Here is a 70,659-nt window from a genome sequence, read left to right as displayed (position 1 = left end):
ATCTAATTGCAGCATGATCAGTATGAATTGTAACTTTTGAATCAACAATATAAGATCTAAACTTATCACAAGCAAAGACTACAGCTAACAATTCTTTTTCAGTAGTAGCATAATTTCTTTGAGCAGCATCAAGAGTTTTACTAGCATAATGAATAACATTCAGTTTTTTATCTACTCGCTGTCCAAGAACAGCGCCTACAGCAAAATCACTAGCATCACACATAATTTCAAATGGTAAGTTCCAATCAGGAGGTTCAACTATAGGAGCAGTTGTTAAGGCTTTCTTTAGAGTTTCAAAAGCTTCCTTACAATCATCATCAAAAACAAAAGGTACATCTTTTTGAAGAAGATTAGTAAGAGGCTTTGAAATCTTGGAAAAATCTTTAATAAACCTCCTATAAAACCCAGCGTGACCAAGAACACTACGAATACCTTTAACATCCCTGGGGTAGGGCATCTTCTCAATTGCTTCAACTTTAGCTCTATCAACTTCGATACCTCTCTCGGAAATTTTATGTCCCAATACAATTCCTTCATTAACCATAAAGTGGCATTTCTCCCAATTAAGAACAAGGTTAGTTTCTTCACATCTCTGCAAAACTTTATCAAGGTTTTGCAAGCAATTATCAAAAGAATTCCCATAGACGGAAAAATCATCCATAAATACTTCCACAATACTCTCGCAAAAGCCATGAAAAATAGCAAACATGCATCTTTGAAAAGTAGCAGGAGCATTACATAAACCAAAAGGCATACGTCTATAAGCATAAGTTCCATAGGGACAAGTGAAAGTGGTTTTCTCTTGATCCTTGGTTTTAAAAGCAATTTGTGAAAACCCAGAATAACCATCAAGAAAGAAAAAATGAGTATTTTTGGATAACCTTTCTAACATTTGATCAATAAAAGGTAAAGGGTAATGATCTTTCTCAGTAACCTTATTAACTTTTCGATAATCAATGCACATTCTATACCCTACAACTACTCTTTGAGGGATGAGCTCATCATTATCATTAGGCACAACAGTCATTCCTCCTTTCTTAGGAACACAAAGCACAGGACTAACCCATCTACTATCAGCAATAGGATATATAATACCAGCTTCAAGAAGTCTTAATACCTCATTTCTTACCACATCCTTCATCTTAGGAATTAGACGACGCTGATGTTCAACAACAGGCTTCGCATCATCTTCCATATTAATGGCATGTTGGCAAATAGAGGGAGAAATCCCCTTCAAGTCATCAAGAGTGTAGCCAATAGCTCCTCGGTGTTTCTTCAATATTTCCAATAACCTTTCTTCTTCAAACTCTGAAAGCTTAGAACTAATAATAACAGGATATATTTTCTTATCATCAATATGAGCATATTTAATATTATCAGGCAATGGTTTTAAATCAAAGACAGGATCTTCCTTTGGAGGTGGTGTTGTACCCAGATCTTCTACCGGTAAATCATGCTTAAGAATAGGTTGACGAAGGAAAATTTCATCAAGCTCATTTCTTTCTTCCCTAAAAACTTCACTCTCACTATTCTCCAAATGTTGCTACAAAGGATTATTAGGAGCAAGAGCAATAGATGCACACTGTTCAACTCTAAAATCATTATTAGGCGAATCAGCTTTATAAGGGGTTTTGGCAAATTTAGAGAAGTTAAACTCATAAGATTCACCAGCAAATTTAGTCAAAATTTTCTCTTTCTTGCAATCTATAATAGCTCCACAAGTATTTAGAAAAGGTCTACCAAAAATGATAGGACAATACTTACTAGCAGCAGAACCAAGTACTAAAAAGTCAGCAGGATATTTAATCTTACCGCATAGAACTTCCACATCTCGAACAATACCAATTGGAGAGATAATTTCTCTATTAGCCAGCCGAATAACCACATCAATATCTTCAAGTTCACAAGAACCAATTTCGTGCATAATCTCCGTGTAAAGCTCATAAGAAATAGCACTAATACTAGCACCAATATCACATAAACCATAATAACAATGATCACCAATTCTAACGGATAGCATAGGAACACTTGTTTTCTTGGACTTATTAGGATGTGAAACAATATTAGAAGCATCTTCACAGAAAATAATATGACCATCCTCCACATTTTCAGTCACAAGATCTTTAACTATTGCAACAGCAGGTTCAACCTTTATTTGTTCTTCAGGTTCTATAGGTTTCTTTTCACTTTTATGAACCACACTACTTATAACAGAGTACTCCTTCATTTTAGCAGGGAAAGGAGTTTTTTCAATATAAGCTTCAGGAATAACATGATCAACAGTTTCAACTACAACACATTTATTTATAGATGAATCAATTTTATCTTTATATGGTTCATGATCCTTATCAAAATTCTTCTTAGGCAATTCATAATGAGAGGCAAAAGCTTTATAAAGATTTGCAGCAACTTGAGAATCAAGACCATAAGTAGCACTCATATTACGAAATTTATCAGTATCCATAAAAGCTTCAATGCATTTATAATCATAGTTTATACCTGATTCTCTATCTTTGTCGTTCTCCCATCCTTCAGTATTCTCCTGGATCCGATTAAGAAGGTCCATTTTAAACTCTTCTTTGTTGCGTGTAAATGATCCAGAACAAGAAGTATCCAGCAAGGTCTTGTCTTGAAAAGAAAGTCTTGCATAGAAATTATCAATAATAACATTACCAGGAAGCTCATGAATGGGGCATTTGAGCATTAAAGACTTCAATCTCCCCCACGCTTGGGCAATACTCTCTCCATCATGAGGCCAAAAATTATATATGCGGTTCCGATCCTTATGAATTTCACTTGGAGGATAGAACTTAGAATAAAACCGGGGCACAATATCATTCCATTCAAGAGAATCCCCATTATCCAAAGAATTTATACCAATGCGCCGCTACCGTGACAGCGATATAGAGAATAGTTTCTTCCTCACTTCATCCATAGCAATACCTGCACACTTGAATAAACCGCATAATTCATGTAAGAACAGTAAATGATCTCCTGGATGGACAGTTCCATCCCCTGTATAACGGTTATCCACAACACGTTCAATAATTTTCATAGGTATTTTGTATGGTATTTCTTCCTCACCTGGCGCCTCATCCACTACCTTTGCAGTAGTAGTAGATTTTCCAAATAAAAACTCAAGAGAAGATCTCTCCATAATGAATTATAGCAGCAGGCAGAAATAAAATCAGCACAAACAATAAAAGTTTCCCTTACCAATTCCACTTACTAATAGCGCTTCACTCCCCGGCAACGGCGCCAGAAAATAGTCTTGATGACCCACAAGTATAGGGGGTGTATCGTAGTATTTTCGATAAGTAAGAATGTCGATCCCAACGAGGAGCAGAAGGTGTTGACAAGCAGTTTCGATGAAGGATTCACTGTAAATGCTCACAGACAAGTATTCAGGGGGTTTTGATGTAGCAGATGAATAAAGTACGAGTAAGTAAAGTGCGAGAGTAACAATTGCAGCGAGTGGCCCAATCCTTTTTAGCACAAAGGACAAGCCGGTTTGTTTACTTATAATGACCAAACGTTCTTGAGGACACACGGGATTTTAGTCTAGTGCTTTCGCTACATACAGCTAATTAATCTTCATTGTTTTGATAAGTGTTGTGTGGGTGAACCTATGCTAATGTACCGCCCTTCCTAGGACTAATACATACTTGTGATTATACCCCTTGCAAGCATCCGCAACTACAAGAAAGTAATTAAGATAAACCTAACCACAACCTTAAAATCTGAGATCCTGCTATCCCTCCTGCATCGATATACCAACGGGGGTTCAGGTTTCTGTCACTCCGGCAACCCCTCAATTGGCAAACGAGTACAAGATGCATTCCCCTAGGCCCATAAAGGTGAAGTGTCATGTAGTCGACGTTCACATGACACCACTAGAAGAATAACACCACAACTTAAGTATCATAACATTGAATATTACTCAACCATACTTCACTACTAACATTTAGACTTCACCCATGTCCTCAAGAACTATACGAACTACTCACGAGACATCATATGGAACATGATCAGAGGTGATATGATGGTGAATAACAATCTGAACATAAACCTTGGTTCAACGGTTTCACTCAATAGCATCAATAATAGGTAGAAATCAACACCGGGAGAGTTTCCCCTATCAAACAATCAAGATCAAACCCAAATTGTTACAGCGGTGATGATGTGCAGCGGTGACGACGGCGGTGATGATGATGGAGATGATGATGATGGTGATGGAGATGATGTCCAGTTCGATGACGGTGACGATGGCGTCGATTTCCCCCTCCGGCAGGGAATTTCCCCGGCGGATCTCAGCCTGCCGGAGAGCTCTTTCCTCTCTGGTGTTCTCCGCCCCGCAGAGGCGGCTGTGACTCTTCGCGACTGTCTCCCTGGAGCTTACGCGAAGGAGAGGAGGCCAGAGGGGGCTGTGGGCCCCCTACCCACAAGGCGGCGCGGCTAGGCCTTGGCCCGCGCCGGCCTGTGAGGTGGGCCCATGGCGGCCCTCCTCGGCTCCCCCTTCTGGCTCCCTTCGTCTTCTGGAAAAATAGGAATTTTCATATAATTTCCGTCAATTGTTGATCTTCCGAAATATTGCATTCTGACGGCGCTTTTTCCAGCAGAATCGTGACTCCGGTGCGCGATCCTCCAATAATCATGAAACATGCAAAATAGATGAAATAACATAAGTATCCTCCCCAAATATGAAATATATCAATGAATAACAGCAAATTATGATATAAAATAGCGATGCAAATTGGACGTATCATGAGCCTCCTCAAAAGTGCTCTAGGTCTTCGTGAGCAACCAAGTTGGATGCACCCCCACTAGTTCCATTGGAGAGCTTTCATATACATATATAGCTCTATGTGCATCCGTTGCATGGCAATCACTACTCCTTGCATAGCTTCGATCATAAGGCTTCCTCTTGTCTAATGATCATTTATAGCTTTGTAAGACTTTCTTCCATTTGGCCTTCCAAACCCCCATTAACGTTCTTTATGCCATAACATCCTGGTGCCAATACCAAATGCTTGCGCTCACCGGTTGAGTAGACTTCGAAACAGTTGATGCATGACGTTCATGTTTATGTTTACTTGACTGAATCCTTCTTATGTTGTGAAAATTTACTTGATGCTTGGAATGAAGGATAGAACTTCTACGCTGAATACTTAACACATCCTTAATGAACTTTGTACGGTTTCATGTGTTTAAAGCAATAGTTCATGAAAACTTCTAGCTTGTTTAACTCTTGCATTATCATCTCTTATATCAATATAGATATTTGCTTTGAATGATTTGATCTCAGCTCATGTGCTTTACAATAGTATTGATCAAGATTATGTTGGTAGCATGTCACTTCAGAAATTATCTTTGTTATCGTTTACCTACTCGGGACGAGTAGGAACTAAGCTTGGGGATGCTTGATACGTCTCAAACGTATCTATAATTTCTTATGTTCCATGCTACTTTATTGATGATACCTACATGTTTTATACATACATTATGTCATATTTATGCATTTTCCGGCACTAACCTATTAACAAGATGCCGAAGAGCCAGTTGCTGTTTTCTGCTGTTTTTGGTTTCAGAAATCCTAGTAAGGAAATATTCTCGGAATTGGACGAAATCAACGCCCAGGATCTTATTTTTCCACGAAGCTTCCAGAATTCCGGAGGAGATACGAAGTGGGGCGACGAGGCGCCCACACAACAGGGCGGCGCGGCCAAGGCTTGGGCCGCGCGGCCCTAGCGTGTGGGGCCCTCGTGGCGCCCCCTGACCTACCCTTCCGCCTACATAATCCTTCGTCGATAATAGTTCCAGTACCGAGAGCCACGATACGGAAAACCTTCCAGAGACGCCGCCACCGCCAATCCCATCTCGGGGGATTCAGGAGATTGCCTCCGGCACCCTGCCGGAGAGGGGAATCATCTCCCAGAGGACTCTTCACCGCCATGGTCACCTCCGGAGTGATGAGTGAGTAGTTCACCCCTGGACTATGGGTCCATAACAGTAGCTAGATGGTCGTCTTCTCCTAATTGTGCTATCATTGTTGGATCTTGTGAGCTGCCTAACATGATCAAGATCATCTATTTGTAATGCTACATGTTGCGTTTGTTGGGATCCGACGAATAATGAATGCTATGTTATATTGATTATCAATCTATCATCTATGTGTTGTTTATGATCTTGCATGCTCTCCGTTATTAGTAGAGGCTCTGGCCAAGTCGTTACTTGTAACTCCAAGAGGGAGTATTTATGCTCGATAGTGGGTTCATGCCTCCATTAAATCTGGGACAGTGACAGAAAGTTCTAAGGTTGTGGATGTGCTGTTGCCACTAGGGATAAAACATCAATGCTATGTCTAAGGATGTATTTGTTGATTACATTACGCACCATACTTAATGCAATTGTCTGTTGTTTGCAACTTAATACTGGAGGGGTTCGGATGATAACCTTGAAGGTGGACTTTTTAGGCATAGATGCATCTTTGGATAGCGGTCTATGTACTTTGTCGTAATGCCCAATTGAATTTCACACTACTCATCATAACATGTATGTGCATTGTCATGCTATCTTTATTTGTCAATTGCCCAACTGTAATTTGTTCACCCAACATGCTATTTATCTTATGGGAGAGACACCACTAGTGAACTGTGGACCCCGGTCCATTCTTTTACATCGAATACAATCTACTGCAATACTCGTTCTACTGTTTTCTGCAAACATCATCATCCACACTATACATCTAATCCTTTGTTACAGCAAGCCGGTGAGATTGACAACCTCACTGTTAAGTTGGGGCAAAGTATCTTGGTTGTGTTGTGCAGGTTCCACGTTGGCGCCGGAATCCCTGGTGTTGCGCCGCACTACACTCCGCCGCCATCAACCTTCAACGTGCTTCTTGACTCCTACTGGTTCGATAACCTTGGTTTCTTACTGAGGGAAAACTTGCCGTTGTACGCATCATACCTTCCTCTTGGGGTTCCCAACGGACGTGTGCTTTACCGTCACAAGCAGCAAAGCTTTTTCTGGCACCGTTGCCAGGGAACAAAGAAAAGCTACACCACAGAGATTTCTACCTCCCACGTCAACCACGCGCCAGTTGTGGACAGCATGCATCATGTAGTACTTGGCGTAGGTTATGATTGTAATCTCTTGTAGATTATGAAGTTGACTATTACTATGATAGTATTGATGCGATCTATTCCCCCTTTCATAGCTATGTTGATAGTGTGTATGCTATGTTAGTACTCGGTCTAAATTGCAACGTTCTATTATGCACTCTAGAGGTTACTTTAATATGAACTCCTGACGTTGTGGAGCTTGTTTACTCCGGCTTGAGGTGTGCTTTGTAGCCCTACACAATGAATGGTGTTTGTTATCCAACAAGAGAGTGTGAGAAAGTAGCACAAGTGAAGAGAAGTTATTTATTTATGTGATCATTGTTGAGAGTGTCCACTAGTGAAAGTATGATCCCTAGGCCTTGTTTCTAAGCATTGAAACACCGTTTCCAACAAGTTCTGCTACATGTTTGCTTGCTGCCATCTTTATTTCAGATTGCAATTACTACTTACATTCATCCATATCACTTGCATCTTACTATCTCTTCGTCGAACTAGTGCACCTATACATTTGACAAGTGTATTAGGTGTGTTGGGGACACAAGAGACTTCTTGTATCGTAATTGCAGGGTTGCTTGAGAGGGATATCTTTGACCTCTACCTCCCTGAGTTCGATAAACCTTGGGTGATTCACTTAAGGGAAACTTGCTGCTGTTCTACAAACCTCTGCTCTTGGAGGCCCAACACTGTCTACAGGAATAGAAGTGTGCGTAGACATCAGTAGAGTACATGGCCATTCTGCCTTATTTATAGCCTAGGGGTCATTTGCAAATGACAATAGCTACCATTGTTGTGGTAACTAGGAGTGGTAGTGGAAATAGTTTTTGGTACATGGGTCTATAAGAACTATACTTGGCCGTGTTAGGCCAGGCCGGCCCGAGAAAAATCCCGACGGTGAAAAACCAGGACCGAGCCTGACCGGGCCAAAAAGCTTGAAAAGCCCGTTGGTCCATCGAATCACGGGCCAGGCCGCTTCGTTAAATGTTGTTTCGGTCAACCCATACCTAACCCGATTGCCGGACCAACATTTTCAGGCCTAGGCACGAAATTTTTGGGTTGGGCTTTGGGCTGGGCCTCGGTTCGGGTTGCCCGGCCAGGTATAATAAGGACTAGCTCTGAGAAGGTGTGGTGTATAGTCTATGTTAGACCGGCCCATATTTTCCTCCACTTAGTGGACTTCTTTTCCTTCCTTTAACCTTCCTCATTTTTTTGACTTGTTGACCATGAGTTGTTGTTTGGATTTTATTCAACTTGTCTTGTTTGTCAACTTCCCACTTGGTTGCCACATGATATTGGATGGGACAGTTGTGGAGATTACTCGAGTGTGAGGCATTTGTGGCGATTGGTTGGGAGCCTCCAATTGAGTTGTAGAGATTGCCCAAGCTTTGAGACCGCCCTCAAGGGTCCCTTATCGGATCAAGGACTTCCATTTTGGTGGGAAGACTCGAGGCGGATACGGTGAGGCATAAATACGTTTTGGGAGCCTTATGCCTCCACACCGCTCCAACTAATAGTAGCACTCGCAATAGTGTAAACTTCGAGACACATCGTCGTCTCCGCGTGTATCGATTACTTCTATACCCGGGCTATTTACTTATGCACTTCACTTTTTGATAGCATTCGTGCTTCAAGTTATTTATCTTGTTGTCACATAGTTGCTTGTCTTTCTCAGCATAAGTTGTTGGTGCACATAAGTGAACCATAATCATATGGCTTTTGGGCTTGACAAGATGAACGCTAGTTTTATTATGCATTTGTTCAAGCCAATATCATAAAAAGTTTTAAACCTCCTATTCACCTTCCCCCTCTAGGCGGTATTTGTGTCCTTTCACAAGAGGAGGAACGTCGAGTCTCCTTGTGGCATGCCATTGATGGAGTCGAGCGGTGTTACAGATCCGAGGCTTCACGAGGGTGCGCGGCGTGGTGAGGCTTGACAAAGGTGTTTGTTGTTGGGACTTTACATTGTACTATGATGATGGAGTTGAACAGTGGTGTTTGACTCCAGGACTCAATAGGAGCAGAGTGGCCTACATTGATGGATTCGAACGACGTCGCACATAGAGGTTTGCAAGGTGAGCCACACTATGTGCGGCATGGAGGTAATGGTTTCAAACGACGTTGTGGATCCGAGGCTTGACGAAGGGAAGCACTCTCCACGGTGTATGTTGGCGATAAAGTCGAACAACCTCGCTGATCCGAGTCTCGGTGAAGGTAGCTGTGTCATTGCTTTCAAAGATTGAGCCAATTGTTTGTCAAAGACATGTCATAGTGAAACAAAATACTTCATGGTGAGTATTGTTGAAATATTGGGCCCATATTTATTGGCCCATATTAGATTTCAGATTTTCCTATAAATCTCAAAGCCCACATAGTGGCAGCCCAAGTGAGTTTGAGCCCAAGTTGGTGGCAGCTCACTAGACAGTGGCAAGAGGTGGGAAGTTTAGTCCCACATGGAAAGTTGGGAGGAAGTTAGAACACCTTATAAGGTGGATTGTTCCACCACTAGTAAGTAAGTGGGAAGATGAGTGGTTCACGCGCGTTCCTCCTCCTCACTCGCCTCGACACGTCTATGCCACGCCACGCCACGCGTCACGCTCGTGGTGAATGGATTGAGCCTCGAGCCGAGACTTTCCTTACTTTTTCTAGTCCAGGAAAACGAACAAAGTCATAAATGGACACGTCACATTTAGTCGGTTCGGGTCGCTCCCGGACCGTGGGCTATCTGTAACCGACTCGAAACATGTGTGCGATATGGGCGTGGCCCATGTTGCCTAGGTTTTCCTGAGCCTATATAATCTCTTGCCCGGCTACCGCAGAAATATCATCTGACACACGAGTTAGGGTTTTACCACCTCTCTCTACTTGCTCCACCATCGTAGCCTACTCCATCCCCGTCGGCGTGCACCGGCGAACAGGAGAGAAGGTCTCCGGAACCGCTTGATCTTGCGATCATGTACGGGAGATGGCAAATTAGGTTTTTGGGAAGTGCTCTTCACGACTGCTCAAGCTCTTCATCACGGGCTGTCTTCCATCCAAGTCGAGTGGTGCTTCCTACCGTCGTCTTCAACGCCATCTACTTTGACCCGTCATCAACAACGTTACTGCCGCGACATCATCTGCTACACCTCCACCGCCACCTCCACCAGATCGGTACGTGCGACATATCTCGATCTGTTTAGCGATGGATGTTCTGTTGTTTGCCCTGCTACTATTCATGTTGATTAATGCATCTAGTATATTCGAGTTTCACATGTTAATAGTTGTTATAGTTATGTTTAATATTCTGAAATTAATCATGAAAATTATGCCTAATTGTCCAACAAGTATTGCAACACCAGAGTTATGCACAGGACATGGGGCTCAAATTTTATGAGATTACTGAAGAAAATTAGCCATAAGGTTAAGAATAGAAGATTTTAGGGATATTTGTTCTCGTGCCCCTGGTTCGTTAGTTGTACTCAGTTTTCCCCAGCCTCTTAACTTTTCCTCAGTTTTCCCCTCCCTCTAGTTTGAAATCCCTCGCAGACGCTCGGACGGGAGGGTTGCCGTCTGGTCAGAGGCCTTCCGTTACCGGTGACGGCTAGGGAGCCGCGGTGGTTTTGACTTGACCATTGCTTTCGAAATGTGTTGACTGTTGACTGGAAGAGCTGACCCAAAGCTTCTCCCCCCCGCCCGAGACTGGAGGAGCTCACACACCGCCCGTCCACCGCCACACCGTCCTGCCCACCTACCTTATGGCGTCGTCCGCCGCCGAGCCGGCCCCGCCCCCACCACCACCCCCGGGAGGCGGAGAGGGCTCTGCCTCCACCAGATCTGGATCTACCCCTGTCCTCTTTGTATTTCCGTCTGGTGTGCCGCCTGATCCCGTCGGCCGTGGAGAAGATTGGGAATCGGAGGGATCTAACGCATGGATTCCATCTGAGTAAGCATCATGTGCCTATGTGAATTAACAGTAGGCAGTTTTTGAGCGCCAATCGTTGTTGCTCAACTAAATGCGTTGCTTTTCGAATAGGACGGATCCAGCGCTGGCTTTTCGGCTGGTGGTTAGGCTGGATTCTAGCTATACGCGTGATTCTAAACGCTGTAAGAATGGGTTTTACTTCCCTGCGGTGGTTGCAACCACCATCTCGTTGAGGGATTTCAAAGCTAACATCTACGATAAGTACACCTGGAGCTCTTTCGATGCAGTTCATTTCGAATATTTCAACAGCCCGGAGCGAAGATTTGTTCCACTAATTTCCGAAGACGATCTGGGAATTCTTTTTGCTTTGAATGCTTCTTGCCGGTTCGGTAAAATTCGCATCCATGTGGACAGGGGCCAGGCATCATCTGGTGCTAGGGCATCATTAGGTGGTCGGGCATCATGTCTCTCTACTGCTGCTGCCTCTGCTAATAGTGTGCGCCGCGACGCTCCTTGTAGGTCCACAGCAGCACCATCTGTCCCCAGTGCTAGTGGTAGCCTGATCGTTCGTACGGTCGATGTGGAGGACGATGCAGACATTGAGGATCAGTCTCCTCAAGATGATGAGGATGAGTTGATGTTTCTGAATTGGTAGATCGATGCAAGAAGGTGCAATGGAGGATCAATACATGGAAGATATTGCTTTTGGTGCCAGATTTGATGACACTGATGATGAAGAGAAGAATGAGAACAATGACAGCCTCGTTTTAGCCGATTACGAAGGTGATGACTTGCCAACAATTGAGTGGAACAGTGAGGATCCTCAGCCTGCAGAAGGCACCGTGTTTCAAACGATGATGGACTGCCGTAATGCAATTACTACATATTGCATTCTCTCTAAGAATAATTATGAGGTTATTAAAAGTGAGCCAGGTAGGTTCACAGTTAAATGCCCATACAAGAGGTGTAGGTGGAGGCTGCATGCATCCACAATGCGCAGACGACTTGGTTCAGGTACTACGCCAACCAGTTGTGTATTTTAGATCACGGTGTAAAATTTGTTATCTATTACTGACATCCCTTATCATTATGTTTCAGATAAAGAAGAATGAGCACGTCCATTCTTGTCCACCTCTAGGGGGAGAGCCAGAGCTGAAAACAAAGCTAGCGAAGACTAGGTGGTTGGCAAATATAATCCTAGATTGGCTGAGAGAAACTCCTTCACTTGGTCCAACAAAGACTCAGAAAAAGATGGTTGAGAAGTTTAAAATGAAAGTACCTTACATGAGGATGTTCTATGCAAAGGAAATGGCTCTTGACCAGATCAATGGTCCATGGAATGAAAGCTTTCAGTTGCTTTACACTTTCAAAGCTGAAGTGGAGATGGCTAGTCCAGGCAGTGTTGTAGCGATAGACAAGCATACAGTTCCCTACAAATTGAAAAGCGGAAAGGTAATGCACAAGGAATGTTTTAGAAGGGCTTTTGTTTGTTTCAAAGCTTGCTGGAAAGGCTTATTGGACGGTTGCAGGCCTTATTTGGCCGTGGATGCAACAGCTCTTCATGGCAGGTTTAAAGAACAGCTAGTTGCTGCTACTGCAGTTGATGGACATAATTGGATGTTCCCTGTTGCTTATGGAGTTTTGGAGGTTGAGTCAGAGGAAAGTTGGACTTGGTTTCTGCAGAATTTGCGCGACCTTATAGGTCATCCACCAGGACTTGTTATCCACACAGACGCTTGCAAAGGTTTGGAGAGTGCGGTAGAAGCAGTATTCCCTGGAGTGGAGCATAGGGAATGTATGCGACACTTGGTACAAAATTTTACAAAGAAATTCAAGGGTAAAGTTTTTACTGACAACCTATGGCCAGCGTCATACACATGCAGCTCTAGGAAGCATCTGTTTCATTTGGATGTGTTGTATAAACAAAAACCTGGGGTGAAGGAGTACTTGGATGAACATCATGGTAGGGTGTGGTCAAGAAGCCAATTCAATGAAATTTGCAAGGTAGACTATGTAACAAGTAACCTTGCGGAGAGTTTCAATTCAAAGGTCAAGTCATTGAAATGGCTTATGCTGTGGCAAATATTTGATAAGATTAGGCAGATGATCATGATAAAGATCGATATGCGTCAAAGAATTGCATCCACAAAATATGCTGGCCATCTCATGCTCCCATCTTTGATTAAGTCTTTGCATGATAGGGCAAAACAATTGAGGATGCAATGCGTCAGAAAAGGAATGGAGGCTGAGGTAACCTACACTGATACCAAACAGCAAAGTGGAGGTATCCAGTGAGTTTGGTTGATAGGACATGCCATTGTAGGGGATGGCAGATCCGTGGGATACCCTGCATACACGCATTGTTTTTCATGAGTGTTTTTAGGGGGTGAAGATGGTGAAGTTGATCAGTATGTGTCAGAGTATTTCTCTGTTGCCAAATTTAGGGCTGCATATGCTATGAATGTTCCTACCTTGTTGGGAAAAGACCAATGGATGAAAGTCGATCCAGGCTTCAAACTGTACTCTCTAGTATTGACTAGACCGGCAGGTAGTCCGAGGAAGAATAGGATCAGAGCTAGTGCAGAGGGTGGTGCACCGATTCGAAAACGTAAGTGCAAACGTTGTGGAATCCCTGGACACATTGCTAGGCTTTGTAAAAATGCAGTTGACCCAGCTTTTGGAATGGAAGATTAGGAGGGAGCAGCAAATGCAGAGGAGAATGAAGCAGCAATTCAACTTGAGATTGAAGCAATAGTTCAACATGAGGAGATTGAAGCAGCAAATGCAGAGGAGATTGAAGCAGCAATTGAACATGAGGAGATTGAACCGATGGATCGAGAGCAGAGGGAACAGATGGATGTAGAATGGCTTCAACCGATGAGTCCAGAGGAGCGGGAACAGTATAATCGAGAGTGCCTCGAAAGTAGTAAGGCCCTGATAGATGCTAACTTCGCAGAGTACATGGCAGAAGAAAAAGCACAAGCTTCGCAGAAGAAGAAGAACAAGAAAGAGGGCAAAAGGAAGGTAGACACTGGTAATATCCCTGGTAGGGTTACCCGGAGTAAGGTGGTGGCCCGACGAGTCACAACAGGAGCAAGAGAAAGATTTTATTCTGAACAACTAATTTGAATTTGTATGAACAATTTGTATTGGGGTTCCCTTTGTATTGGGGATCCCTTTGTGTTGAACAATTTTTATTGGGGTTCCCTTTGTATTGGGGATGCCTTTGTGTTGAACAATTTGAATTTCTATGAACAATTTGAATTTGTATGAACAATTTGTATTGGGGTTCCCTTTGTATTGGGGATCCCTTTGTGTTGAACAATTTGTATTGGGGTTCCCTTTGTATTGGGGATGCCTTTGTGTTGAACAATTTGAATTTCTATGAATAATTTGAATTTGTATGAACAATTTGTATTGGGGATGCCTTTGCGTTCAACAATTTGAATTTGTATGAACAATTTGTATGCCACATTTAAGCCACATTTATCATTTTCTCTAGGGTTTAGGGTTTTAGGGTTTTAGGGTTCAATTCAAAATAATTCAAAACATGGTGGAACCTTCCCATGGAGCCTTGTTATGTTACCTACAACCTAGAGAAATAATAATGGAAAAGGAAATATAGAGATATGAATTTTTTATGCCAAAAGCTTCAAAACCACTTCCTAGTCCATGAGCTACTAGATATGAAGATGCAGGGCTTTCTGCTCAATACACCTCCCAAATACCCACTATGCTTACAAACTTTGTCCAAATGAGTCCAAATTCATCACACTTGTGTATCTTTGAATTGCAAACAATATCTAGTCGGCCAAAATGTAATATATTGTTCAAATAACACAATTTTACAATTTTTATGCCAAAAGCTTCAATTTCCCTTAGTCCCTTTATTATTTGGGTGCCCCTGTTTTACTTAGTGTTACTCAGTTTTCCCCCTCCGGGCCCACTTAATTTACTCAGTCGTACTCAGTTTTGCCCTTCCGATAAACATTTCCTCACTTTCCCCCCTCTTAGTTGTACTCAGTTTTCCTAACTTGTACTCACTGGCTGATCTCTGATTGGTCGAGATGTATGTCACACGGATCTTGGTTGGTTGAAAGCTCAACGAACGCTTGCACCGTTCGATCATTTATGATCGGACGGCCTGTATATCTCTCTCTACCACGATGGACGCATACGGAGACAAGAGCAGAGCACATACCTACCAACCCTGGCAGTCGCATATTCCAGTCGCATCTTCCTCTCTCGTATTTCCTCTCTTACTCCGGCGGTCGTGGCGGCGCGGATCTAACCGTGCGTGCGGCGGCGCGGATCTAACCGTGCGTGCGGTGGCGTGCGGCGACGCGGATCTAACCGTGCGTGCGGCGGCGCGGATCTAACCGTGCGTGCGGCGGCGCGGATCTAACCGTGCGTGCGGCGGCGCGGATCTAACCGTGCGTGCGCCGTGGATCTAAGAGTGCCGGTGAGGATCTAACCGTCAGAAATAGTTGAAATGTCTCTCTCTGTCTCACTTTCGTTTCTCTTCTCAGATCTGTTGAATGATGAAGAACACCAAGACGGCGGCCGTGCCGACAGTGGTCATCGATGCCACGAACATTGAAGCCATCGCTTACAACATCGCTTCGACGGCGCAGACCCAACCTTCAATGTCGGAGCCTGTTGATGTCTCACTTCCGGTGCCGAGAGTGCGAATCGATGCCAAGACGATTGAAGCCATCGTCTACAACCGCGCTGCAAAGCCGCCGATCCAGCCCTCCGCAGATCCGTCGCTGATGAAGTACACCAAGACAGCGGCGGTTCCGACACTGGTCATCGATGCCACAAACATTGAAGCCATCGCCGATAACATCGCTTCAACGACGGATGGCGCAGATGACCACCCCTCAGCCGCCTGTCGTCCCGGCCTTTCTTGCCCATCGCTGCGCGGCCGTGTTCGACGCCGCAAATTGGGATAAATTATGATAAATTTGTATTTTTCAATTTCCAATTGGGAAAAAATTGTTCGAACTACTACCTCCGTCTCAAAAAAAGCTTCTCCACGTTCTTGATGTGTCCATGTACATCCGTATGTATGATTTGAATTCTATGCCAACTTGATTGGGAAGATATTGATATGTATTTGATCCGGAGGCTGGTACATGCTTTCACTTTTGGGATCCCTTCACTTTTATAAAATGTTCATGCATGCTAAAATTATCGTGCGCATTACTTAGCACAAGTAGGAAATTGTACGCCAAAATACAGTGCTTAGAGCCACAACAAAATACAGTGGTTAGAGCCATCTACTGAATAACAATTCTATACTAAATCGTCTACCAGAACCACATAACTGCTAGGACAGAGATGACACCTAATAAAACTACACAGATGAATCTACTTTTCTCCTCTCCCATCACTTTAAGTTCATGTTCTAGATTTTCTACCACTTGATCAAATACGGCAAGATCTGTCTCAACTCTCAACTTCTCCTTGCGAATAAGCTCTGAATTATTCTTTTCTTCCTCCACAATACGCTTCAGCTCGAATATCATCAGGTTTTTACGGGCCAATTCATCACCTAAATTGGTCACCTTCTCCTCCAAATCCATCCTCTGGCTACACCACTGGGTTGATTCATCTTGGTATGCAATGTACCATGGATCATCGGCTTGCCTGGCTAACTGTAACAATAATGGAAAAAAGAACAACTGAAATCACTCCAACATGCCATGGCGGAACTTTCAACGGTAGTACAGAGAGCTGAAGCTAGATACCTGCACTTCCGACGAGGTAGGAGAAGTAGAACGTGGCCACGACATGATCGAATCCCCACCCTCGCCGGTGTACCCGCTACGACCAGACATTGAGGACTATTTCGTACTCGCAAACTCCAATAAATTACGGGAACCGAATCGATTAGGGGCGGGGAGGCAGCGGAGGTCTTACCAAGCTATACTACCAATTGGTGCGCTGAACAAATCCCGGTCGTCGTGGGCGGTGGATCCGCTGCGGCGGACTTTCCTGCGGTGGGAACACTGGGGGCGGACGAAACAAGTGCGGGAGCCGTGGTTGACGGGCAGCGCCGCCGGCCGACTGCCGCCGCCGGGGGCCAGCGCCGGCGGCGCGACGAGGCGCCGGCGATGGCTGCTCCGTCCGACGGTGGGGAACGAGCTGCCAGCGGTTCTCCGGTCTAGCTTAAGAATAATTAATTAGCGAACTTGTTGCTTCTCTCTATGATATTCTCTAAAGACATATATCAGAGCGGCAATATGTGTCTTTTCCTGAAAAATAGACGGCCCCACTGGTCATTGGCTGCGGCAGCCCCACAGAGCGGCAATATATGTCTTTTCCTGAAAAATATACGACCCCACTGGTCATTGGCTGCGGAGGCTCCACAGAGCGGCAATATATGATTTTCTCTAAATAAATAGACGACCCCACTGGTCATTGGCTGCGGCAGCCACACAGAGCGGCAATATATGTATTTTCGTGAAAAATATACGACCCCACTGGTCATTGACTGCGGCAGCCCTATAGAGCGGCCCCATTTGTCATTGGCAGCAACGCATATAAAATCATGACATAAAACGGCCCACATGTCAGCGATAGATGGATGGCTGCTCCGACGTGTCTCCTGACCCTACCCGTCAGCACGAGACGGTCAGGGAGGAGCTGCCCCTATGCGGCCCCACCCGGTCAGACTAACGGTCAAGGCCTCTGACCTGACGGCTACCGGCCGTTCCAGCACTTATGCGTGTTTCAAACTAGAGGAGGGAAAAACTGAGAAAAAACTAAGGGACTGGAGAAAACTGAGTACAACTAACGAACCAGGGGCACGAAAATAGAAATCCCAAGATTTTAAGCCTTCTTCCCGGGACAATGATGTTTTGTGTTTTGCCCACTAGAGATCCTTGGCAAGCTACGCTAGCGGAGTAGTACACATGTGTGGTACATAAATGGGAAATTTTTTCGAAAAAACATGAATAGGAAATGCTAATTGCATAGTTAAGATGATAATGCGATATCCATGTATTTCTTTTTTTTCTCTATAGAATATAGCTAGCTCATTCTAGGATTTTTGTAGTTGGATATTTTTGTAGGTCTTTTTTTTTTTTTTGAGAATCCTTTTGTAGGTCTGAGGATTTTCAGGTTGAATACTACTAGCAAGAAACATAATATGGGCCGTCCTAGTTGGACCTTGATTGCTCTACCGGGCTGAACTAGTAGATGTGCCTTAGCTGACACTGCCAAGCGGAAAAACACATATTTCTGGTCCACGCTAGGAAAGAAACTCCACTAGGCAGTGCTGCTCCAGTCACACTACGCAGGAAACTCCGCCCTGCCCAAGTGCTGCTCGAGTCACAGGCAAGAAACTCTGCCCCACTCACTCACACTACGCAATGGGAACGCCCGATCGGAAGAAGAAATGAGGAGCGCCGAGATTTCGCCGGCGATCGCAGTCACTCGTCTCCGGCACTGACCGACGCTCCTTCTCCCCCCCGTTCAGTTTGATGGAGCTTTGATGTGAGCTCTCTCCTTCCTCATCTCTCCCAATCGAGTATTTTCGTTTCATTTCTTCTGAACCTTATCTGCATTTACTTTTGCTGGGCAGTTGTCACCGTCAGCGGCGAGATCCATTATTCCGAATTCCGATTCTCCAACTGACGGATCCTGACGAGATTCCTCACCTGATGGATCTTGCCGAGATTCTTGCCCAACGGTGAGATCCGCTATCCCTTTTCGATTCTCTCCCCGGACGGCGAGATCCATTATTATGTCATCCATCCTAAAATGGACGGATGAGTGTTCCAAAATGCGCCTCAGATTAATTTGTTCTGCATACAGCATTGGAGAAAATCAGTCCATTGCTCTGACCCCGATCTGAATTCCTCTGTCGCTTGATCGATTTCGCAGTGCCGATCGCCGGGAGGAGCCGTGTGCGGATGGCGAGGCGGAGCCGCAGCCGCCGCTGCCGGTGTCTGTATCCAAGGTGATCGACGACGACAACCTCCTGCCCCTGATAATCGTCCGCGTCGGCTTCCCCACCAGCCTCCTCCGCGCCGCCCTCGTCTGCAAGCGCTGGCTCGGCGTCGCCGCCGACCCGGCCTTCCTCCGCGGCTTCCGCAAGCTGAACCCTCCCGGCCTCCTCGGCTTCTGCGTCGACACCTTCACGCTCGGTGTGCCATACCAGGCGATCCGCACACGCTTCGTGCCGATGCTTCCGCTACCACCGGAGCTCGCCGCCGTTGCCCGCCACTTGGAAGCCTACCAGAAACAAGAAAGGGACACCCAGCGGAGCGCCGACGCCTTCATCAGCGGCTTCTGGAACGGCATATCCACAGAGAGAGGCATGGCGAGCTTCCTCCTACCCGCGGCCCCAACCGACCAGGACCAGTTCGACGGCTCCTTCCTGTCCTCGTTCTTCATCTGCCTGCACTCCAACGGACAAGTCCACGGCCTGTCGCACGTCTACTCCTCGGTGGAGGCCAACAGGAGGAAGCGCAGGTTCTGCACCATGAACATGTACACGTTGCAGGATGGTTCCTGGCAGATGCGCACCTCGGCCGCGACGCAGCTCAGCTATACAAGGCTGGACGTAGAGCCTCTGCTCGTCGACGGCAAGGTCTACATGAGGAGGGTTGACGAGGGCGACGTCCTCGTGCTGGATTTGAAGGGCTCGAGTTTCTCCACGGTTCCGCTTCCGGAAGGAGTGGAGTATCTCAATGAAAACACCATGCTGTCTCGGGGCGATGATGATTCCAAGGTCTATCTCATGCATTTGAAGAACCTTCAACTTCACATCTGGCTCAACAATGGAGACAACTGGTTGCTGGTGGATACCATATGTTTGCGTCAGTTGTGCGATATTCCGAGCATGTCCGACGCCACGGATGAGGATGGGCATAGTAATGCTATTATCAGGGTAAGCCAGTTGGGGGATAGTGATGAGTTTGTGTTCTTGAAGATTGGTCAGTGTGCGCTCTACTTGGACATCAAGCGCAGGGTGCTACGTAAAGTGTACGAGGCAACGGAAGAGAATCAACGTCTGTGTTATATCCACCCTTTTAGGATGATCTGGCCTCCCGTATTTCCTGCACTTAAGGACGATGATCCTGCAAGGTTTGTCTTTGTCCTTTGAATGTTATATCTGTACATTGTTGTTGTTCTTGTCAACATTACAAAGTCATGTGATGTGCGCATTATGTTAATCTTATACTACCTTATTTGGTGTTGACATTCGAAGCAATCGATTAATTTTGAAAGAGTTGCCACTGCTTCATGGTGATGCTCCATCACGTTGTTTGTTATTAGCTTTTGGGTGGTGTTAGGTGTATTATTGATTCCTAAACAACATTTGAGAATGATTGCCATAACATGATTTGAAAACACGTGTGTATCGTACTGGCGATAATAGAAGGTGTTTGCTTGCAGTCATAATAGCGAACACCCATTTCGAATTGTATAAGAATAGCAACTTGTGTTCTCATGAGACATAGACCAGCATATATGGTAAATATGCATGATTTATATGTACAATGAAAACATTCCTTTTATATGATACAAGTGAATAATCCAAGCTAAAATGGTTAATTTATCTTTGCATGCCATTTATATGTTCTATCATGGGAGGTTTGTTTTACTGGAGTGCGAACTCTACAATGGAACTGTTCTGAAATATGAAGGCATTTAAACTGTATCCTTGGAGCTACTAAGAAAACTTTGTATGAACAGATACCTTGCTTTGACTTCTGAGCGCACATAGTATTTAACTACTGTAGCATTAGCGACTTGTATTCTTAATTGATCCATTTGATATTCTGATGCTGAATTATCTCTATCCTGATCCTTCCTCTCTTCCTTGAAACAGGAATGGCATGTGAAGAAAGGATTTGCAGCTCCCCTGACATTGGGACACCCTGCTTGATTGGTGGCTCAGGGCCAGACATGAAACTCCAAAGACGCTGAAGCAAGGCTAGCCAGTACCTTTGCTGCCTACCTTGTGGATGCTGTGGAAGCACTGCAATGATTATACATTTGATTGCGCTCGGCCGAACCTGCCCAGTTTCTTGGGTTTAATCAGCGCTGAGGCAGGTAATTATGCTCGTGTGGGTGTGTTGAGTATGCGTGCTGTATTCCCATCAGTTTGGGACATACATTACGTCTTCTTCTTGTGAGTGTGTGTGCATGTTGTACTACTCTGCCCTCTGGGCTAAACTACCATTTCTTCCTTTTTAATACAATGAGACGCAAGATGTTTTTGCATTATCTAAAAAAATATAGAAGGATTTGAGGAAGCTCTTGGATGATATCTATGCCATCAGTGACCAGGGCATCAATAATAGTACTCCCTCCGTCTAAAAATAGGTGTCTCACTTTTGTCTAAATATGGATGTATTTAGATGCATTTTTTGTTGGAGATACATCCGTATCTAGATAAAATTGAGACACCTATTTTTAGACAAAATTGAGACACCTATTTTTAGACGGAGGGGGTAACAAGCTACATTTCCTTAGTTACCAGTTCTAACTGCCCTCATTATAACTTTTAGTAGATGAATTAATTAGAAATTAGGATGCTATGTAACTCAAGTATCTCGTATACTCCCTCGGTAATAAAATAAGTGTCTAGAACTGCCCTCATTATAACTTTTAGTAGATGAACTAATTAGAAATTAGGATGAGATGTAACTGGAGGATCTCGTATACTCCATCCGTACTAAAATAAGTGTCACAACTTTATCTAAAATATATTACTCCCTCCGTCCATAAATAGATGTCTTATATTTGTCTAAATTTGGATGTATCTATGCACTAAATAGTGTCTATATACATTTAAAATTTGATAAATCTAAGACATCTATTTATGGACAGAGGTAGTAGATACATTCATATCTAGACAAAGTTATGGCACTTATTTTCGAACGGAGGCAGTATATCCTATGCTACCATTACTCTCTGCGATCAGATGTTCATTCCGTGTGTGTTGAGTCAGTACATCGTCTGCTCTACTTGCGCTCGGCTTGTCTGCTTGTTACTTGTGGCATTTTCTCAAAGTGTTTTCCGGTCACCATTGAAGAATGGGTTGCAGTTAGCAATATGTAGGTCTAATACAAAACTGAAATGTTTCTTTGGGGCCTCATTCTGTCTACTGCAGATGGACGGCTATGGTAGATATAATATAGTTGCAGTGGAAAGGACATAATTAAGACCAACAGAATGACGAGGCATCATATGTCAGTCAGAACCACAAAGAAATCTATTCCCTGTCTGCCGTCACCGTTGCCACAGGAACAGCAAGTAACTTGCTTTCGTGTCAGTTTTTCATGCTTCCTGGGGCACATTAGCTATATGGGTCCTCAGTAGATTAGAGTGGATAGCAGGAGATGCCCTACATGCTTCTGTAGTCAATGGGAGTGACTTCTTCCCCAGGAGCATCAAGATCTTCGTAACTGCGAGCAGGATCGGAAATAGGTTACCAGAAACTCATCGAGTTTTAAAGTGCAGTGTGGAACTAGATTCAATATTTTTTAACAGAAGAAATTGCTTCGGTAAGAGTGAACAGCAAAGTGATTACAATTCCTCAGCTCTACAATTAAACTGCATGATGCTAAACAAGTACAGAGTATAAAGTCTGCTGAATGCTGAACATACAAGGGTTGAAGAGAAATTTTTTTTTTGAAGGTAAAGAGAAAATTCAGCATAAAATCAAAGAGTCATTACATGGAACACAAAGACCTTGAATGCAGATTTTGGGTTCTTACTTATCTAATCCTTGAGAAAGTACAGAAATCGAAAAATGTTACCAGCTTACAAAACTTAGTACTAGAACAGATGAGTGTTACTTACCTTCGAAAAACACGAGGGTTGCGCGGGAAATACGGATACATGGGCATCATTGGTACCGGCATCAAACATTCCTTCCTACCCCGAGCACCATTTGGTCTTGGAGGTCTTTGCTCTCGCATCATTTGAATGGCCATATCTCGTCGTACAGGAACAAATGGACCAAATGGGCTAAAACAAGAGCAGCCAACATTAGTATTCTGGGCTTCTGGCTGGACTTTGTTACTAAATTACTAGCTAACTCGCATAACATAACCTACCCAGCACCACACACAGGGATTAGTAGTGGTGAAGAGGAGAATTCAGGGACAAATGGGGCATCTGAACCCTGTACGTCAATAGCGCCTACTATCTGCTCATCAGGCATTCGTCTCATTCTGTTGCTCTCCTGCACATATAACTGGTGGCAGTAATTATTAAAAATGTTGAAACTTCAGGTTTACCACTTTAATAAAAATCACTGCCGCTTTAGATGTAAATTCCCTGAGGCAACAAAGGCGAAAATGGCGATGCAAAAAACAAACGAAAAGGTTATTAGGATTGTTACGGAACCTGAATATTATCACAAGATACAATGCATCGAAAGCCTTGCAGGAAGTACTATGTAAATTTTGTATGGCATCAGATTAACTAATTGTTAACATTTCTAGTAAAAGCTGGTACCGTTAAACTTCAGGTAACTGGAAGTGGGAGGGGTTATTTACCAACAGAAATCGTCTTATTGTTGTATTCATAGAAAGTCAGATTTAATAGCCACCTTACTAAGGAAATAAATCAATAGCATGTGCATATACGCTCCCGCAAAAGATATCATGTATATATATACAAAAATATGTACTAAGTATTAATAACACAAAAAGAGATAAGAGTAATCTGCCTAGTTTGTAGTCTAAAATGTGGAAACAAAAAGTTCAAAGATCTACAACAAATACTTGGCCAGTAATTAGCGAGGGCCATCATGTGCGGATAATTATAGCATTTCACCAACTCATTGATAATGAGGATATACAACAAAAGAAGCAAGAAAAAAATTCTTTGAGGAAGCACATTGTAGAAGGAATGAATAGTTTGCTACAGTGCAATCACACAGCTTATTTTTAAAGTTTATGCAGGCAAGCATCAAAGTTTTCTCGCTCCACCGGCCAGTATATAAATAAGAAAATATTGAGAAGCATATCAGTCAAAGGAGAACAAACTAAATGGCATTCTCACTTGTTCAGGTTGCTGCATAACTGGTACTCCACCTGGGGCATTTGGATCACTGCATCAAGAAGAAACAAGAGGAGAAACATCACACTTTGACAGATTTTAAAATAGTACTCCCTCATTCCTGAAAAGGATGTCTCAACTTTGTCTACATACGCAGGTTACACGTGTCAGCGTGTAGATACATGCGAATTTAGACAAAGTTGCAACATCCTCTTCGGGATGGAGGGAGTATAATTTTTCTTCTATCTGGTTACACTGATACATACTTCATGTAATTTTGGCAGTAGATATCATCTTGAACTCCCGAAGTCAACACAGAGACCAAGTCAGGGTGCTTGAGTTTTAGATGCTTTTGAACAAACTCAGGAGCATGGAAAACTTTTCCACACCCCTTGGCTCCACACCCATACTTACAGCCACGATTCTCATCCATAATTTTCTTCACATGAAGTTCCAGAGTTTCAAGAGTTGCTGCATAAATTTTGTCATTGGCAGTCAATACAACTAGAGGATCATCGCCATTCACCAGTCTTTCGTGCCAGAATGAATCAAGTTGTTTCTCCCAATCAGCAGCACTAATGTCAAATGCACTGGCAGTTTTTTTGTCAGCCCTCACATGACGAAAACCGTTTGCATCTTCCCTTTCAGACATGCCATAGTAATCAACGCCATGGATACGCCATAAGTAAGTGAGGAGAGTGTCAAGGAGCTCAACACCATCAAGGCCCTTGACAGTAGTTAAGCCATGGACAATAACTATAGGCCCTGTGGATCCAACATTTGATCTGTCAAGATCTGCCTTGCCATGATCACCACCACTTGACAGAATGTTTCCAACAATACCCTTCTCCGCGTCAAGCTTTTGCACTAAAGCTAGAGTTTGATCTATGTCAGTTTGAATTCGTCGATACTTTGAACTGACCGGATGAGCTTTTGGAGCAGTTGAAAGTGGCCCTACTTTTAGGTGACCTCTTCCCTTCTTTCTTCTCTTGTTACCATAATCTTCAGCATTCCCATAGCTTCCATCGTTGTCATTTCCTGATTTGCTTGCTCCACCAGCAGTCATTTCAGGACCACTACACCAAGAAAATAAGGATATCAGCAAAACCAACATACTACTAGAAGATTCATAACACAAAATATGATAGGATTAGAGATGTATCTCACATGTCCAAAGTTCCACTTCGCAAATCAATAATAAAATTCTTCGCTGCAGCCTTACAAAACTCATTCCTCCTGCGTTAACAAAATAACACATGGCAATGATCAGCAAAGTTCAACTAGCAACAGAAAAGCTAAACTTAAGTAAGTGCAAAGAAAAAATAAGAAACAAAAAATAACACATATAGCTGTTCCATCTAGTTCTGATGTTTTACCATCATTGTTGATGCTACTCGACACAAGCCTGAATACCAAAATTCGTGACGGTAATCAAAGCATTTATAGAATGAGAGGTCGCAAACATTTCACCTTTCAATAACAGATAACAAGTTTGTCGGGTGATACTTCTCTTTCAACCTGCAATTACAATCCAACAAAACAAAATGAATAAAAACAAACCAATAATTTCTTGAGAGCGTAAGCTAACACGGTAACACCTCTAGATGAAAACATTTTAACATACCAAGTTTCATCCTTATGGAGATCAAAATAGGCACGTTTCTGTGTAGTAATGTATGCTGTCTTGTATTCTTGGTACCTAATTAACCATGGAAAATGAGGTATAGTTAACCAACTAGGTGGTTCTTAACTGAAATAGGCCGGGGTCTAGTACCAGTAGCTCAAATTGAGCTTGATTACCTTCTGCCAGCTTCATGTGGTGAAACATCATCTTCAAGAGCTTGGATAAAGTGTTTGTACGTCATTAATCCTTTACTGTAAATATTCAGAATCATATACGATCATATGCAGTGTAAGTATCATCTATCAGGGTTTCAAAAGGAGACATACCTAACCCGAGAGAGAATAATAAAATACACATGGCTTGAGGATTTAGGAACTAATAACAGCAAATTAACATACTAAGCAGATCAAATATATCCATTATGAGGCAGCATTTGTATACCTTTGGGTTATATCTTGACCATTACTGGAAGCAGGCCCATCTGAAATAACAGCAAGCAAATATCAAAAGTTCTGAAATGTAACCTTTTGTAATGCGCGCATGATCTGGAAACGCATGAAGCTTGTCAGCTAACAATAGCTGTTGTTTCCTTCTGTATAAGCAGGCTAGTAGTAGAACAGGTTAATTCCCATGGTTTGATACTAAGAACTGTAGATGTTTGTTTGTAGAGGTAAACTAAGAAAAAGAAAAACAGGTCCTAGTGTTGATCTCCCATCTTCCTCTGACAAGTAGCGATGTCGACTCAAACTTGTCCCAAACGTTTGGGAATAAATTATCATACTCTTGATCCAAGGAACAGTTGTTCAACCTAGGAAGCCACGACTAGTGCTTCAGTTATAAAGTAGCAAGTGTGTAATGTAGAGCACGAGACCAAGGGCAAAGCTGAAAAACTCTGCAATCACATCAGATAGCCACATGCAAGCTTAAACCCTCACAAGACAAGCTTAAACCCCCACAAGACAAGCTTAAACCCCGACGCCCCTTTTGTGTCACGAGCTGGGGATGGAAGGCCGTAGGTGAGTTCTGCAAGAGCAGCTAAACTGACAACCAAATTCAACATGACAGTCGATACAAGTCTTTTGGCGCAAGAGTGACAGATGTAAAGAATTTCTGCATTGATCTCAAAGCACAGTCGCATATTTCGAGGTGGCGGTGGATCAGCAAGGTGTGACGACCTGGGTTCAATCAAGTTTAGTGTCCAATTTATGGCTTCACCATCCCAAAACATACGACAACGCCATAGACCGAGAACCCTGAAAACTCTGTTTCGCTAGCTGTCGTCAATCGTGTTGTGCGAACTTGTTCTACAACGCAGAGAAGGAACCGGGTTTGGACATGCATGCGACCCAAAACGTGAAACCTCGTCAGAGCCGGCTCACCTGAGGGGCGATGCCCGGTGAACTCGACGCGGCCTCCAGCGTGCCAGTACCTGCAGCAAGCAGCGCCGAGACAGAAACAAACACACAGACACACGTACGTTAGCTCGGCAAGCCGGGAAACGAGTGCCGGAAAACGACACCGAAGCCGGGAAACGAGTGCGCTGCGGCGTACCTGCGCAGGCGCTTCGGCGGGCCGGGAGACGGCGAGCGTGGCGGCGGGGAGCGGCGCCGCTTGTTGAACGGCGAGGGCGGTGGCGACCACAGGGTGGCGCTGGCGCTGGGGCTGGAGGCCCTGCTGCTCCTCCCGGAGCCGGAGCGCGGCGAAGAGTCGGACTCCAGGCGGTAGACGACGCGCTCGGGGCGGAGCGTGACGGGCGGGGGAGCGGGCGGGAGCGGCACGTTCACGCGCGTGCCCTGGGTGTCGGCTCCGGGGCTGGAGCCGCGCGGCGGGTCGACGAAGAGGCGGGAGTAGCCGAGCGGGGGTGGGGGAGGGAGCGCGTCCGCGTCCGCGTCCGCGCCGCCCTCCCAGCGGTCGAGGAAGGCGACGCGCGAGCCGGGCGGCGGGGGCGGGGGTAGCGCCTCCCCGCGTCGTCGTCCGCGCCCCGCGTGACGGTGGTCGGGCGGCGCGCGGTCCGGCAGCAGGTCTCTGGGAGAGCACGCGCGGCCCGCCATTGCAACGTGACCAGGGTTGGTTCGTACGGAGATGGAGGAGAAGAATGCGTGGGGAAGGAGGAGAGGAAGTAAATGGAAGCGGAGCAGGTGAGGGAGAGGGAGCGAGGGAAAAAGCTGCAACCCACTGCAGAGGCGATCAGAGCCGGAGGAGGAGTAGCGCGCACGCCGCGGCTGTGTCGCTTCTGGGAACTCGTGCGGAGCGGAGGTCGGGCTAACGGGCTTGGGCTGGGCCAGGAACGGAAAGCCCAATGGGCCTATTTATTCGATCCTTCTAGACCATACGGCAGCCATAAAAAAAACCAACCACATGATGCAATACATGCCAGGCCAGTGAATGCAGTGCAAAGCCACCAAAGGCTGCCAAAAAAATGATCCGCGATATCTCAGATGCCATAACGATGATGATGCGTTCAAAGAACGTGAGGAGATCGAGTGGATTCAATGGAGGGATATGAACTGTACTCCAGCGCAGCACCGGTGACAGGGCAGGGCAAGAAGACTACCCAGTGATTTGAATGGCATGGTTACAATGTATGAGCTGAACATATCCACACTGTCCAGCTCCTTCCAGACCACATATACACATTTCATTCAGCGGTCAGAACTGTCTAACATCTGATGGTGTGACCATATAACGTTTCTGAATCAACAAGAGAAAAAACTGTGACGGTGTGAGGTGACGCGTATGGATGGATGGATGTACATGGGGATTTGGGGAGGGAAGGCAAACTGCTATTGTGGTGACCAAGGGTTTGGAACCTGGCAGCATGTGCCGGCTCTCGTCAGTCATGGCTCACGAGCAGTCGAGCTCGGAGCTCGCCAGCCTCCGCTTCAGGGACTCGTTCTCCTTGCGGAGCTTCATCACCTTCTGCTTCAGAGCCTCCACGTGCTGGACCGCCACCGAGTCCCTCTGCTGCTCCGCCTGCTTCATCTTCATAATCCTCACTAGATCATCAAAACACGAAAATGCAGTCAACATGTGGTAGTCAACCGATATGATCATACATCAACTAACAATCGAAAACTCTTTCCAGCCCGTGCTGTTCGCACAGACTCGTTTCTTCGGTTCACCGGTCCAGATCAAACTTACGCTCATTCTCCGCGCTCTTAAGCTTCCTCTGCACGTCGTTTTTCTCCTCCTGCTCGACCATGATCACGTCGTTCAAGTCCTGGATATCGTTCTTATCTGCACCAGGAGCAAAGGAGGTGTTTTCCATCATGAGAGAACAAGCGGCAAAATCCAAAGCATGAATACTGCTTCAGCATGGAGCAGAAGTTCAGAACATTACACTGCATGTGCACTTCAGCTGTGACCTGCTCCAACCTGCCACCTAACATGTCGATGTGAGCCTTATGAGCTCCCAGGTCTGACTTGAGTTGCCCTATCATAGCTTCATCGGTGGCTCGCTGAGCAAGGGCGCAGCTGGTTGTAGTGAAAGTTAGTGCTTTCGGTTTTCACAAAAACAGTCAACAGGATAATTTGGTCTGGATCTCCCGCTTCTCTATACAGTAATCTGTCACCTTTTCTTTTACCTGAGCTTGCTCTCCAGGGCATTGCTGTTCCTTTCACTGTCATGCTTAAGCTGTTCGATTTCCTGCTTATACTCCTGTTTGAAATAAACACTTGTTAGATTGGTTTCATGGGTTAACTGGAAGCTTGCAAAGCAGTTGACTACCTCTTCCATGGATAGCAATCTGCCATTTGCTTTTCCTAATTCTTCCTTCAGATTTTGACATTCTGTGTGATATTTCACCTGAGCAACAAGTGCGTCAGAAATAGTCCAGAGTTTGACGGACATGATTACGTTGCATATAAAACCTAGCACTTCTCCAAACGTTAAAGTTGATCTATTATCACCTTTCAAGCTCCAAGCAGAAAAATCAGACCAAGCTGTACAATTTAAAGTTTATTACAGAATGAAAGTAAGCACAATCAACAGCTCCAACGCACTTGTTCAAACTATTTCCTTGGAAAATAGAAGAGTAAGCTGGAGCCCAGAGTGTCAAAACACAAGAAGCTATAGTACTCCATCAATTCAATCTCATCCCGCAGGTATAAATGACAGCCAAAAGAGTCACTCATGATGGAAATACCTCATATCATGAGAGATAAAAAAAGTTGTACTGTAAAATTTCAAGTTCACCAACCAAGTTGAGATCATCAACTTCATATACATCAAGTAGTTAACATCTGATGATGAAAATGAATCCAGTCATGTAATCATATTAGTATTATACATATGCCAACCTTCATGTAACATTGTAACTGCACTTAGTATTACAGTAAGTAGCAACCTACCTGGTTGGTGAACTTGAATAAAGTTTCAGTGTACAGCTTTCTTAATCGCTCATTATCTGCACAACACAAAATATCCAACTCAATTCTTCTTCCTACCACAGGAAGCAATGAAAATCATCACATACTGCACGATTTTAACAGGAAAGGAACAAACGGAGACCAAACTACGGGAAAATGTTGGAATTTCAGTTAAACCTCTCTTGAGATCTGCAATATGCGACTCAAGGGCTTTACGCTTCTTGGATTCAGAACTGTAGTTCACTCTTAAAGCCTGGGCCTCCATTATTGCATCTTTATACCCCTGTTCAAAACAAGGGACCAGTGAATAACATAACATCAACAGAGCACAAGAAAAAAAAAAATACTTGGATATAGGTAGGCCATATATCTTCCTTAATTAGGCAATGAAAACTGGTAAACTGGACATCTGTGGCAACACTTGAGCTCTGAAAACAGTAGAAATCACACATAGCACTCTCCCTGCCCCGCAGACTATCCTGCATATATGTTGGTTTGCTGAGCACTTGGCCACTTGGGCATTGGGATAACATCTCAGTTCTAGGAATCAATTGCAGTGTGTTCGAGTTCGACAGAGTGAATCGAGCACTGAGATTGAACTACTCTGAAGCTTTCCCAGCACAATAACATATCTCCATTATCAATATCACGAAAATGTTCTTCAGCATACCAATCGACTACCACAGTCAGCAGCATTGGCCAAGCATGTAATTCAACTGGAAGGTGATACCCAAACATATGCAAATACGGCAAACTACTCCCTATACGCGATATTTTCTCTCGATTCCTCCAATTTAGTCGGATATTATCAATCTATTAGAGACCCGCCATCTTGTGGGCATTTCATCCAACACCTGAGCGCCCTGCGTCGGCGTTGCCTCGGAAGGTTCAGGGCTCAGGAGTGAACTGCTAAGACGGCTCGAGTTCTGCAGCGCCTCGCCCCGAATCCCTAAGACCCGCGGCGAGCGGTAAGCGAGCAAAGGGCGAACCAGCCGGAGCGGGACGGTGGTAGGGCGGGATGGCGCAGCGCGGGGCGGTGCTGGCGACTGACCTGGGAGAAGCGGTGGAAGTTTCGGAGCAGCGACTCCAGCTCCTCGTCCCCCGCCGCCGCCGACATTGCTGCGCTTCTCCTGGCCTCCCCACGTTGCCCTTGCTCTGGTCGTGGTGGTGCTGGTCTGGTGGGACGCGGCGGCGAGCGACGGGCGCGCGTGACCGGAATTCCGGAAAGAGTACAAGGACGAGGCAGCGAGGGTACATTTGTAATTTTGCATCTTAGGGTTCATCTTCAGATTCATTTATTCAAATAGAGGAAATTGCACAAACCACTCACTTCTACCTGTTGCACAAACTACTCACTCTTCACGTCTTTTGCAGAAAACACCAATTTTACATGTAGTTGGTTGCGCAGAGATCCAAATTTGAGATTAAGCTAGTTAATCTGACGAATGGGTCCACGGCCAGTGATGATGTGGCACCTGAGTATCATAAACTAGTTTTTTTCAAGAATTTTTAAAAGTTTGAAAATTTTCAAATAAACAAAATAATATAAATCGAGGGGTATGGTGGCTGAAGGCGGTGTAAGTTCAAGATGGCAAGTACTTGTTGGCTTTAAATTATGTCAAACTTTTCGAGATTACTTATGTCATATTGTTTCAAATACTATATTTTTTTAGAACTTTTTGAAAAATTTGAACCCAAGTTTTAACCATATCTCACAAAAAGTGATAAATATTTTAAAGTATTTCAAACTTTTCTAGATTTGTTAGTTTATATTGTTCCATATATTGAAATTTTCATAATTTTTAAGGTTTAAAAATAGAATAGTTGATGACACGTGGATGCCACATCATCACTCACTATGGGCCCTGGCTATCAGATTTGCGGTTAACAAGTCTAATCCTTGATTTGGATCTCTGTGCAACCAACTACATGTAAAGTCAAAATAAGAAGAAAGGTAAATGGAGCTATTGTGCAGTAAAACTGGATATGCATAAGGCCTATAATTGTGTTGAATGGGTGTTTTTGGAAAAGATGATGATCCGATTGGGTTTTCATGAAGAATTTGTGGTTCTACTTATGGTGTTTGTCCACTCTGTCACATACAAGGTCAGATTTAATAATCAAGAGACAGAGGAATTTGTGCCTAGTAGAGGGATTAGGCAGGGTGACCCCATGTCACCCTATTTGTTCTTACTTTGTGCAGAAGGGCTCTCAAGTCTTCTAGCTCATAGAGAGGAGGTTCGTGACATAGAAGGTGTCAGGGTTTGCAGAAATGCTCCATCAGTGTCGCATTTACTGTTTACTGATGATTCCCTTATCCTTATGAAATCTGATATGACTAATGCAACCTCATTGAGACAGGTTCTTGATCAATACTGCGCAAGTTCAGGACAACTAGTGAGTGAAGCCTGATACGTCCAATTTGCATCACTATTTTATATCATAATTTGCTGTTATTCATTGATATATTTCATATTTGGAGATGATACTTATGTTATTTCATCTATTTTTGCATGCTTCATGATTATTGGAGGATCGCGCACCGAGTCGTGGATTCTCCGGAAAAAGCGCCGTCAGAATGCAATATTTCGGAAGATCAACAATTGACGGAATTTATATGAAAAATCCTATTTTTCCAGAAGACGAAGGGAGCCAGAAGGGGGAGCCGAGGAGGGCCACCGTGGGCCCACCTCACAGGCCGGCGCGGGCCAAGGCCTGGTCGCGCCGCCTTGTGGGGAGGGGGCCCACAGCCCCCTCTGGCCTCCTCTCCTTCGCGTATTTCTTCGTTCCGAAAACCTAAACTCCAGGGGGACAGTCGCGAAGAGTCACAGCCACCTCTGCGAGGCGAAGAACACCAGAGAGAAAAGAGCTCTCCGGCAGGCTGAGATCCGCCGGGGAAATTCCCTCCCGGAGGGGGAAATCGACGCCATCGTCACCGTCATCAAGCTGGACATCATCTCCATCACCATCGTCATCATATCCATCATCATCACCGCCGTCTCCACCGCTGCACATCGTCACCGCTGTAACAATTTGGGTTGGATCTTGATTGTTTGATAGGGGAAACTCTCCCGGTATTGATTTCTACTTGTTATTGATGCTATTGAGTGAAACCATTGAACCAAGGTTTACGTTCAGATTGTTATTCATCATCATATCACCTCTGATCATGTTCCATATGATGTCTCGTGAGTAGTTCGTTTAGTTCTTGAGGACATGGGTGAAGTCTAAATGTTAGTACTGAATCATGGTTGAGTAATATTCAATGTTATGATATTTAAGTTGTGGTGTTATTCTTCTAGTGGTGTCATGTGAACGTCGACTACATGATACTTCACCTTTATAGGCCTAGGGGAATACATCTTGTACTCGTTTGCCAATTGCGGGGTTGCCGGAGTGACAGAAACCTGAACCCCCGTTGGTATATCGATGCAGGAGGGATAGCAGGATCTCAGAGTTTAAGGCTGTGGTTAGATTTATCTTAATTACTTTCTTGTAGTTGCGGATGCTTGCAAGGGGTATAATCACAAGTATGTATTAGTCCTAGGAAGGGCGGTGCATTAGCATAGGTTCACCCACACAACACTTATCAAAACAATGAAGATTAATTAGCTATATGAAGCGAAAGCACTAGACTAAAATCCCGTGTGTCCTCAAGAACGTTTGGTCATTATAAGTAAACAAACCGGCTTATCCTTTGTGCTAAAAAGGATTGGGCCACTTGCTGCAATTATTTCTCTCGCACTTTACTTACTCGTACTTTATTCAACTGCTGCATCAAAACCCCCTGAATACTTGTCTGTGAGCATTTACAGTGAATCCTTCATCGAAACTGCTTGTCAACACCTTCTGCTTCTCGTTGGGATCGACATTCTTACTTATCGAAAATACTACGATACACCCCCTATACTTGTGGGTCATCAAAGCCAAATGCAGCATATTCTTTAGTCCTAATGTGGATCCTGATGTGAGAGCTGAAATATGTTCTGAACTAAATATTATGACAGAGGCAATTTCTGATAAATATTTAGGTCTCCCTGCTCTTGTTGGGGTGGATAGATCTGATAGTTTTTTATACCTTCTGGAACGGATCATCAAAAGGATAGAAGGATGGAAAGAAAAATTCTTGTCAATGGGAGGTAAGGAAATACTACTAAAAGCTATTATCCAATCTATTCCTGTATATGCTATGGCTGTGTTTAATATACCAAAGAAGCTTTGTAAGGAGATGATTGATGCAATGGCCTCTTTCTGGTGGGGAGATACATAGGAGAAGAAGTGAATGCACTGGATGGCATGGTGGAAATTGTGTGTGCGAAAGAAAATGGGAGGTATGGGCTTCCATGATTTACATGCTTTTAATCTTGCCATGTTAGCAAAACAGAGCTGGCGACTTGTTACAAAACCTGATTCACTTTGTGCTCAAGTCCTGAAAGCCAAGTATTACCCAAACTGTGATATCCTTAAAGCTGGACCGAAGAAGGGCGCCTCTTTTACCTAGCAAAGCATCATAGCGGGTCTAAGAACGTTTAAGAGGGGATGTATTTGGAGAGTTGGAACAGGGAAAAAAATAAACATCTGGTTAGACCCCTGGGTACCTCTAAGTCATGACCGGATGGTTCTAACACCAAGGGGTCAGACTCTGTTAAGAACTGTTGATGAATTAATTAATCTGGATACAATGCAATGGGATGAGCAAATGCTTACTGATAATTTCAATCCAATTGATGTTTCCAGAATACTTCGGATTCCCCTGAGTGAGAATGTGGATGAGGACTTCGTTGCCTGGCACCTAACAAAGTCCTATTCTTTTTCGGTAAAGTCTGCTTATTATTTAGAATGGAATCACTGTAATGGGAGAAGGTTAAATAGAGCGGATGAACAAGGACCAGCATCTCTGAATCCAGTTTGGGACATTCTTTGGAAACTGAACATACCAAGCAAAATCAAAATATTTGTATGAAAGGCCCTTCATGGTACAATTCCTGGCATGACAATCCTAGCAGACAGATATATTCCTGTGTCACCACAGTGTCCGGTTTGCTCTCAAGGCCCTGAGGACATTCTACATTTAATTTTTTCATGCAGAAGAGCGAAGGAAACCTGGCATTCTCTGGGGCTAACTGATGTTATTAACTCAGCTTTATTGGACCGCTCGGGCTCAGTTGTTCTCGAAGGAATTTTGAGAAACCAAAACCTTGTGCAAGGCGGTAATAATATAACAGAACTGAAGGAGTTAATTTGTGTTGGAGCATGGTACATATGGTGGCAAAGTAGGGGGTTTGTGAAGGGAGAAAAAGATTGCTTATCCGACCCAAACTGCTTTCTCTATTCAAGCCCTTAAATTACTGTGGTGCTTATAAAAATGCTGAACCAAAGAAAGTGATTTGGAGCAAGCCACAATCATATGTCTACAAACTGAATATTGATGCTTGTTATTTTCCAAATGGATATGGCGCTGCAGGTGTGATTATCCGCAACTATAAGGGTGAAGCCATTGCGGGATCAAGTTCCTTGATGCAAAATCTCGGTGATGCAACATCGGCTGAAGCTTCTGCATTATTACATGGCCTCCAGCTAGTTGAGAGGATTGGTTGCTCTCCTGTGACTATAGAATCAGATTCCATGGAACTGGTTCAAGCTTTTAATGGAGAAGTGCAAACCTGGAGCTCCTACACTGCTACCTTAGCAGACTGTTTCATCACTGCTAGTAGAATTGGCCAGATTACTATGAAGCATTGTTTTCGTGAGGCAAATAGTGTAGCTCATGAGTTAGCTAGAGTTTGCTTTGATACAAATATTTCTACTTTTGGGGACTGCGATCCCTCTAGTTTTATTTTTCCTTTTGTAATGAATGATGTGACGTTGTTCACAACGATGTAACAATACTTTGTTTCACATGCAGCAAGTTCCAGACGCACTCTTTTCCTTCCAGGGTACCGAAGGGGGCTGAAAGGTTTTTAATGAGGCGGCTTGCTGACCTTAATATATGGGTTTCAAAAAAAACTACATGTAAAGTTGGTATTTTCTGCAAAATACGTGAAAAGTAAGTGATTTATGCAACATAGACAACAATATTGAGTGGTTTGTGCAATTTCCACGTTCAAATAAAAATATGGAAGACTCTATTCCTTCGGTTTTTAACATATAGTTCCTCCCTTCATAAAAAGATGTTGAGAATAGAGAGAGTATATATATTATTCTTATAAATAAAAGCTGCTACATTATTTTTATAAATAAAAGCTGCTCATTTTTTTCTACATGCAGTTATAATTATACAACAAAAAGATGTCTAGACCGTATCTACACAAATTTAAGCAACTTATTTTAGAACGAAGGAAGTACAAGTGTCTCACTTTTGTCTAGATATAGATATAGCTAATCGCATTTTAGTTATAGATATATATGTATCTAGAAATGAAAATCTCCAATGGTCTATGAAATTATCCCGCATTGCGCTTTGATCACGAACTTACAAATCGTCAATTATGGGTCAAGAAGTTTCCCCGCACGAGTGTTTTGGCCATTCTGCCACGGCCACGGTTAGTTTGTTGATGTGACCAATCGTTTTTTTTCAAGTTGCCCCCTAAAAAGTCAAACTAAGAACCAGAAAATCAGAAAAACAAAATTTAGGGGCCAATTTGCAAAAAAATTGCCCACGGAGTGACTAAAAAACTCACGCATGGCAACTTCGTGACCCAAAATTCACGATTTGCAAGTACGTGGCCGAAACGCACATCCGTGATAACTTCATAGATTAAATTGGGGTTTTTCTCCTAAAAAAGTTAAGACACTAATTTTATCATGGAAAGAGTATTGGCTTGTTTGGCTCATGTTGTCAGAAACCATTGACGTTCTTCTATGTTCGAATGTGATTTGAAATAGAAATTCCATTTATCTAGGGACATGGAGTAGATCGGTGACACCGTGGAGACCGCCGGCCCGCTCCAAAGTCTAACAATGAACTTTTTAACTACAACAATTTAAACATAACCTATTTGAGCAAGAATGTCCGCTGACTGCTTGCACCAAACTTTCTCCAATGGATAGATTGTACTCATTTTCATGTCATAAGTATTTCATTTTTTTTATGAAAACAACTAATCATATTCGACATCTTTGATTGATTCACGGGATTTCTTTAGCAATTTTTTTCCGCGAGTAGTTTTTGATTCATAGAACTGGGTCCCATGAACAAGAAAATCTCAAGACATGTCTTTTGTTTTTCTTGGTGAAAATGTGAAATCAAGCAATGTAAATATTCAATCTAATAGGGATCCAAATGAACATGATGTTGCACTCCAACGCTTCCCCTATTTTCACGTGTCTTTTAGTATTGCTATCAAAAGGTTGAGAGGATAAAGAACTACCAATTGGTCGGATTGTTAAGAAGATGGTTGTAGCTCCACCCCAATAGAGAACTCAAGTGTGACGCTTTTCGTTCATACACATTTTCTTTGTTCTGAAATGACTTAAGCTTTTCTAGATATAGATGTATCTACACATTAAAATGTGTCTAGATATACCTGTATTTAGATAAAACTAAGTCCCTTATTTTGGAATGGATATAGTACTTTCTCTAGCCCAAGAAAAATGGCTGAGATTTTTGTAAAATTTAGATGCATCTAAACATTATTTAGTATCTGCATACATTCAAATTTTGATAACTTTCCAACATATTTTATGGGACAGATGGAGTATTATACTTTGGTGATGTGAGTGTGTACACCATACAATCCTGAATTACTGATCGTGTGGACGTCAAAGAACATATAGTTCTCCCGGTGAAAAAAAGACACTAAAGACTAAAGTCCATCAGAGAGGAGAATCAACGACACACATATAGCAGCCAGCCAGTGATTCGACACAAAGGTAAGCCAGCACCACGCTCTAACATGCTTACTAAATTACTGCGAGAAAATAGACATGAGAAAACACATGTATAGAATAGTGCAGCACCATCTGTTCAGCTGTTCGTCAAAACTAACTTGAGAAAACAGACGACGGGTTTACATTTTGCAGCGGTAACTGGGCAATTCCACACTTCCCATGGAATGATACTAGGATCACCAAGGATGTCACTTGGTACACTTGTTAGACGCCTTTCTGTGTGGAACGTTGTTGATGCTTGAGTCGGCATTGCTGCCCTTGTGTATGGAAAATATTACCAGTTCAAGGTATTCTTGGACTGCTGGAGCTTCGCGCTATAAGCACTTTCCAATTCCTCCTGCAAAATTACAATGGTAACTGACTTTCAGCACTTAGAAAATGACAGGACCACAACACAGCCAAGTGCTGGTTCCGTGTAAGCAAGTAGATGGTTCAGGTTTACTCCCCCTTTGCTCTTAACGAAAGGGTGACGTGGTCATCAGTGCCAAACCATGTGATGCGGATGACATGGAAGCTCGAAAACCACTAGAGGGGATAAATTAATCTGGTTTTAAAAGTTCAGTGGTCTGGGTAAGCCAACAAACAAACTTCAGGGGCTTATCCAAACAAACCGCATACTTACAGAGAGTTGCTATTATTAAATTTTCTCAAGCAGATATGCCACAGCAGTACTGAACAGTCAGCCTGAGCATAACACTACGAACTGACAGTCAAACTTATCCTTCCAGTTTAAACTGTAGAAGAGAGCTTGAGTGAAACTAAACGAGCTTTTCCAATTTTCAGAAGACATAAAATTACTAGGGTGATGCTTGTAATCAACCCGGTACGAAGAAGATCCTCCCATGATTGGCCCAGCTTCTACTGTATTGCGTATGCCTATGGCTATGCCGCTATGGGTATCATGCTGATCGAGGAGGAATTTCACATGGCTCAAACTGTTGAATATGAATGCCTTTTGATGGTGATATGACCCTAGAAACACAGCAGCAAAGAATACATACCTTGCAAGCTTTCAGCATTGGTTGCAGAAAGGATGTTCTGAAAAATCTGATGGATTTCTCAAGGGATGTTCTCTCCCAATCTGCAATTCAAATAGGATTATGAGGAGTATCCAAGATAAGGTTGTATGGTACAAAAACGTCATCTTCAAGTTTTAATATGATGCACTTTAAAGCACAATCCCAGAAGGTGCAAGTTTGTAAATAACCTACCGCTCTCAGAATCCATCTGCATACCAGCAGCATTGAGCTCTCCTAACAGCTGGGCATGTATGGTAGATTCAGCAAGTCAGTATTGGATCAAGTATCGAAAGGCACAAATAAAAAAATAGCACATAATATGTTTTATGTTTGCTTCTACGGACAATACCTGTGATAGAGTTGGAACAGCCGAAGGATCAAAATCGTCACAATTGTTGGGATCAATTGGAACACAGACACGTCCTGCAGAAACATTTAAAACAGTTGTTAGAACTAATGCTATCATCCATATAGTTGTCCAAAGAAAAGAGAGCACAGTCAGCTCTGAAAAGAAGAAATGTAAGCGTTCAGTGAATCCATACTTTGTTAAAAATTCACATCATTCAGAGCAGTAATACTAGAAACTTCTAATGGATAATAAGTCCCATGCTGAGTACACGGTGTATGCAACTGTGACCCCTAATTAAATTAATAAACCGAATCAGAAGTCTATTCAGTTTTTTACCTGTCTTTGGATGTATGCAGAAGGGGGCTTTCAGTAAATGATTCATGTGTTTTGACACCTGATATACAACATCAAGTTTCATTACTAAACAGAAAAAAGAAATCACTTGCTACGAACATGAATTGGTGATGATTTTTCTTTTACCTCCATGTCAAGTCTAGGATACGTGTAAGAGAAGACAATCTCTTCTACACATCTGCGAAGCCCCTGCGTCTGAGACATAAAAAATAATTTACAGGAGTTACTAAACCTATATTTCAACATGATAAGTTGAATAACAAAATGCAACTATAATTTAGAAGTCAGAAGCATGAATACTGCACATAACATCGTGTTGAACCCTCAAGAAATCGATAACTAGCACACATGCAATAAAAGTGTATAGGATTGCGGGAGATTAAACACTAACCTTATGTTTTCCTGACTGCAAGGTTGTCTTTAACTGCTCCCATCTTGCTGTATTTACATCTTCCTTCGAAATAGAGGACCGTCTATTTCCTTGCCATCGGTCATGGAGCTCACTAGCAACATCTAGAAATGACACACTTTTAGGATAATGTCCAACACATTTCATACTTGGTGAACAAGAATATGTCGATGGCAGTGATATTTAAAGAACATTGTCTCAGCTTCTTAAGGTTGTTTCTTACTTTCATCAGGAATAAGTTCAAGTATCTTCTGACATCTCTCTTCTGATGCCAATAGTTGCTGGCTATGTAATAGTTTGTCTTCGAAGAAGCATTTTAGGACATCAGTGTATGACCGTCTGCAGGAGCATAAAGTTTCAGCATAAACTACATTTGCGAGAGACACAGCACAACAGATGGTTATGTTTAGGACATACGCAAGGAAAGGGTGGAGGGCAGGCCCAATCAGCGACACCTTCTTCAATGCATTCTCATTACCCTGTAAAAACGTAATGCAGATGTATACATTTGAGAAAAAGGCGTGGAGAGGGGCCAAGAGTTATAAATCAAGAAGTGCCACCTTATAGACACGGAAGTAGTCGGCAATTGCAGATCTCTGTTCATTGGTGAGCCTAACAGGGGAACAGAGATAAATTTAACGGTCAACAAACAAAGGAAACAAGCAAATGTTTTCTTCAGCTAAAACAAGGTTCTCTTGAACATACTTTCTTGCTCTACTATCACAAACCCAGCAATGGACACCACGGCGACCACTATATACCCACAGTATATGATTGAAACCAAAATCACCTGTAAATACATACTTTCAATTATTTAAAGTAAAGCAGGCCAAGAAAGCAATAGACTGCAATTAAAGTCAGCTATCCATAAATTCCATAGCACAATGTGAATTTCATTTGTGCTTAAAAATAGCAAAACAGCATGCCTCTAAGTGAAGCATCCATGATTTTGATAACAATGGTCATTAATGGCCAGCAATCCAGACAGGTGTCAGCTCCAGAGCAGCAGTACCGAACATCATCATAATCAGATATATCCTGGGAATATTCAAAACAATCACAGTTGGCAACGGTAGAATAAAGATATCACGGTCTAATGATGGAAAAAAAGAACATGACATGTTTCTTACAATATCGAAAATGAGCTCTCTCTCCACTGGTACGAAGACATTATTGCCAGACTGGGCATAAGCGTGTCGCTTTGCAGGCTACAAAAAAATAATTTCACTGAGCAATAGCATCACACAGAGCATAATACATATAAAAGTTTAATGACATTATATCATACATCTACACTGTAGACAGGTCCAATGTCAATCTTGAAAGGGCACTTCTCTTTGATAGAACTCTCGAATTCAGCTGGACTGTCAAAGGACTGGAACCGCAGATAGATGTCGTTCTCCAGCGTAAACGAAAGCTCTCGGCGACCAATGTATGACTGATCACATCCTGGATGCTTTGCATCTACAGAAAAAAAAATTCAGTTAACACGTAGCAAGACAACTAGTACCTAAACGAAAGTAGTAAAGCGTGACCGCAGACCATTTCCGTAGGAGAGCCACTTGAAGAAATCACCATACGGGAAGAGCTTTGCTGCAATTGTGATACAACCATCAGCGCAGCTGTGAGTTTGAACTTAAGCAGATTGTGTTGAAACTTGCACCATACTTTTGTATTTTGTAGCAGAGGTGGTGCAAGGGATACAGATCTGCCGCATCATTTCAGCTTCATTTACCCTATCGGTTCGACTACTATGATTTAGTATGGAAAATTGGCTCCAGCACGGCACTTACCGTAGTAGATTCGGAGGTAGTCGGTGTTGAATCCGTCAGGCAGGGCAGCGCCGACTCCTTGCTGCTGCTGGTGCTCATCAATCTCCATGTTATCAACCCTCTTATCCTCCATGTCTGAGGAGGGCTAGATCGACCGTGCGTAGTGAACAAGAACCTAATGGAATAGTGGATGCATATGTTAAATTAGAAGGTACCACACAGCAACAGCAAGCGAGCAGGTAAATCGGCATCTGACTGCAACAGGAGAAGACAAAGGGGAGAGTACGAAAGGGGGAGCGACGGCAGAGGGGGGAAGAGGCGCTGCTAGCACAGGGGGGGGGAGGGGGGGGAGCGGAGGGGAAAGATCAGGGAGAGACGGAAATCACCTGCGGCGTCGTCGCCGCCGCCGTCGCCGAGGGATTCGCCCGCCGCCGAGACCAGGGAGAGGTGGGAGCGGCGCGGGGCAGAGAAGGATGGCGGGAAATGGGAGCAGTTTCGCGCCCTTGGGCGGGGAAGGTCAAAAGAGTAGGGTACAGGAGGAACTAGCGAGGGCGATACTGCAAGACAAAGAAAAACCGAGGGGCAGCTTGGAATGTTGCCATTCAAGGATCTAAGGGCATCTCCAACCGGGCGACCCAAACGGACGCGCTGGGCCGTCCGTTTTGGGCCGTTTGCGTGCCCGAGCGGACGCGCGGACAGCGCCCCGCGTCCGCGTGTCCGTTTGGGTCGCACGCTGCGCCCAACGCGGCGACCCAAAGAGACGCCACGTGGTTCGTCTTCCTTGCGCGGCGCTGCGCCATGGCAGGCCTCGACGGGACAGCCATGGTGGGCGGTGGAACGCGCGGGAAAGTTCCCGCGCGCACCAAGGTTCCCACGCGCGCGAAAACGCCATTGCCGCGAGCGACCGCCCAAGTTTCCCGCCAGGCCGCCGGCTATAAAAGACGGCGGCGGTCTCACACAGACCGCAACACCATCCTCTCCCCTCCACCTTCTCCGTCGCCATGCCGCGCACCCTGCAGGCCACATGGGCCAAGCTCTCCCTCGCCGCCCAGGCCAGGTTCCCGCGGACGGTGGAGGAGGAGCGCGCGGACTCGCGGTGGGTCGCCGACGACGAGGTGCTCGCGTCGCGCGAGGCGGCGGCACGAAGGCCGGTGACGCGGAGATGGTGGAGGCGGCCGCGGAGGGCTGGCACGAGACCGCGGACGGCTGGTACGAGGCCGCGGAGGAGGGCGGCCGCCGCGGAGGAGCCCGTCAACGAGAAGGACCTCGCTGGCGAACATCAACGCCGCCATCGAGGAGCGACTCGCCGACCTCACGCGCGCGTGACGAAGGAGCACGAGGGCATCTGGCGGGCCGGCCGCCGCCGCTAGGCGACCTCCTCGGCCGGAAGAACGAGCTGCTCGCTATGCGAGCAGCCCGTCACCTCATCCAGATGCCGTCCCCGAGCGGCGCGCCGGGAGGATGCTGAGTCGGCGGAGCGCGGCCGGCAAGAGCGCATGCGCCGGCGGCAGAGAACCACGAGGCCCGTGCCCCCGCCGCGTCCGCATTGAGGCGCGCACCGCCGTGGAACGCGCCGCTCTGCAGAGGTGGAGCTATGCGGGAAGCGGATGATTCCGCCGCAGAGACGGAGCGCGAGCGCGCCCGAGGTGCGCGGACGGAAAGGAGGAGGATGACGGCCTCCGTCCGCTGCGGAGGCCCGCGCGCCGCCGCCGTGCCGCCGCCGACGCGCCACCCGGCCCCGTAGGCCGGGAGTGGAATCCTCACGCGTACAGGCCGCCCGCGTCGAGTGAAATCCACGGCCCCGACGGCGAGCCAGCGAGGAGTCGCCGGCGAGGCCGCCGGCCCCGTCCGTATTTAGGATAGAAGTAGTAGGTAAAAAAATGTAATGAGTTCTTTTTAATGAAAAATATTATTTATGCCTATGACACGCGGGCCAGGGGCGGACAAGGGACGGACGCGAGCGACCAGCCTTTCGCGTCCGCGGCCACGCAAACCCGGCCAAGATTTGGGCAGGGTTTGCGTCGATCCGGACGCCACGGCCATCCGTTTTAGGGATGGGTCCGCGCGCTAGGCCGCGTTTTTGTCCGTTTCGACCCATCCGGACGCGCGGGCGCGGGATGGGTCGCCCGGTTGGAGATGCCCTAAAGTCCCCTCGACATGGAGGATGTGCGCTGTGATTTTTTCCTTGACGTTCCTTTTATTTAGTTTTCTTTTATGGGAGCAATTAAGGGCATCTTTCTTGGTCAAAAAAATTAAGGGCATCTTTGATTTATTTAAATATATATATATATTACAAGATTTACATCCTCAAAAAAAATCCATACGCCGGTTGTTTGATTTGTGGGATTGGATTCCATATGAATCATTTGCAGTATATTTCATATGAAATCTACTGTCCACCAAAACCTCTTTGCAAAGTCCTTGCGTAGCTTTGGAAATTGGAATGAGCATGACAATGCAATATGCATTTTTCCGTTCTAAGATTATGCGAGTCAAAGATGCGCTAAGTATTATTTTTAAAACTTCTAAGGAGAGGAGTATCTGAGCAAGGTGGCGGACAGAACTGCTCAATCCAAAATTTGTGTTGAGGTGAAAAGTCTAGGGAAGAATATTTTTGGTATGACCAAACTAGCAAAAACCACATGGTAAATACATCTAAACCCCATATGAAACATATAAGTACAAAGAAGGATTGTCATGAATTCAGGCTTTAGAAAACCAAAATTACAGGAAATCTTCAAAAGTATTGTTTAGACGCCAACACAAAAAGAGGCAACAAGAGAGGAAAAGCTCATTATGTTTTCCTCCAAAATTTCGATGGAATAGACCATTTCATATGATTTAAAGGAATCTAAGAACATAGGAGTTCTACAAGACACTAAGATTCCAATAGAAAAGTAAGTACCATTTGCGACAAGGGACTTATCCCCCAAATTTTTAAGTTCAAGTCAAATTCTAAACTAGGGTATAAAAAAATTAGAATGGCGGGAAAAGGTAAATCCAACAACTTATTGTTTGGATTTAGAAAATTAGCAAAAAAAATAAGAAACGTGAAGTTGATGTTCCATGGAGATGTATTGGTGGATCGACTACGAGTTTGACCGTGATACTGTACATCCATGTTTCAAGGCCAAAAAAGTTTGAAGAAACCGATTGAGAGGAAGAAAGAATCATGGATGCACCCTCCTGAAGGTACAATAAAGATTAATGTTAATGCTGCTTTTGATATTGATCAAGTAAAAGGGCCATGGGAGCTATAGCAAGAGATATGAATGATAAGTTTATGATTGCTAGTTGCAAGGAGATACACTGTGTGGCTGATCCTTTTATGGCGGAGGCATATGCATTAAGGGATGGTTTGAGTTTGGCTCAACATCTAGGAGGTAACAAATTTATTATCTTTTTTTGAAAGGAATACGGCTCAACAGTGATTTTTTTTTTTAATAATAAGAACCCAATTCTGGGGTCCGTGGGGACTTAGAACCTGGGTGGCTGGGTTGTACATCCACTTCCCTAACCGAATGAGCTAGGCTCACTTCTTAATATGATAATATCTAGGTGATTGAAACTATGTTAGACTATGCATTAAGGGAGGGGGTCGGCTACATCTTCTGCAACAATCTTTGACGATTGTAGACTCCTAGCCTCTGGGTTTAGATAGATCTTGTTTGAACATTGTAAGTAATATAGAAGCTAATGAAGCTTGCTAGGTATAGTTTTATTGATCATGTTGATCATTTCTGGGATGATCCCCCTAGTTTTGTGCTTCCAAAACTTATAAACGATGTAAGTGTGTTTGAGATTTAATAAAGCTCGCCCAAAGGCTTTTCCTCAAAAGAAAAGTTTGAACAAATTTACCCAGGCAGGTACAACACGGGACGCTAACGATGGAAGCCAGGCTGAACATCCGGGGCGATCAGCAGTTTCGGATCCACTACTAAACTAAACTAAAAACGGAGTAAGCGTCTATAATTGTATTTCATGCCGCAAGACAACACTACGGGCAACCTTTCGCGTGGACGCATGTAGATAAGCGCCTGTGGCCGGGATCCATCGTCAAAACTACCGCTCGCCTGGGAAAAAATTCCTAGCGCTCCCTAATAAGCGTCCTGTACATGGTCAATTGAGAACTTGAGATGGAATACACCATCATTTAAGAAATGATAATTACGTGTTTGCCCCAAATTCACGATTATTCTATTTCCTTATGCTCCCAACAATATAGTGGTTAAATAGGATTAATTTCTTCGCGAGACCTTTTACTTTTTAAAAACCAGAAACCATGTTTAGGGGGAAACTAGTTCTCAAAAAGCTCTGAATCCAAACAAGCCATAGTGGTTAACGGAAATGGCAGAGCTAGAGCAGGATCATAGTGGAACAAAAGAGAAAATATGGGTAAGTTCGCACAGGGGCAAATGGCTCTTATTTTATTATCTAAGCCCTTAACTAGAAGGGAACAAAAGAGAAAATATGGGTATAACCATATTCATGTATAGTTAATAAAGAAAATCTTGTCCTCGGGTCATTTGTCTAACAGACACAGTATCATCTCATACGATTTTAAAACAGCAAAGCAACCATACAGTAGAGGATGTCGCTGTTGCTAACAGTGTCATCTGTGAAAGATTCAAATGTCTGACCTATATACTATTATCTACACATGCAGCAAGAAAGTAAGCTCATCAGTACGTCCATAATGTGCCATATGACAAAGCCTCCAGTTTTTATGCAGCGTCCTCCTCTGAAGAATCCATCACCTGACGGCTATGAATCATGGCCATTGGCATCAGGAGCAGGAGCAGGAGCTGGTGGTGGTGCTTCTAGTGCGAGAGTTTCCTGCTCGGCGATTGGTGCTCCCGCGGTTCCATTCTGCTGCAGGGCACAACATTTAGTGTCAGGTAAGACAACTGAACTGGTCAAAATCAAGAAAGAGGCTCCTTATTGTAAGAAAAATCTGAACATATAAAGTTTGGACTTTGTACTTCGAAAAAAAAAAATCTTAACACTCTAATTCGAATAGGAACATGTATATTTGTTGTAGTTTCATGTAAGTATTTACACAAGAAATTCCTATCAGTCCACAAAACGGTATATGCACAACTCCAATTTCAGGTTCTGTGTATCAACTCTGATGATGCAGTTTGTCAATCTAATGGAAGCAGAGAACCGGAGACTTACAGCGTCACTGGTTGCTGCTGGCACTACTTGCAAAGGCACATGAGGACTTCTCGTAACATCTCTCAAGAAACCCTAGGAAGGTCAAACACGTTGGAGAAGATGCATTAACATCACAATATCAAAATTACAAAGTCAGGCATGAGGTATGCTAAAATTGTGAGGATTTTCGCTGTATGACATCATTTCACTCAAGTAGTAATCGTGCAAAAAAAAGGCATATATAAAACAGCATAATGTGGATCTGACAAGCCCCACCCCTTCTGAAAGCTAAATACAACAACACTCCTATGCAAGGTATAGGCAGATGAAAAGCTTTCGGGGGTGTTAAAATTTCATGATTATATATACTCAGTGCTTCAAGATGGTCAGAGATGTATGACCAGTAATTCACTTTTTTTCTAAAAAAAAATCCTTCAAAAATGCTCCAAATAGCTCAAATTACAAACCAGATTATAGCTGGAAACAAATCACTGACAACATGCAGCTTATCACTTGGTATACGAGGAAAAACAACAAACACACTGCTGCCTATAAGCGATAGAGCTAAAAAAAAAAGTTACATGGTGTTAGAGCATTAGCATCTAATCTAACATAACAGATCATACTGAAGAATATTTTGTAACTGCCGGGCTCTAGACAACTAAGTGATAGCCTCATATTATTAATGTTAAAGGGGACAAGGCTTCTTTACTATATAATATAGGTTGTGCAACAACACAACCTGCTACTGATATTGGTACAGCCGTACAAGCACTAAGATCAAGAAACATACTAACACAATGCCCTCAAGCATTTAATTACCTTGTTTGCCCACATTAGTCCACATGCATTGCACAAAGTCTTCGTTCCATTCGGTCCTTTACGCATCATAGGTGTCAATGTTGAACTAATACCACAATGCTGACATCTGAAAGAATTGGAAGAACTGTTACCGTTTTGTATTCTGAAGCGAGTTTGTGGCATCAAAATAAATAGTGACATGTACAAAAAAAAAAGTGTGCAGGGAGCATCTACTATCATCTATTGATCAGAAGCACTTCCAACAATACGAGCTAATTTTTCGACAAGTTACAATCAACTAGCAAGAAAGGATGAGATAGAAGTGCTAGACTTAGTAACAGCGAGCGATGCATGCCTTTAAGTTTTGCATTTTGATTTACTGAATTCAGTTATATGTATCATGAGCTGGTGGAATAACCTTGTAGAGACACAAGAGTATGAGAGAGTGATATGGAGCCAACGAAAAGCCAGACAACTAACAACATTAGACCAGATCAATAAACCACAAATTTAATTTCGTTTGTAAATACCAACAGTAAACTCCTGGTTATAGGCATATGGGATATCACACCAAAGCTAATTTCCAACAATACAAGGATCATTCACAATCTGTATAGAGCACCTGTTTGTATGCAAATATCATCCTTCCTTCCTTCTTAACTTATAGAATCATCAAGATAAAGCAATTTCAAGCACCCATATATACACTAGTAGAGAGTATCAAACATAGTACAGCAGTTTGCAGACTTACACAGAAGCAGATTGAGGCCGATCTTCCACAGCACCCCAATTCGTTGAACCATCTGAATTATTCACACCAGATGTGCCTTCTTCGGCCTTTGCTTTTGACGATGTAAACTGACCTTTATGGCGCTTCATCCTGCAAATGTGAAAGAAGTATCTATGGCATCATAACACGGTATGCAAAGGGCGAAGCTGACTTGTATGTTTACCAAGCTAGCACTGACCTATGTGCAACTTCCTTCCTAACAGAGTATCGGATCTTCTTATCAAAGTTCCTCTCCTTGCGCTTTTCGCGGAACCTCATCAGTGATTCCATACGGTGTGAAAAATTAATGGCCTGTATCAGAGAATACACACGATAACATCAGCGCCACATGATACGGAAGCTTCTCAACGGATAAATGGGATAGCTCAACGAGAGAGGTCTAACCTTTCTGTATGGCGAGGAAGACGACGGCCCCGGGATTGATCCTGGTGGGAGCTCCTTTCCTCCAAGCAACAAGAGCACCGCTTGCACCTGCGGAGTAGTTAACCAAATTCAAAGCAATCTAAGCACATAGGGCAGGGTAGGCAATAGACAGAAAAACGCAGGGGAGGGATGACAGGCGGCACCTTCTCGGCGGACACGTTCTCGAAGACGAACGCCTCGCCCTGGAACGACAGCGTGAGCGTTTGCGGCAGAGGTTGCTGCACGCCGGCCGTCGGAGCCATCGCCGCGTGCTGCTCCGCCGCCGCCGCTGCTGCTGCTGCCCCCTCCGCGTCCATCGAGACGGCCTCCCCGGTGCCATAGTCGTACCCGTACTCGATCCCTTCCTCTCCCTCCTCCTCCTCCTCCCCCTCTTCTTCTTCCTCCTCCTCCTCATCTTCCCCCTCCTCCTCGTGCTCGAGATGCGGCTCGTACTGCTCCATCGGCCCCGGCTCCGGCTGCAGCTCGGCCATCGCGGCCGCAGCAGCCGCCTCCTCCTCCCCGACCGGCTGCTCCGGCGGGGGCCGCTCCGGGCCGCGGCGGGGCTGGTATGGCTTGGTGGCGTCGTGATGGCCGCTCATGGTGGGGGACGGGATCGGATCGGACGATGGGGGTGGAACCCTAGGAGGAGCCTCGGATCTATTTGCCGCAGTCTGTGGACGGTGACGCGCGTGTGGGTTATTCTGGCCGTTCGATTTGTACCACTTTTCGCTGCTCTCTTTTCAACCGCACGCCGAGAGTTCAGGGCATGACAGGTGGGGCATGAGATAATCGCAAAAAAGAAAAAACAATTTCCCCTTTCTTCGAAAAAAGTCCATTTTTAATCATCCAATTTTTTTGAGGAATTTAATCCTCCAACTTGGGTACTCCAAAGTTTAGTTCTAGCAGCTTCCTCGTTTTTTCTTGCGAATAAAGGGGGATTTCATTACTTATAAAGGGTCACATGATGTTCAAGTTCTAGCTCTAGAAGCTTGATACCAGGGCTAAACCTAGCCATACACCACTTCTGCTTCCTGTCCTCGCTAAACTAGTGAGATAGTGACTAACCCTAATATGTGACCTATCCACTTTTACAAATTTCCAAATTCTATCTCTGCTACATAAGCGTTTAATCTCCAAAAATAGATGCACCACTCATGATCGGTCAAGATAGTGATGATGGACCGTCGTAACCAGTTAGGAACAATCGGTGTCGATGATGATTGGCAGTTGGCGATATTGGAGGGTTAGCATCAGTCCTTCCAAACATGCTTGTATTTCTGCTTCCAACGCCTTCACGGTGCAACAGAAACCGACATGCAGAGAAAAATATACGACCAGAATCATCGCGTAGAGTCATACTCGAACCTGCCGAACTATCATCCACTTTGTAAGACCCAGCCAGGGGGCACCAAGGTTTATCTGGCAGTTTCTTCTTTTGGTTGAAGGCACCAGGCACCAGGGATGTGGAGTCGTGGCGAGCGCCATAGATTTACCCTTTATAGCAGCCACAAAACGTGAGCTATTAGGTGAGCGCTTGAGAGATAAAAATAAATTGATTGATTAAATAATGTAGCCAAGTGTCCAACCACGCAACGCTCGGCTCTTGTCTCTACGAGATGCAATAGTCTTTAATCCACGAGAGTTTGATGCTTCTATAGTCCTAAATCTAAAACTATGAGGAAGACACCTACAAATGATCGTCAAACCCTTGATATAGTATAGAACGCCATCATAAGTTTATTTGAAGGCATGCCCTTTGTGACCCTAATAAATTAAAACTTAATAAAGGCATAGACTTCTCAACATTCCACTAGACCCGGAGAAGAATCAGAGGCTCCTAGACTGCACATTATGGAGCGTGCTCTAAGCGGTGAGGATTTATTCTGATACTCACACTGCCACCAACAAGCCTGTGCAAGGATGCAAAGCAAGAACGCCAAGAAAAGTGCTCAAATTCTTCTCTCTTAAATTGCACCAAAGTAACAAATGGTATGGATAAACTAGGGGGGAGAACAATGGTGGAGGTCAACCAATGACTCCAAGATCTAGATCCAAGGGGTTCCCCTCACTTATAGGAGGATTTGTTTGGTGGGGATTGTAGATTTAGACATCCTCTTTCAAAGCCCTCAAAAAGATGAAAGGATCATAGGATGGTTAGGAGAGGAAGCAAGCTCAAGAGGGTCAGCAATGGAGGTCAATTTCTTGCCCAAGAACTGTTGGGAAAAAACCTCTTTTATAGGAAAAGGAATTTGACCGTTTGGGTAAAACCCGACCAAAGTCAGTGCCAGGGCCAGACAAATTGTCGCCCACGCCGACCTTCCTGGTCCCCAGCCTAGTGCACGGCTCCCGGCCACACCGGAATGGGCACTACAACTAAGAAAATGCTTCTGAAATAGTCATTACGGTGAGCTCTAGTGTGGGAAGCGGTGAAGACCGGACGTTCCGGCGCTAGTCACACCGGAATGGGAAAACTAATTCCGGTGCCAAGCACGGCGAGACCGGATTGCCCACCGACAGAAAACTAAGCATATGAAGACAGTGATAACTTTTGCCTCTAGACGTTGATTTTAGCAAACTTGGACTTTTTGAAAAGCTAAGAACGAGCTCTATCTAGTAGAGACTTTAAAACCCAACAAGGATCAAAAGGTGGAGAGATGTCAAAACTCCCAAAGCGAAGAACCGATAAAACCCCCAACCTTGAAAACACAATAGAAGATGCACATGAATTCTGTTTTCGATGAACTTGGGCTTCTTAAGAATCTCACACAGATAAGAACCAAGAAGCAACAAGATAGGAAGATGTAAAGTCTGCAAAGGTTTGATCTCCCTATGATGATGTGATCAAGTTATCCAACCGTAAGCCCCTCTTGATAGTGAGGATATCTATCCTATAACCCGGTCTCCCAACAACTACCTTGAGACCGGTCAAAGGAAGAACTAGAAAGGCCATACCTTTGCCTTGCTCATCCTGCTTGACCTTGATGCTGGTGCTTCATGCTTCATTCAAGATGGAGTGTTGCACTTGATCATTGTTGCTTCGTGAAGACTCATAGTTTGCTCCCCATACACCACTATATGATAGATTCATTAAGGAACATCTTCACATGCCCATTATCACTAAATGGACCGCAAGCTTCAAGCATGATCTTCTCGATATTCTCATCATGAACTTTCCCTTCTCAACCTTGATGATGATCACCATTTTATGTCATCCTCTAATGGGATATGAGATCTTACTTTTGATGCATGCCCATGGAAAGATACCCCATAGAAAACACAAATACACATATATGATAGGTTAGTTCACAAATCATAATTTACAAGTCTTACCATACCACAAGATCACATGATACATGCATGTGGTACTTATTCTTTATGCTCCATTTATTGACCAACTTAAATCCAATCTTTGCTCTTAGTCCTGGTGAACCTTGTATGTCCTCATGCTCTTCATAACATCTTGAGGTACATAACAAACTATTTATTTGATTGCGTGATCTAAACCTTTGTAAACTATAGCTCAACTCATGAGTCTATCATGACACCATCTTAGGGCCATATCTTGAATTCTTCTTTTGAAATCAAACTCTCAAGATCTTGATGCCAATAGTCAAGGTATATCTTTATCTTCATGGCATCCATACTTGAATCCAACATATGGACTACAAACATTACCTATGTAATATTCCTTCATATAAAACTCAATGAAAATATATAGGTCATACTGATTGCCATTAATTACCAAAACCACATGTTGGGGCAATGCACCCTTACAATCTCTCCCATTTTGTTAATTGATGACAATCTCAACAAGAGAGTTTATATAATGAATATTAAAAAAAATAATGCAACTTATCCAAGAATAAGTTGTATACAAGATGTTGTATTTGATATGGTCAAGTAACACAAAGCTAATATCCCATGTCAAAACCGATTCAACTCACACAAAATACAATTAATGTTAGAGATGTGATTAGAACCAACATATCTAGAGCAACCCCCCAACATTATATGCATGTGTGTTGAACTTGAATTTCATTGCACACATTGCCAAGCATAACCTTCGTGGGAGTTTCCACTATATATCCAACCACATAAGGCACAAAAGATAGAATGCATGACAGGCAAAACACTTAAGCACAAACCAAACTCAAGTATAAACTAAACTATTTCTTAAACCCTCTAAATTTCACCCCCACTATCAACAAGTGACAAAATGGATGAATATAGACAACCAATATAGTATGAGTTCCTCCCCAATGCGTGCATACGAGTGAAATAAAATGCGCAGAGCCAACGACAAAATACTTGGAGAAAATCAGACTATATTGAGGATAAAAGATTGCAAATAGAACGTTAATAAGAATGAAGCAAGCAATCAGAGGATCCAAAGAACTAATTAGATAAGGAAGATATCATGATGGTAACTCCCAAGTGTTGGGGATCATCGCAGTACAATTCGATAAGTATTTGAGTGTCGAACCGATGAGGAGTTAAAGGTAAACTATCTATTCTCTAAATCCCTATAACCCACTTATATGGCCTTCTATGCAAATCTAGGAGATATCATATGTGTGTGTGAAGAGATTTTTACTATGAAACTACAAGTGATTAAATTAAAATGCAAGAAGTAAAACTAATGCAAGGAAAGTAAAGTGATATGAAGTGAAGTGAAGTGGGATAACTCAAGGGAAAAGGTGTTCTAGCAAATTGCTACTTCATTTGTGTGGTTGTCATAATTAGTGAAGCACAAAGATAGTATTTTTGTTGTTTCTTCTAGAGATGAGCCATAGATAGGTGTAGCCATGGATATGGGCAAATACACCTCTAGTGATTGATCCCAAGGCCAGTTAAGAGCAAATAAGGGAATTATTAAAACATAAAGTCCAACCACCGATGTTTGATTAATCATGATTAATACAACATGCATCTAAGAATTAGGACAAGGTTTATGTCAGCTCTCGTTGTCCCTCTCCCTATCAACATGCAACGGTGACAACCTTATGCATCCCCCAACATATGTGTGCACTCATATATCAGTACAAAAGATCATCCTAGAAGATAACGAATACTTATATGCAACCATCACAAACTATCTCACAATTGGCATGAACAAGTCACTACTCAAACAAAGACATGGAGACACAAAATACCATGGGAAATTGATAGATTCCAATACACATCATGTTTGCCAAGAGATTACAAAGAGTAGATGAAGATGTTGATGTAGAAGTTGATGAAGAGGTGCAGCCCATGGAGGAGATGGCGATGAAGATCCCTGTGGCGGTGGCCACGAGAGGCGGCGGCGCCCGACGGCCGCACCCCGGCGGCCCGACTCTTGGAGGGGAGGCGGCTACCCTTGGGGGTAGCGGACCCTTGCCCCTTCTTATTACTTGGACTTGGTGCTGGTGTTTAGGAGGTTCTCCCCCTCCTGCCAAGGAGGAGGATTTTCGTCCCAATGGATGGAGCCTCCAAAACAAGGGTTTCCCCGCAATATATAGAGGTGAAGATGCAGTCTTGGCATGAGATTGATGCTCCTTTGATCCAAAGGTTCTTGGACACCTCTAAAACCTTCCTACGACTCCCTCTGTACTTTTTTAGTCCATAAAGTCGTGGCTTGGACGAATCAATCAAATATGGCAAGCGTTTGTGTCAATCACGTCACCAATTTTTAGGTTTCCGAAACTGCCTCTCTACCCTTCAGTAAAATGGGCGTCAATGTCGCATACGAACTCCGTTTGGTATGTTCTTCACGTGAAATTAAATTTCAAAAATTCTCCACAACTTCTATCTCTTGTACCTTTTCCATTTGAGACCATCTTCGGGTCTATTTGGGCGATCTTTAAAAAGTATCATGCAGGGACATATTTCATGAAACTCCAGATTTCACGTAATGACCGGTTTTCTTCCATATTTTCCTATTCCTACACAACAAAGTTTTTAAAAAATTGTGCAATTTTGCAACTATTAATAGGTTAGTCCCAATAATATAATAAAGTTACTTACTTCAAAAAGAATATAATAAAGTTACAATATAATAAGAATTTTAGTACAATAAACTACAATGTTCATGTATGCATTTTACATGCATCACATGATAAGAGATAAATGGTGCTCTAAATAAGGAAGCTCCCCAAGGATCATGCATAAATTAGAATTTTTGCATTTTAATACAATATGCACAAACATGAAATCTTAACGCCCTATATGTCATGATAACACAATCAAGGGAAAGTGAGTATTGATAAGAATCAATACGCTTATCAAGACAAACTTGAATCCAAATAAAATTCATGAGATATGAGTGCATGAAGATGCAATCAAAGTAAACAAAACACTCATAAATTAAGTTCTTACCAACACCAACAAAAACCAAACAGATAAGAAAGATGGCCTGCAAAGAAAGAGAATATCAAGGCGAGAGAATAACACTCTCATGTATATGAGTTTCTAGGTGGAAAAAATCATGATTAACAATCTGCAAAGAAACATGCACACACAAAAGGTTAGTTGAAATAAGGAAGACATGATATCCAAGAGGAAGTCATAAGATATACCGAACGAATTTTCTGTGTAAAAGCATATATAGCCCATCGATCTATATAGTATGTTAACGAACTGCAACCAATAAAGCCTCAAAATAATCACAACTAACAATAAAGGAATGAAATCTAGTTGGGATATTTTAGAAATACAACATATATCTAAAAAGGAATCAAATTGCAGTTTCATCAATATCGCACATGAGAGCACTTTGAGAAATTGATATGCAATAAATTGCTAAAAGGCATATTTGAGTTTGGTAAATCATGAAGATGATTTTATATATCCACGGTATATGCATCGTCTCAGCTTACTTACGTATGTAATAAGGAGTTTTCTTTAAAATACCTCTGCAAAAAAATGCATCATTTGCAAATAAAGAATTTAATGCCAAGATGCAACCTACAAGTGGTTAGATGCAAACATAGTATGCATGAATAAGATACTTGTTGCCTAGATGACAATGGTATGATGTACTAGATATGAGTTTATAGATCATCCTAGCTTGACTCTAATTATGATATGGTGAAAATACACCTGGGCATTCCTCGGGCTGGGCCGGGTTTTAGGCCAGGCCCGAAAAAGCCCAAACCTAAATTTCCAGGCCCGAGCCCGGCCCGGCCTGACCTTCGGGCTTACAAATGGGGCCCGAACCCGGCCCAAACAAAGAAAAGCCCGGCCCGTCCCAACAAACTAGGCTTAAATCACATTTTCTGCAAGCCCGAGCCTTCGGCCCGACGTTCAGGCTCGAAATTAGGCCCAAACCTGGCCCAACATGCAAGCCCGACCCGGTCCGGGATTTTTGGGCCGGGTCGGGCCGGGCTGCCCCTGCCCAGCTGTAGGTGAAAACACCTTCCATATAAACAAGACACATATCCATTGCATTTCCAATGTACCTAAAACAACATTCCAGTACATTTTGGTCTCCAAACTTATTGGGTCCAAAGTAGTTAGACTAACCACAGACAAAATCCATATAAATATGTACATATTTAGAGATGAAATTTGAATTTCAACCACATCATAGCCATTTAGGATTTGATGGAGTCCACCCTATATATTGAATTAAATAAAGCATATAAGATGTGACAAAACATACTTGTTGTACAACCCATATGGAATCAACAAATAATTTATTCAACAAAGTTCAAAAATTGAACTAAGGAAAAAACCATTGAACATAAAGGATGGCAAAGGGGTTTCAACTTGGCATCCTGCTTCACAAGGGGGACAACTGGTTGATGATTGATAGCATTTATTTGCATGATATGTGTGTTAATTTACGGATGTTAGATAACATGCTTGCGGATGGGCATAATGTTGTTGTGTGGATAAGCCATGTTGGACCCAAGACCGAGTTTGTATTCTTGAAGGTGGGCCGATTCATATCTACTTGGATATTGAGTGTAGGATGTTTGCATAAAGTGTATGATATTACAATGATAGATAGATTTCTTGGACTTCCTATTAATCCTTTTATGATGGTATGGCCTCTAACATTTTCTGCATTCAAGGATGATCGCGCAAGATTTACCTTTTGTCCTTTGGGTGATTCTACTTTTAAAAAATATGTATGATCAGTGGCGGAGCTAGGATTAGGACCAGGTGATGTCAAAAGCCCAATACAAGTGAGATATTAGACTAGTGATGTCATTATGTAGTAATTTTAGGATCAAAACTAGTGTACTTATAGCTGAAACCATGATGTTCATCGTATTTTTGTGATGTCAGTTGACATCGTAAACTACATGCAGGTTCGCTACTATGTATGATCATAATAGAATTTGTTTATGTGAGTTGCTGGAGAGGAGAAATATTCTTAATACTAGTAGTGCACATGAGTTGCATGGGTGCACGGTTAGCGGGCTCAGAATAAGAGAAATTGAAGGATGTGGAGGATGTTCGCCTTTGAAGTGTGATACTCAAGCTATGATGCGTGAGATCGGTATTATTTTTCGAATGTTATTGTATGTATAATAGAATGCATGTTAATTTACACTGTTCTGTTTTAGCTTATGCATGTTGCGATTCAGGTATATCACAATGGCAACTTTCCTCTTGTATGGCAGAAGTAAAATAATCTAATATATCAAAACTTTGGATGTATTGGTCTTTTTTTAGGGAATTTCTTTAATGTATCAATAGAGTGATAGGAAGTATCTTATGTATCAATAGGGTGATAGGAAGTAGTTTTTAAAACCTCTTTTGAGACTACAAGGATACGTCATGGACAGACGTATCGGTTTCATAGAAGAAGAGGCCAAGAGGCCAAATTACAGCACACATCTGACATAGGAGCCAAGGGTGCAACACCACGCTACCCCGCGAAGGTAGCACACACAACTAAAGCAACTACTCGCGACATCTCCACTTTTCTACTGGCGTAAAGATGCCTCTGAACAGTCCGCTCGCCATAGCTCTGCATCCTCATAAATCTTCTGGATCACCACGTCTTTGAAAGGAGTCGCGCCTTTGAAGACCACGTCGTTCCGATGGCGCCAGAGACACCAACATATGAGCACCATCGCAGTCCACAGGTCCCGGTCGGCTCCCCCCCCTCTTCTCCTGCAGCCAACTAACAAGAGTAGTGTCCGCTTGTGGCATCCAGTGGAGCTTGCCTCATGGCGTAGAAAAGCAACCCGTACTTCACGCGCCAGGACGCAACCCATCTTAAGGTGATCAAGGGTCTCGCCCACATGGTCACAGAAAGGGCAGGATGCCGGGTACGGGAGCCCACGCCGTCTCAGCCAGTCGGCTGTCTAACACATGTTTCGTGCTGCGAGCCACATGAACACTGTGCAGTTCGGCGGAGCACGCGACTTCCAAATCTGTAACGCACCAACCATGTCCTCTCTGGCCCCGAACATCGCCTCATAGCAGGATCTGGCGGAGTAGGAATTGTTAGTTTCCCAGCCCCACCTGAAACTGTCCTCCACGCCCTCGGCAAGATCGATGTGCATCAGCCGATCAACCACTTCCAATAGCTCCCTAAGTGTCAGTGCGCCTAGGTCCGGGGAAAGATCCTCAAGCCATCGTCCTGTCAGCCCCTCACGAACTCGATGTTGCTTGACTACACGTTTCGATACTGTGGCAAACATGTTTGGTGCAATGTCACTGATTCGTCCATCGGGTAGCCAACGGTCTGACCAGAAGAGAGTACATGCTCCATCTCCTAGGACTGAGTATGTTGCCCCTTCGAAAAGTTTCCTTGCTAGCTAGGGAACTTGAATGTTCAGCTCCTTCCACGGCTTGGAGTCATCGACCCGCTGAAGCCATAACCATTTGGTCCTCAAAGCCACATTCATCATCCTTAAGTTCAGAATACCGAGTCCACCCCATTCCTTAGGGGTGCATACTTTGTCCCACGCCACCAGATAGTGGCCACCCTTCACATCTTTCCGGCCTTTCCAAAGGAAACCCCTTATAATCTTCTCAATCGCAAGAATGGTCTTGATCGGGATGTCGAGGGGCATCATGGCAAAGATAGGCATTGTGGAGATCATCGACCGGACAAGCTCCAGTCGACCTCCCTTGTCAATAAGCGACGCCTTCCATACTGGCAGTTTGTTTGCCACATTGTCCATGAGGTACTGGAGCTGAGCCGCAGATGGCTTCCTCAATGTCAGTGGTAGTCCAAGATCCGGAGAGGGAAGGATTCCACTAATCATCGCAGCTCTTGTGCCACTAAGGTCTCGTGGGCATCCGTGCAACGGATAAGGTTCGCCGAGCATGTCAATTTTGGTGCGGAGACCCGAGGCTGCACCAAAATCTTCAATCACCGCGGTGAAAGTTCGAAAGTCCATCACCAAGGGCCGTAAGAATGTCACGGCGTCATCAACATAGATGGAGGTGTGATACGTCCAAAACGTATTGATACATCCCAAACGTATCTATAATTTCTTATGTTCCATGCTACTTTTATGATGATACTCACATGTTTTATACACACTTTATGTCATTATTATGCATTTTCCGGCACTAACCTATTGACGAGATGCCGAAGAGCCGATTCTTTGTTTTCTGTTTTTGGTTTCAGAAATCCTAGTAAGGAAATATTCTCGGAATTGGACGAAATCAACGCCCAGGGGCCTATTTTTCCACGAAGCTTCCAGAAGTCCGAAGAGGAAACGAAGTGGGGCCACGAGGTGGCCACACGCTAGGGCGGCGCGGCCCAAGCCTTGGCCGCGCCGGCCTGTTGTGTGGGGCCCTCGTGTGGCCCCCTGACCTGCCCTTCCGCCTACATATAGTCTTCGTCGCGAAACCCCCAGTACCGAGAGCCACGATACGGAAAACCTTCTAGAGACGCCGCCGCCGCCAATCCCATCTCGGGGGATTTAGGAGATCGCCTCCGGCACCCTGCCGGAGAGGGGAATCATCTCCCGGAGGTCTCTTCATCGCCATGATCGCCTCCGGATCGATGTGTGAGTAGTTCACCCCTGGACTATGGGTCCATAGCAGTAGCTAGATGATCGTCTTCTCCTAATTGTGCTATCATGTTCGATCTTGTGAGCTGCCTATCATGATCAAGATCGTCTATTTGTAATGCTACATGTTGTGTTTGTTGGGATTCGATGAATATTGAATACTATGTCAAGTTGATTATCAATCTATCATATATGAGTTGTTTATGTTCTTGCATGCTCTCTGTTGCTAGTAGAGGCTCTGGCCAAGTTGATACTTGTAACTCCAAGAGGGAGTATTTATGCTCGATAGTGGGTTCATGCCTCCATTAAATGCAGGATGATGTGATGAAAGTTCTAAGGTTGTGGATGTCTTTGTTGCCACTAGGGATAAAACATCGATGCTTTGTCTAAGGATATTTGTGTTGATTACATTACGCACCATACTTAATGCAATTGTCTGTTGCTTGCAACTTAATATCGGAAGGGGTTCGGATGATAACCTAAAAGTGGACTTTTTAGGCATAGATGCATGCTGGATGGCGGTCTATGTACTTTGTCGTAATGCCCTGATTAAATCTCATGGTACTCATCATGATATATGTATGTGCATTGTTATGCCTTCTTTATTTGTCAATTTCCCAACTGTAATTTGTTCACCCAACATGCTAATTATCTTATGGGAGAGACACCGCTAGTGAACTGTGGACCCCGGTCCTATTCTTTACATCTGAAATACAATCTACTGCAATACTTGTTCTTTACTGTTCTTCGCAAACAATCATCTTCCACACAATACGGTTAATCCTTTGTTCACAGCAAGCCGGTGAGATTGACAACCTCACTGTTACGTTGGGGCAAAGTACTTTGGTTGTGTTGTGCAGGTTCCACGTTGGCGCCGGAATCCTTGGTGTTGCGCCGCACTACACTTCGCCGCCATCAACCTTCAACATGCTTCTTGGCTCCTCCTGGTTCGATAAACCTTGGTTTCTTTCTGAGGGAAAACTTGCTACTGTCTGCATCACACCTTCCTCTTGGGGTTCCCAACGGACGTGTGTTAACTGCACGCATCAAGCTCTTTTCTCGGGCGCTCGTTGTCGGGAGATCAAGACACGCTGCAAGGGGAGTCTCCACTTCCAATCTCTTTACTTTGTTTTTGTCTTGCTTTACTTTACTTTATTTACTGCTTTGTTTGCTCTTTATATCAAAAACACAAAAAAATTAGTTGCTAGTTTTACTTTATTTACTGTATTGTTCTCCATATTAAAAACACAAAAAAAATTAGTTACTTGCATTTACTTTATCTAGTTTGCTTTATTTACTACTGTTAAAATGAATAATCCTGAGAACACTAAGTAGTGTGATTTCACTAGTTAGGCTTAATGGAAAATAATAATGAGTTTTTTTATTCTATTTCCTGAGTTAAGACATGGATTGTTTGATGCGAAAATTAAAAAACCTATGGAATCTTATTTGCATGCTAGTAGCAATGATATTAGTATGAACGCTTTGAACACCATTGTTGCTAATGATATGGAAAATTCTAAGCTTGGGGAAGCTGGTTTTGATGAGCATGACATTTTTAGTCCCCCAAGCATTGAGGAGAAAATTTTCTTTGATGATACTTTGCCTCCTATTTATGATGATTATAATGATAATGGTCTTTTGGTGCCGCCTACTATGGAGAGTAAATTTTATTATGATTATACTATGCCTCCTACACTTGATGAGAATAATAATGATAGCTACTTTGTTGAATTTGCTCCCACTACAACTACTAAAATTGATTATGCTTATGTGGAGAGTAATGATACTTTTATGCATGTGAATAAGAATGCTTTATATGATACTTATATTGTTGAGTTTGTTCATGATGCCACTGAAAGTTATTATGAGAGAGGAAAACATGGTTATATGCATCTTAATAATATTAAGTTTCCCCTCTTTGTGTTGAGAATCTTGAAGCTACTCGTGTTTTATCTTCCTATGCTTGTCACTTTGCTCCTCATGAATTTATTTGTGTACAAGATTCCTTTTCATAGGAAGTGGGTTAGACTTAAATGTGTTTTGAATTTGCTTCTTGATGCTCTCTTTTGCTTCAACTCTTATTTCTTGCGCGAGCATCATTAAAATTACTGAGCCCATCTTAATGGCTAGAAAGAAAGCACTTCTTGGGAGATAACCCATGTATGTTTTTATTACTGTTTTGTTGAGTCTTGGAAGTTGTTACTACTATAGCAACCTCTCCTTATCTTTATTTTATTGCATTGTTGTGCCAAGTAAAGTCTTTGATAGTAAAGTCAATACTAGATTTGGATTACTGCGCAGAAACAGATTTCTTGCTGTCACGAATTTGGGTATGGTTCTCTGTAGGTAACTCAGAAAAATCTGCCAATTTACGTGCGTGATCCTCAGATATGTACGCAACTTTCATTCAATTTGAGCATTTTCATCTGAGCAAGTCTAGTGCCCCTGGAAAATTCGTCTTTACGGACTGTTCTGTTTTGACAGATTCTGCCTTTTATTTCGCATTGTTTGTTTTGCTATGTTTGATGGATTTCTTTGTTCCATTAACTTTCAGTAGCTTTGTGCAATGTCCAGAAGTGTTAAGAATGATTATGTCACCTCTGAATATATGAATTTTCAATTATGCACTAACCCTCTAATGAGTTTGTTTCGAGTTTGGTGTGGAGGAAGTTTTCAAGGGTCAAGAGAGGAGGATGATATATGATCAAGAAGAGTGAAAAGCCTAAGCTTGGGGATGCCCCCGTGGTTCATCCCTGCATATTTCAAGAAGACTCAAGCGTCTAAGCTTGGGGATGCCCAAGGCATCCCCTTCTTCATCGACAACATTATCAGGTTCCTCTAGTGAAACTATATTTTTATTCCGTCACATCTTATGTGCTTTGCTTGGAGCGTCTGTTTGTTTTTATTTTTGTTTTGTTTGAATAAGATCGGATCCTAGCATTATTTGTTTGGGAGAGAGACACGCTCCGCTGTTTCGTATGAACACATGTGTTCTTAGCTTTATCTTTAATGTTCATTGCGAAAGTTGGACTATTTCATTCATTGCTATATGGTTGGAAACGGAAAATGCCGCATGTGGTAAATGGTATAATGTCTTGAATAATGAGATACTTGGCAATTGTTGTGCTCATATAGATCATGTTTAAGCTCTTGCATCATGTACCTTGCACCTATTAATGAAGAACTACATAGAGCTTGTTAAAATTTGGTTTGCATGATTGGTCTCTCTAAGTCTAGATATTTTCTGGTTGAGGTGTTTGAACAACAAGGAGACGATGTAAAGTCTTATAATACTTACAATATGTTCATATGTGAGTCTTGCTGCACCATTTATACTTGAGTTTGCTTCAAACAACCTTGCTAGCCTAGCCTTGTATTGAGAGGGATTCTTCTCGTGCATCCAAATCCTTGAGCCAAAAACTATGCCATTTGTGTCCACCATACCTACCTACCACATGGTATTTCTCTGCCATTCCAAAGTACATTACTTGAGTGCTACCTTTAAAACTTCTATTCTTTGTCTTTACAATATATAGCTCATGGGACAAATAGCCTTAAAAACTATTGTGGTGAAGAATATGTACTTATGTGTCTTATTTCTTAATAAGTTGCTTGTTGAGCGGTAACCATGTTTCTGGGGACGCCATCAACTTTTACCTTTGTTGAATATCATGTGAGTTGCTATGCATGTTCGTCTTGTCTGAAGTAAGGGCGATTTTCATGATCAAATGGTTTGAGTATGCATATTGTTAGAGAAGAACATTGGGCCGCTAACTAAAGCCATGAATCATGGTGGAAGTTTCAGTTTGGACATAAAACCTCAATCTCTTATGAGAATATTAACTGTTGTTGAATGCTTAAGCATTAAAAGAGGAGTCCATTATCTGTTGTCTATGTTGTCCCGGTATGGGTGTCTAAGTTGAGAATGATCAAAAGCGAGAAATCCAATGCGAACTTTCTCCTTAGACCCTTGTACAGGCGGCATAGAGGTACCCCTTTGTGACACTTGGTTGAAACATATGCTATGCAATGATAATCCGTGTTAATCCAAGCTAATTAGGACAAGGTGCGAGCACTATTAGTATACTATGCATGAGGCTTGCAACTTATAAGATGTCTTATACATAACACATATGATTTATTACTACCGTTGACAAAATTGTTTCTTGTTTTCAAAATGAAAAGCTCTAGCACAAATATAGTAATCCATGATTCCCTCTGCGAAGGGCCTATCTTCTACTTTATTGTTGAGTCAGTTTACCTACTTCTTTCTATCTTAGAAGCAAACACTTGTGTAAACTGTGTGCATTGATTCTTACATGTTTACCTATTGCATTTGTTATATTACTTTGTGTTGACAATTATCCATGAGATATACATGTTGAAGTTGAAAGCAACCGCTGAAACTTATATCTTCCTTTGTGTTGTTTCAAAGCTTTCTACTAAGAACTTATTGCTTATGAGTTAACTATTATGCAAGACTTATTGATGCTTGTCTTGAAAGTACTATTCATGAAAAGTCTTTGCTATATGATTCAGTTGTTTACTCATTATCTTCATCATTGCTTCGAATCGCTGCATTCATCTCATATGCTTACAATAGTATGATCAAGATTATGATAACATGTCACCTCAGAAATTATCTTTGTTATCGTTTACCTACTCGAGGGCGAGTAGGAACTAAGCTTGGGGATGCTTGATACGTCCCAAACGTATCTATAATTTCTTATGTTCCATGCTACTTTTATGATGATACTCACATGTTTTATACACACTTTATGTCATTATTATGCATTTTCTGGCACTAACCTATTGACGAGATGCCGAAGAGCCGATTCTTTGTTGTCATTGTTTTTGGTTTCAGAAATCCTAGTAAGGAAATATTCTCGGAATTGGACGAAATCAACGCCCAGGGGCCTATTTTTCCACGAAGCTTCCAGAAGTCCGAAGAGGAAACGAAGTGGGGCCACGAGGTGGCCACACGCTAGGGCGGCGCGGCCCAAGCCTTGGCCGCGCCGGCCTGTTGTGTGGGGCCCTCGTGTGGCCCCCTGACCTGCCCTTCCGCCTACATATAGTCTTCGTCGCGAAACCCCAAGTACCGAGAGCCACGATACGGAAAACCTTCCAGAGATGCCGCCGCCGCCAATCCCATCTCGGGGGATTCAGGAGATCGCCTCCGACACCCTGCCGGAGAGGGGAATCATCTCCCGGAGGTCTCTTCATCGCCATGATCGCCCCCGGATCGATGTGTGAGTAGTTCACCCCTGGACTATGGGTCCATAGCAGTAGCTAGATGGTCGTCTTCTCCTAATTGTGCTATCATGTTCGATCTTGTGAGCTGCCTATCATGATCAAGATCGTCTATTTGTAATGCTACATGTTGTGTTTGTTGGGATCCGATGAATATTGAATACTATGTCAAGTTGATTATCAATCTATCATATATGAGTTGTTTATGTTCTTGCATGCTCTCCGTTGCTAGTAGAGGCTCTGCCCAAGTTGATACTTGTAACTCCAAGAGGGAGTATTTATGCTCGATAGTGGGTTCATGCCTCCATTAAATGCAGGACGATGACGAAAGTTCTAAGGTTGTGGATGTCTGTTGCCACTAGGGATAAAACATCGATGCTTTGTCTAAGGATATTTGTGTTGATTACATTATGCACCATACTTAATGCAATTGTCTGTTGCTTGCAACTTAATACCGGAAGGGGTTCGGATGATAACCTGAAAGTGGACTTTTTAGGCATAGATGCATGCTGGATGGCGGTCTATGTACTTTGTCGTAATGCCCTGATTAAATCTCATGGTACTCATCATGATATATGTATGTGCATTGTTATTCCTTCTTTATCTGTCAATTTCCCAACTGTAATTTGTTCACCCAACATGCTAATTATCTTATGGGAGAGACACCGCTAGTGAACTGTGGACCCCGGTCCTATTCTTTACATCTGAAATACAATCTACTGTTCTTCGCAAACAATCATCTTCCACACAATACGGTTAATCCTTTGTTCACAGCAAGCCGGTGAGATTGACAACCTCACTGTTACGTTGGGGCAAAGTACTTTGGTTGTGTTGTGCAGGTTCCACGTTGGCGCCGGAATCCCTGGTGTTGCGCCGCACTACACTTCGCTGCCATCAACCTTCAACGTGCTTCTTAGCTCCTCCTGGTTCGATAAACCTTAGTTTCTTTCTGAGGGAAAACTTGCTACTGTCTGCATCACACCTTCCTCTTGGGGTTCCCAACGGACGTGTGTTAACTGCACGCATCACGTATCTACTTTCCCGAACACTTTTGCTATTGTTTTGCCTCTAATTTGTGTATTTTGGATACAACTAACACGGACTAACGCTGTTTTCAGCAGAATTGCCTTGGTGTCTCGTTTTTGTGCAGAAATTCAACTTTCAGGAAAATCCCCGGAATTTATGTCGAAGGGTTTATTTTTCCAGAAGATTCACGGAGCCAGAAGGGCAGGCCTAGGGGAGGCCCAGGGCCCCCACACACTAGGCCGACGCGGCCTGGAGGGGGGGCGCGCCGCCCTACTGTGTGGCCCCCTCGGCCAGCCTCTGACGCCCCCCTCTGGACTACTTAAGGGTTTTGATCTAAAAACGCGAGACGAGAAGTCGAAGTCGCCAGAAACCATCCAGTACGCCGCCACCGTCGCGAAACTCCGTCTCGGGACCAGAAACTCCGTTCTGGCACTCCACCGGGACGGGGAATTGGAGGAGATCATCGCCATCATCACCACCGACGCCTCTCCATCGACCAGCCATGTTTCCCCCATCCATGTGTGAGTAATTCCCCCGCTGTAGGCTGAAGGGGATGGTAGGGATTGGATGAGATTGGTCATGTAATAGCATAAGATTGTTAGGGCATAGTGCCTAGTATCCGTAATTGGTACTTTTATGATATTGTTGCAACTTGTTATGCTTAATGCTTGTCACTAGGGCCCGAGTGCCATGATCTCAGATCTGAACATGTTGTTGTTTCATGATGATATGCATTGTTTTATGATCTTACCTGCAAGTTGTATACACGTATCGTTGTCCGAAACCCGAGGCCCCAAAGTGACAAGAATTGGGACAACCGGAGGGGAAGGCGATGATATGAGGATCACATGTGTTCATGGAGTGTTAATGCTTTGCTCCGGTGCTCTATTAAAAGGAGTACCTTAATTTCCAGTAGATTCCCTAGAGGCCCGGCTGCCACCGGCTGGTAGGACAAAAGATGTTGTGCAAGTTTCTCATTGCGAGCACGTACGACTAAATATGGAACACATGCCTATTGATTGATTAGTACTTGGATACCATTTTATTATTATCTGCAAATGCCCTGCTTTGATTGTTACATGAGTTTCTCTCATCCATGCAACGCCCGTTCATCCATCCCTGTGCCTACAGTATTTTAATCCTGCTGTTTACTATAATTACTACTGATGTCTTTGTTACTCTGCTACTATTATTTCACTACTGCTACTGCTATAAATCTGTTACTACTGATAAACTCTTGCGAGCAAGTCTGTTTCCAAGTGCAGCTGAATTGACAACTCCGCTGTTAAGGCTTTCAAGTATTCTTTGTCTCCCCTTGTGTCGAATCAATAAATTGGGTTTTACTTCCCGCGAAGACTGTTGCGATCCCCTATACTTGTGGGTCATCAAGACTATTTTCTAGCGCCGTTGCCGGGGAGCATAACTTTATTTGGAAGTTCACTTGGATTGATATTGTTCGCTGCAAATTCTCCATCATGGGTAAACCTCGCGATACTAAAGTCGCCATATTACCATCCACTACAAGAAAAGGTACAACTCTGAGTACCTCTGCTGCTCTTGATTCACCATCTGTGATAGATAAACTTGTTTCACCACCACAAGATTCACATGCTGGTACTTCTGCTAGATCTGAAAATTCCTCTTATAATTTTGATGATGCTTCTACTGTACTTGATAATGATGGTTCGTTAGGATCTTTTCTAGATGCTACAATTGCTAGGTCTAGACAAATTGAAAATGCTGAAACTCCTAATGAAAATGCTGCTACACCTGTTAATTCACCTGAGTCTGTTGAATACTCTAGTGATGATCCTGATGAGGATTATGTGGAACTTGATGATGATTTCATTGATAAGTGCAATGCTACTACTAATGCAAGTAAAATTAAAAAGCTTCTTGCACAACATACTGTTATATATAAACTGTCTCCTGATCCTAAATTTGCCACATCTCCTATAAATATTAAGGATAAGGATTATGATTTTTCTCTTGATCTATCTCATATATCTATTGTTGAGAAAACACCTTTTTGTGGTACTGAAAAAGAAAGTGCTGTAGAACACATGATTGAGCTATCTACTCTGAGTAGCTTGTTTTCTGATGATGTTAAGTTGCGTACTTATTTCGTTGCTAAAATTTTCCCTTTCTCATTAAAGGATGATGCTAAAACTTGGTATAATAGTTTGCCTCCTGATTCTATTGATAGTCCAAAAGATTTTCTTGATGTTTTCTTTCGGAAATACTTTCCTGCGAGTGCTCAACATATTGCTTTGCAGAGAATTTATAATTTTGACCAGGAAGATGGAGAGAAATTGCCTGAGGCTTGGGCGAGATTTTGCTCTCTTATCAGAGCTCGGCCTGGACATGATTTGGAAAAGCATGATTTACTTGATATATTTTATAGTGGACTAACCATTGAGTCTAGGGCATACCTGAATAGTTGTGCTGGTTGTGTTTTCAGGAAAAGAACTCAGGGCATATTTGAAGAATTATTGGCTAGAATAGGCCGGAATCATGATGATTGGTCTACACCTGAACCAAACCCGACACCTATATTGAAGAAGAGGGGTTTAATTAAATTAAATGATGAAGATATGAGGGAAGCCAAGAAGTCTCTTAAGGAGAAAGGTATTAAATCTGAAGATGTGAAGAATTTACCTCCCATAGAAGATTTATGCAAGATAACTCCCCCTTCATCCATGATTGAGGTACACTCTCTTGAACGCTTTACTAGGGAAGATATTCCGTATTCAAAACCTCCTGCTCAATGCTTAGATGAGTTTGATAATTATATTGTTAAGCAAAATAATTTTAATATGAGAGTAGAGAATCATTTAATGGAAAATTCTCGAGCTATTAGTGAATTGCATGGTATTGTGGAGAGAACCTCCAATGATGTTAATATGCTTGTTAAACACTTTCATATGGTTCAAACTCAAATTGATCAACTCACTAAAGTGCAAAATGACTTGTTAAAAAACAATTCTAAAGAAAAACACGATTATGAAGTAACAACTAGAGGCGGTGTTTCTACCCAGGATCCTCTATATCCTGAAGGGCATCCCAAAAGAGTTGAACAAGATTCTCAACTAACTGAAACTAGTGCTCCATCTAAGAAAAAGAAAAAGAAACATAAAACTGTTGTAGAATCCTCTGAGCCTCTTAATGATCCTAATAGTATTCCTATTTCTGATGCTGAAACTGAAAGTGGTAATGAACATGATAAAGATAATGATAAGAATGATGCTTCTGATAAAGAAGAGGTTGAAGAAGAACCTGAAAAGCATGCTAAAAATAAAAAGTATACCAAAGAAGATTTTATTGCTAAGAAACATGGTAATGAAAGAGAACCTTGGGTTCAAAAGCAAATGCCTTTTCCTACTAAGAAACTAAAATCAAAGGAAGAAGAACACTATAATAAATTTTGTGATTGGATGAAACCTTTATTCCTGCAAATCCCTTTGACTGATGCTATTAAATTGCCTCCTTATTCAAAGTATATGAAAGATATTGTCACTAACAAAAGGAAAATTCCTAATGAGGAGATTTCCACTACGCTTGCTAATTACTCTTTCAATGGCAAAGTTCCAAAGAAGCTGGGCGACCCAGGTATACCTACTATTCCTTGTTCTATCAAGAATAATTGTGTTAGAACTGCTCTATGTGATTTGGGAGCAGGAGTTAGTGTTATGCCTTTTTCTCTTTATAAGAGACTTTATTTAGATAAGTTGATACCAACTGATATATCTTTGCAAATGGCTGATAAATCTACTGCTATTCCTGTTGGTATATGTGAGGATGTTCCTGTTCAAGTTACTAATAACTGCTTGATATTAACTGATTTTGTTGTGTTGGAAATGCCTGAAGATGATAATATGTCTATTATTCTTGGGAGACCTTTTCTTAACACCGCAGGGGCTGTTATTGATTGCAATAAAGGAAAAGTCACTTTCAATGTCGATGATAAGGAGCATACCGTTTATTTTCCCAAGAGGATTGATAAAGTATGTGGAGTTAATACAATTTCTAATGTGAGAACTATCAAAGTGGGAGATATTGATTGTCCAATATATGAGCCTAAAGAAGAATATCAAACTCTTGTGATTGGATCCATATCAATACAATACAAGGTAACATGATTGATTTGAGGTTTAATTCTTCTTATGTTATGTAAAATTTATTTGGTGGCAAGACTTGATCAACCTTGTTAACAAGTACATTTTATATGCATAGAAGAGCTAAACAAAATTTCTTTATTCCTCCACTTGCTTTACTTGCTGTAGCACTACTTATTTTGCAAGATGCTTTAGTTGTTTAGAGGTTTGCAAATCTTTTTCTGCCTAGTAATAATAAATTTAATACCCAGAAATGTGCGTTTTTCAAAGTTTTTAAAAATTCACAAAAATTATACTGTTGGTCTTATT

At 43.1% G+C, this 70,659-nt stretch overlaps 5 protein-coding genes across 8 annotated transcripts; 1 reads left to right on the top strand and 4 right to left on the bottom strand.

The window, feature by feature from the left end:
* Positions 1 to 18,287: 18,287 nt before the first annotated feature.
* On the top strand, positions 18,288 to 21,308 carry LOC127308366 (uncharacterized). The gene is made up of 4 exons (XM_051339169.2): positions 18,288 to 18,525; positions 18,614 to 18,721; positions 18,916 to 20,121; positions 20,870 to 21,308. The coding sequence occupies exons 2-4, from the start codon at positions 18,693 to 18,695 to the stop codon at positions 20,880 to 20,882; spliced, it is 1,248 nt and encodes a 415-aa protein (XP_051195129.1). The 5' UTR covers positions 18,288 to 18,525; positions 18,614 to 18,692; the 3' UTR covers positions 20,883 to 21,308.
* Positions 21,309 to 22,181: 873 nt separating this feature from the next.
* On the bottom strand, positions 22,182 to 27,813 carry LOC127308367 (serrate RNA effector molecule). Of its 2 annotated transcripts, none has more exons than XM_051339171.2 (12): positions 27,230 to 27,813; positions 27,058 to 27,107; positions 26,120 to 26,159; positions 25,855 to 25,929; positions 25,679 to 25,753; positions 25,525 to 25,572; positions 25,222 to 25,290; positions 24,321 to 25,130; positions 24,058 to 24,106; positions 23,106 to 23,233; positions 22,849 to 23,016; positions 22,182 to 22,451 (listed from the first exon to the last, which is right to left on the bottom strand). In XM_051339171.2, the coding sequence occupies exons 1-12, from the start codon at positions 27,727 to 27,729 to the stop codon at positions 22,391 to 22,393; spliced, it is 2,073 nt and encodes a 690-aa protein (XP_051195131.1). In that variant the 5' UTR covers positions 27,730 to 27,813; the 3' UTR covers positions 22,182 to 22,390. The 2 variants fall into 2 exon arrangements, with proteins under 2 accessions (XP_051195131.1, XP_051195130.1); XM_051339170.2 differs by having other exon boundaries at positions 23,106 to 23,245; positions 27,230 to 27,812.
* Positions 27,814 to 28,294: 481 nt separating this feature from the next.
* Positions 28,295 to 31,302, bottom strand: LOC127308368 (protein At-4/1). Of its 2 annotated transcripts, none has more exons than XM_051339172.1 (8): positions 31,098 to 31,302; positions 30,224 to 30,329; positions 30,029 to 30,120; positions 29,406 to 29,483; positions 29,263 to 29,336; positions 29,019 to 29,152; positions 28,820 to 28,915; positions 28,295 to 28,674 (listed from the first exon to the last, which is right to left on the bottom strand). In XM_051339172.1, the coding sequence occupies exons 1-8, from the start codon at positions 31,161 to 31,163 to the stop codon at positions 28,523 to 28,525; spliced, it is 798 nt and encodes a 265-aa protein (XP_051195132.1). In that variant the 5' UTR covers positions 31,164 to 31,302; the 3' UTR covers positions 28,295 to 28,522. The 2 variants fall into 2 exon arrangements, with proteins under 2 accessions (XP_051195132.1, XP_051195133.1); XM_051339173.1 differs by having other exon boundaries at positions 30,029 to 30,084.
* A 6,671-nt stretch (positions 31,303 to 37,973) lies between these two features.
* LOC127308369 (uncharacterized) lies at positions 37,974 to 42,368 on the bottom strand. Its single transcript, XM_051339174.2, has 17 exons — positions 42,226 to 42,368; positions 41,861 to 42,014; positions 41,610 to 41,660; positions 41,356 to 41,531; positions 41,198 to 41,275; positions 40,994 to 41,105; positions 40,773 to 40,857; positions 40,628 to 40,679; positions 40,485 to 40,546; positions 40,291 to 40,406; positions 40,050 to 40,171; positions 39,785 to 39,853; positions 39,641 to 39,698; positions 39,305 to 39,378; positions 39,148 to 39,196; positions 38,938 to 39,017; positions 37,974 to 38,273 (listed from the first exon to the last, which is right to left on the bottom strand). The coding sequence occupies exons 2-17, from the start codon at positions 41,970 to 41,972 to the stop codon at positions 38,211 to 38,213; spliced, it is 1,359 nt and encodes a 452-aa protein (XP_051195134.1). The 5' UTR covers positions 41,973 to 42,014; positions 42,226 to 42,368; the 3' UTR covers positions 37,974 to 38,210.
* Positions 42,369 to 46,310: 3,942 nt separating this feature from the next.
* Positions 46,311 to 49,682, bottom strand: LOC127308370 (GATA transcription factor 20). Of its 2 annotated transcripts, none has more exons than XM_071821578.1 (7): positions 49,154 to 49,682; positions 48,972 to 49,058; positions 48,766 to 48,878; positions 48,549 to 48,677; positions 47,819 to 47,924; positions 47,018 to 47,089; positions 46,311 to 46,708 (listed from the first exon to the last, which is right to left on the bottom strand). In XM_071821578.1, exons 1-7 carry the CDS (start codon positions 49,586 to 49,588, stop codon positions 46,604 to 46,606), a joined length of 1,047 nt encoding a protein of 348 aa, XP_071677679.1. In that variant the 5' UTR covers positions 49,589 to 49,682; the 3' UTR covers positions 46,311 to 46,603. The 2 variants fall into 2 exon arrangements, with proteins under 2 accessions (XP_071677679.1, XP_051195135.1); XM_051339175.2 differs by having other exon boundaries at positions 46,311 to 46,711; positions 49,154 to 49,680.
* Positions 49,683 to 70,659: the final 20,977 nt, after the last annotated feature.

This window comes from Lolium perenne, chromosome 6, assembly GCF_019359855.2.
Source record: "Lolium perenne isolate Kyuss_39 chromosome 6, Kyuss_2.0, whole genome shotgun sequence".
Lineage (NCBI taxonomy): Eukaryota > Viridiplantae > Streptophyta > Magnoliopsida > Poales > Poaceae > Lolium > Lolium perenne.
The sequence above is the reverse complement of the archived record's forward strand: the minus strand, read 5'-3'. Positions and strand labels throughout refer to the sequence as shown.

Coding starts and splice junctions, on each gene's coding strand:
- LOC127308370 (XM_051339175.2), bottom strand. CDS start 49,588: ATGAGCGGCCATCACGACGCCACCAAGCCATACCAGCCCCGCCGCGGC. Junction 47,090..47,818: donor GACTAATGTGGGCAAACAAG/GTAATTAAATGC, acceptor TGACCTTCCTAG/GGTTTCTTGAGAGATGTTAC. Junction 46,712..47,017: donor CAGCAGCAACCAGTGACGCT/GTAAGTCTCCGG, acceptor TGTGCCCTGCAG/CAGAATGGAACCGCGGGAGC.
- LOC127308369 (XM_051339174.2), bottom strand. CDS start 41,972: ATGGAGGATAAGAGGGTTGATAACATGGAGATTGATGAGCACCAGCAG. Junction 40,858..40,993: donor CATGGATGCTTCACTTAGAG/GCATGCTGTTTT, acceptor ATGTATTTACAG/GTGATTTTGGTTTCAATCAT. Junction 40,680..40,772: donor TGTGATAGTAGAGCAAGAAA/GTATGTTCAAGA, acceptor TTCCCCTGTTAG/GCTCACCAATGAACAGAGAT.
- LOC127308366 (XM_051339169.2), top strand. CDS start 18,693: ATGGATCTTGCCGAGATTCTTGCCCAACG. Junction 18,722..18,915: donor GCCGAGATTCTTGCCCAACG/GTGAGATCCGCT, acceptor TCGATTTCGCAG/TGCCGATCGCCGGGAGGAGC.
- LOC127308368 (XM_051339172.1), bottom strand. CDS start 31,163: ATGTCGGCGGCGGCGGGGGACGAGGAGCTGGAGTCGCTGCTCCGAAAC. Junction 29,337..29,405: donor GATTGCTATCCATGGAAGAG/GTAGTCAACTGC, acceptor TATTTCAAACAG/GAGTATAAGCAGGAAATCGA. Junction 28,916..29,018: donor AGCTGAAGTGCACATGCAGT/GTAATGTTCTGA, acceptor CTCCTGGTGCAG/ATAAGAACGATATCCAGGAC.
- LOC127308367 (XM_051339170.2), bottom strand. CDS start 27,729: ATGGCGGGCCGCGCGTGCTCTCCCAGAGACCTGCTGCCGGACCGCGCG. Junction 23,246..24,057: donor TTATGCAGCAACCTGAACAA/GTGAGAATGCCA, acceptor TACTGCCACCAG/TTATATGTGCAGGAGAGCAA. Junction 22,452..22,848: donor AACCCTCGTGTTTTTCGAAG/GTAAGTAACACT, acceptor TCCTGCTCGCAG/TTACGAAGATCTTGATGCTC.